Source organism: Camellia sinensis, chromosome 7 (assembly GCF_055761805.1).
Source record: "Camellia sinensis isolate YWXY chromosome 7, ASM5576180v1, whole genome shotgun sequence".
Lineage (NCBI taxonomy): Eukaryota > Viridiplantae > Streptophyta > Magnoliopsida > Ericales > Theaceae > Camellia > Camellia sinensis.
In genome coordinates, this window is record NC_138967.1 from 22,653,802 (window position 1) to 22,725,890 (window position 72,089).

The 72,089-nt window shown below is 33.9% G+C and overlaps 3 protein-coding genes across 3 annotated transcripts; 2 read left to right on the forward strand and 1 right to left on the reverse strand.

The window, feature by feature from the left end:
* Nucleotides 1-14,603: 14,603 nt before the first annotated feature.
* On the forward strand, nt 14,604-25,552 carry AGG2 (G-protein gamma subunit 2). Its single transcript, XM_028251504.2, has 4 exons — nt 14,604-15,101; nt 24,828-24,880; nt 24,982-25,026; nt 25,124-25,552. The coding sequence occupies exons 1-4, from the start codon at nt 14,970-14,972 to the stop codon at nt 25,206-25,208; spliced, it is 315 nt and encodes a 104-aa protein (XP_028107305.1). The 5' UTR covers nt 14,604-14,969; the 3' UTR covers nt 25,209-25,552.
* Nucleotides 25,553-26,797: 1,245 nt separating this feature from the next.
* ARFC1 (ADP-ribosylation factor C1) lies at nt 26,798-33,507 on the reverse strand. Its single transcript, XM_028251506.2, has 3 exons — nt 33,290-33,507; nt 32,875-33,076; nt 26,798-27,505 (listed from the first exon to the last, which is right to left on the reverse strand). Exons 2-3 carry the CDS (start codon nt 33,064-33,066, stop codon nt 27,146-27,148), a joined length of 552 nt encoding a protein of 183 aa, XP_028107307.1. The 5' UTR covers nt 33,067-33,076; nt 33,290-33,507; the 3' UTR covers nt 26,798-27,145.
* A 2,360-nt stretch (nt 33,508-35,867) lies between these two features.
* Nucleotides 35,868-52,172, forward strand: LOC114306294 (pyruvate kinase isozyme A, chloroplastic). The gene is made up of 6 exons (XM_028251507.2): nt 35,868-36,601; nt 41,650-41,740; nt 41,873-42,066; nt 45,542-45,663; nt 46,369-46,847; nt 51,560-52,172. The coding sequence occupies exons 1-6, from the start codon at nt 36,062-36,064 to the stop codon at nt 51,859-51,861; spliced, it is 1,728 nt and encodes a 575-aa protein (XP_028107308.2). The 5' UTR covers nt 35,868-36,061; the 3' UTR covers nt 51,862-52,172.
* The last annotated feature ends 19,917 nt before the right edge of the window (nt 52,173-72,089 follow it).

A 72,089-nucleotide genomic window follows, 5' to 3' on the forward strand; every position in this document is an offset into this window, starting at 1 on the left:
CAATACCCAGAACTCCACTTGTTTCGTCACGCTTCCTGCTCTAACTGGAAGAATTATTTTGCCGACGGGCCATTCTGGCCTGGAGTTGAATCCAATTAGGGGTGATACAGCAGGCGCCAAGTCTTTGTCTTGTAGCTTCAGCTGTTTAAATGTTTCGTAGTACATGATTTCACATGAACTACCCTGGTCAATCAGAATCCGCTTGACGTCAAAATCTTTGACTCGGAAAGTGACGACTATGGCATCATTGTGAGGACAGTATATTCGATCCAAGTCTTTATCCGAAAAAGACATGACGTTCGTTGCCTCTGTTTTCCCCTTCTTGATGGTAGGTTGGGCACTTAGCACTTCTCTAAAGTGCTCAGCCTTTTTGATTGATCCCCTGAGTTGGCATACACGTTCAGGTTCAAAGACTCTATGTATCACATTGATAATGCCTTGAGGTGGGGCGTCGATTGGCATTCCGTTGGGGTTATTGTGATCCTGGGGGGCTGGCTGCGTCCCTCCTTCAATGTATTTGTCCAAGTGACCTGCTACCACCAACTCCTCCAGGTGCTGTCTCAATGGTGTGCAATTCTCAGTTCGGTGCCCCTTTTCTTTGTGGAAGGTGCACCGCAATCTTTCGTCATAGTCCTTCTGAGCTTCTCCTAGCTTGGCTGGCCACTTGACGAAAGGCTCATCTCTTATTTCGCTCAGAATCCGATATATCGGTTTCTTGAACACCGTGGTTATGGCAGTGCGGATTCTCAACCACCTTTTATCCGGGTCTTCTCCGTTATCTCGTCTGCCACATCCGTTTCTGTTCTGACGATCCACTGTATTGACCTTTGCTGAGGTTTTCTTTTCTGGTACTGCGGTCGCACTAGATTTTGCTTTGGCACGTGCGCCATCCTCTTCTACCCTGATGTGCTGATGCACTCTTTCCATCAGGGCTTCCATAGTGAGGGGTGGCGTCATGGTGATCGAGTCCCTTAGTCTGTTCCCAACTGGAAGGCCTCTTTTATACTGTGCGATGGCGAGATTGGTGGGGCAGTCCCCAATCTGATTGAATGTCTCCCAGTAGCGACTGTTGTAGGATCTTAGGGTCTCTTTATCGCCCATGTCGATGGAGAGTAACTGGTCGATCTCCACCGGGGTTTTAGTGTTTGTTCGGAACCTTGTCACGAAGGCTTCTGCCAATTGTGCCCAAGAGGCTATGCTTCCTTCTGGTAGTTTCTCGAACCACGTCAAGCCTAGGTCGCCAAGACTTGATGGGAAAAGTATGCACATTAAGGCCTCGTTTCGCCTGTATACAGCTATGACTTGGCGAAAGTGGCTCAAGTGTGAGTAGGGATCCGTCTTCTCTTCATATGTAGTGAATTTCGGCTGAAGGAAGCCTGATGGTAGGGGCGCGTTTTCAATCGCCGGAACAAACGGTGAAGTCTGTAGCCTTGCTAATGCCTTGTCCGTTGGTTCATAGGCAGGGCGCGGTACTGGCATTCCAACCTCGACGCTTCCATGCGTCCGAGGAGCCAACCGCTGTAAGGCAGAAACTCTGTGTGGATCCCGCACCCTGGCATCCTCCTTGCATCGTGCTTTCTCTTCGAGCACGGTTCGTAAGTCGGATGATCTGGGCAATTCCGTCTGTCTAGATCTGGTTTAGTGCGAATGCGAGGGCCAATACGTGCTTCCTTCAGTGTATGATCTTTCAGATCTCGTTCTCTCAGACCTGGAGTGACGAGTTCTGGAAGACCAGGATTGAGTGTCGCCTGTCCTGAGGCTTCTGCTCTCTCCTTGTGAGGGTGTAGTATTCCTACTACGATTTTCGGAGTGGCGAGGGGGCGTCTTGTTTTTGCGCCCCTCTCCTATCGCCACTTCTTTTTTCTTCATCTGGCGTTTCAAGGCCTCCATGTCCGCCGCCATCTTTCTTATTAATTCATCTTGCTCTTTCACGCGATCTTCCAGAGCTTGAGGGTCAATCCTCCGCCTTTGCCTGTCAGGACTTTGAGAACGAGAGTGACGGGGGCTGTTAGTTCGCCTCCCCCTAGTATCCCTCCTGGTGTTATGTCGTTGGGGCTCCAAGTCCGCCATGGGAGGGACAGAGGGTAATCCTTCACGCCTTGCGCCCCCATCTGGAGTTAGCCCGTCGATGGCGGACTGCGGCAATTCTTCAATGTGTGCCATTGATCGTAAAGGGGAGAAGCTTTAATCAAGAGGTTTTGTTCTGTCTGTTATTCCCACAGACGGCGCCAATTGTACGGGAAAGAAATAATTCTTCTCGTATAATCCTGTTGACTAAGTCTGTGCTCCTCCGTACGACGTCGCTTTGTCACCTGAAAATACAAACGTGAGCTAGCCGGCGGGTGTGTGCCGGAAACCTCTCCGATGCCTAAGTTAGCAAACTTGACAAATAGACAAAGCTCTTTTTATTCAGAAAGCAAAGTTGTGTGTTGTGTTACCTCCTCCAAGGTGATGTTTGTGAGCTTTTATTGGTTTCGAATGGCACAATCCTAGTAGGACTTTTATTTCTCCATACAGAGTCCTCCTAGGATTCATACTCCTAAAGGATAATGCTTATCCTTTTACGCCCCCCCACTGCTTAAACCAAGTGGGATGGTTCTTACCACGGCCGAACTACTATTTGACCGAAGTACCCACGGCTATGCCGAGCCACAAAATAAGCCGTGCTATCATTGGTTCGGTTCTGTCTCTCGTTACACCTTATCTCAGTTCTCCCTTGTATGAACCATGGTGTGTTTGGACCGAGCTACCGAGTAGTAAGGTCCTGACCGATCTATCCAGAATATGTCATGACCGGACTAATTCTGAGACCGGACTAACTCCAAGTTGTCCAAACCGAAGTAACTTAACATAACTTCTGAGCCGGAGTAACTTTATCTCTCTTGGGCCGGAATAACTTTTCAGCCTTTTTACCCAGTCCTTCATACTTTGGGCCATATAGTCCATCTCATAGCTCGGCCCAATTTTTACCAAAAATTACCCTCTCAATTATTTTATAAATTAACTTTCAAGTTATTATGAGATTATAGGTGAATTTTTAAGAAATAAGGAAAAGTATGTTAGGAATATAAAATTTCACTTGACAAACAGAGAAATAAAGGCTTCAAACATTCGCTTTATATACAAACTAGCATTTGGAAAAATTTAAAAGAAATAGAGGAGACCAGAATAAGTTCGTTAATTAGAGTTCAAAAATGACATCCTCAAAGCAAAACACTGTTACAGGACTACCTCTTGGATCAGAAACTTTCAATGTTTTAATTGATTGAGCAATTTTTTATACAGTTACGTATGGTGCCTGTTAATCATAAGCTAAAAATTCAACATAGGCTTCCATTAAAACATTGAAAAGTGTCTTTCTAGCTGGCTATGCTAATGTTTAAGTACATAAAGATCTCTCAACTTGTTTCAATTATGATAGAAGCAACCATAACAATACCCAATTTGTTAGGTTTTTGTAATTGGCAATTTCGTTTGACAAAACTCTTTTAAGTTGTAATTTTATTTGATCTTTTATTTCAGTGAGGTTATGAGTATTTTGATGTGAATCCAACCCGAATTGTACATGTTAGGTTTTTATTCTTGACAATCCCGTTAGACAAAACTCCTTTCAATTGTAATTTTATTTGATCTTTTATTTCAATGAGACTCTAAGTTTTGGATGCGAATCCAACTCAAATTGTGCCTTGCAAAGAAGTTTGTGATGTTAATTCTTTCAAGTGTGCCACTTCAAAGTTGTTTTTCCGCTCGAGCGGCCATTTCTGCGCTCGAACGGAGATCGCGACCTTTCAGAAGTTTCACTCGCCTGCAAAAGTAATAGGAGTTGTTTTTTTCTACTCAAGCAGCCTTTTCTGCGCTCGAGCGTAGACCTGCTCAAGCGGTCATTCTTGCGCTTGAGCGGAGATCGCAGATCTGTTTGCTATAAAAGGTGTTGTTCAGTCAGATTTTAGAGTACGGCTTCCAGATCTTCTTCTTGGGTATTAGGATTTTCATTTGGAGCTTCTTTGCTAGTTTCTTTGATATTTGTTTGAGTTTAACTCATGGTTTGATAAGTATACATCAAATGATTATTTGTTTCATTCAATACAAAAGAGAGAATTGTTCTTCGGTGTGTTCCGAGGAATTTGGGTCTAAAACTTTGGTGGATTCTGGAGTGGCTCATCGTCATAGATTCGACATCGGCGTTGTGGATTCAACGTTGGGCAAGCCAATTCTGAGGTGAAGAAACGGCTGGGAGAAGCACATAGGGGTCGGTTCGATTCGGATGTAGATTTGCTAGGTAATTGAGAGTACACTTATGTAATTCCTTTATGTCTTTTTAGAGGATTGTTTTGTGATTTTTGCCCGTGATTTTTTATTACAATTGGAGGCGCTCCAATTGTGATTTTTTCATATAAAATCGTTGCGTTGATTTGTCTTTGATTGTTTGATTGGGATTGCTTTTTACTGATTAAAATTGATACATAATCACAAATTAATATCTAGAAGATTTTTAGATTTTTCAGTGCTTATGCAAAAAAGTTTGTGATCTTAATCCTATCATGTTTGCCACTTTGCTGACTATGTCGGGAATCGAGCTTTCCTGTGCTTGAGCAAACTTTCTTGCGCTTGAGTGTAGACCCTTGTTAGGAACACGCGTTTAAGTGACCCCGCTCAAGCGGCCATTCCTACGCTCGAGCGGTGATCGCGGATCTATTTGCTATAAAGTTGCGTTTCAGTCAGAATTTAGGGTATGGCTTCCAGATCTTCTTATTGGGTATTAGGGTTTTCATCTGGAACTTCTTTGCTTGTTTCCTTTGACATCTGTGAGAGTTTAAATCATGAATTGAGTGGATTATATTAAAGATGATTGTTTTATTTATTCAATACAAAAAAGAGAGTTGTTCTTCAATGGATTTTGGGAAATTTGGGCCTGAAGCTTTGGTGGATTTCAGAGTGGCTCATTGTCGTGATTCGACATCGGCGTTGTGGATTCAACATTGGACAAGACAATTCCGATGTGAAGATGGTGTTGGAAGAAAGACATTGGGGTCGGTTCAATTTGGGCATGGATTCGCTAAGTAATTGAGAGTATACTTGTTTAATTCATTTTTTGTCTTCTTAGTGGATTGTTTTGTGGCTTTGGCTCGTAATTTTTTTTTTATCACAATGGGAGACGCTCCAATTGTGGTTTTTCCACATTAAATCGTTGTGTCGATTCTTCTTAGATTGTTTGATTGGAATTGTTATTTACTGTTGAAAATTGATACATAATCACAAATCAATTTCTCCGGGATTTTTAGATTTTTTCACAATTGAATTTTAAAACTTCAGTTACTTTTAAATTAACCCAATTCATGTTTAAAAAAAATTAAATTGATTAGAACTAATTAAGCCATAACCTCATTCAAACTCATCTAATTCTGCAACCTTGGTCAACAAACATCTTTGAATAATTTACTTTGGACAATAGGCCTACACAAATAGAGAGGAATTGTGGAAAGAAAATCATCAAAGCAACAAATTTAGCCTCTTAGCATAAACTCAAACAACCAACAGGGCAAAAAAAAAAGACTAAGTTCAGAAGCTCCAATCTATAATCACTATATTGTTTAGACAAAATTCATTTACACCAAGGTTGCAAACCTTTTGATTTAGAATGTTCTTCGCAATTTTGAGTTCTCCTCTTGAGAATGTACTTCCAAGAAAACTAAGTAAGTGGAACAAAGACATTTTTTAGAAAAAAAAGTATTCAATATTTCACAGAAGAATGAGAAAAAAAAAGGTTCCTAAGAAGCAAACAGAGTTAGAGTTCCAATTACCAGATCTTCATGCTTTTTCCCACCTTTTCTTGGTGTCCCGATGGGTCCTGAAGAACTCCTTGCACTACAAGCAACTCAAATATTGAAGTCAAATACTTTACAAGTTAAATAAAACAAAACAAATCAAGAGTAATCAAATGTAAATCGAAGAAAGCAGAACAAATAAAACAAATCACATCCTGACAAATAAAACAAATCCCTAGCTCCAGATCAAGCTTGGGACACTATTTGATGAATATCAACTACAAATATTTTAGTAGCTAAAGATTGTACATTTATGGACCAAATTTATTTTTTATTCACCCAACACCCTATGTTCAATGACTAAAACTCAATTAGTTGCCAAAAATAAAATAAATACCGACTAAATTAGTTTTAGTGGCTAAAGATTGCATCTTTTGTCGACTAAATTTTTTTTAGTAGCTAAAGTGTGTACCTTTGCCGACCAAATGTTTTTTAGTAACTAAAGTACGTACCTTTGGCAACTAAATATTCTTTAGTCAGCAGTTTTAGTCGCCGAATGTGTATTTTCCTCTAGTGAAAAAGTCAATAGGACTTATTGGTGCACCCATCTTTCTAATAGGACTTTTCAATCATTGCTCTAGCATATATGTCATTTGAAATCTGGCTTGACATAATAATAGACCAAATATGCATCAGATAGTCGGGATACTTGATCGTTTAAAAAAATGGACCAAATGTTGGCATTTGGAGTTCAGCTTTAAAGGAATGTTTAAATTCTAAGTCAGTCCAATTAATTTAATATATATATATATATGCATATATATATATATATATATATTAATTTTGGAGGGATATTAAATAAATTGAGGCTTTTTAATAATTATTTGAAGTTTGGCTATTGACAAAATCAAATACTAAAAATGAGCTTAAACCTTTTAACAAATATTTGAATTTAAGTCATGAAAAAGAAAAAACATGTATACATTTTTTATTTTTTTATTTTTCTAATTTATTATGTTACTAAATAATATAAAATTTAAATCATATTTTATACACAGACTAATCGAGTTCATCCCATGTTCAGATTGAAAATTAAACAAATCCAATCTTATGCATCAAATATTTATCAATTCCTTAAAGATATATATCAAGTTGGAATGAGCGAGATAGATGGGCCATCATCAGAACTGCAAATGAATTAAGTCAAGCCGAATTTTGCAAACTCGAGCTTGGCTCATTTGTCTATTGAGCTCAAGTTCAGCTCAGTAATTAATCCAACTTGAGTTCGGCCTCGGCTCATTAAATCACTCCGGCGCTCAAGCTGGATAATGAAATATTTTTTAGCCATTATTTATATCTTTAAATATAAAAATAATATTTTTGTGTTAATATAAAATAATATATTTATATTATTTAGTGTATAAATAATATATTTATCTTATTATTTTTTATATTTTATATTACTTAATATATATAAATAATATATTTATTTTAATTTTTAAATAAATGACAAACAAACTAAACTTATTCGAGTGTGATTCGTTTGTTAAATTATTCCAACCGTCTAGTTTAAACTTATTTATTGAACCAAGTTTTTACTAAGCGAAGTGTTGGGTATACCTTCTTATTGGAGTGTGGGACTCAATTAGTTTGTTAAAAGAATTTTAATTTGGCTTAGTTTAGGTATAATGTATTTTTATATATTATATCTAATTTTGTGGAGACCTAATTCAGTTTGGAAACAACTAAGGTTTTGATAAAAAAAAAACCCTAGATTCACAATATATTATTGGCATTGTTTTTCCCAAGAATAAAAGGTGTTGTGCGGCTGCTCCATTTTAGTTTTTCCAAGGTGAGCAACTATTAATCATTATTATTGGTCAGATTAATACTTGCTTCAGTGGTGTGGTTTTGACTGCTTCGTTTGGTTCGTTTTCGGAGCTGATTTTGGTTATTATTTTGGGTCTTCTTTAACTTTGGTTCTGAAGATTTTGGTTCATCTATTTGGTGAGGTCTTTCCTCTTGTTTATTTGTGATTATTTGGAATTCACCTAAGGGTGGTTTTGTGAAATCATTCGTGTCTCGTTTGTAATCGTTTGGAAACTATTTGGTTGATAGTGGAATCGGATTTCAATCCCGTGGTACTCACATTGAGGGAACCACGTAAAATTCTTGTGTTGCCTTTTGATTTAATTTTTCCGCATTAGTTTTTATTCCCATTGATTGATTTACTTGTGGGGAATCACATATATTCCCTAACAACTGGTATCAAAGCTTACGATTTATTTGGGTTTATTTATTTGTATAAATCAATGGAAGGGAATGTGGGTCGTATATGTAGCTTAAATGGAAGCAATTATTGCCATGAGAAAGGGCACATGAAGCGGGAATGCCAAAAGCTCAAGAACAAGGAAAAAAGGCGTGACAAAAGTGTGGATAAGAAACAAAAAGACACAACAGCAGTTACTACCGATGATCTCATGGTCGTTTGTGAATATGATTGTATCAATTTTGTGGGCCAAGAGAGCAATTGAATGATTGATTCCGGTGCTTCTTTTCATGTGATTTCTCGAGTTGATTTCTTCACTACCTACACCAAAAGAGATTATGGTTCTGTTCGAATGGGTAATGAATGTTTGTCCAAGATTATTGGCATGGGTGATGTTTGCTTGGAAACAAATTTGGGCTGCAAGTTGTTGCTTAATGATGTGAGGTATGTTCCCGACATTCGCCTTAATTTGATATCTACCGGGAAGCTAGATGATGAAGGCTTCAACAACAAATTTGGTAATGGAATATGGAAGCTCACAAAGGGTTCTTTGGTGATGGCTAAGTGCAAGAAGACTCATACATTTTATTCGATGCAAGGAAAAATTTGTAAAGGTGTTGTCAATGCACTTGAAGATGATACTTCTATTGAATTATGACACAAGCGACTTGGGCATATGAGTGAAAATGGGCTACAAGTTTTGTTCAAAAAAGAGCTTCTACCTGGTTTGGAAGGTACACATCTTAAAACTTGTGTTCATTATTTGGCAGGTAAACAACATAGAGTTTCTTTTCAGAAAAATGTTACTTCTAGAAAAGAAAATGTTTTGGAGTTGATTCATTCGGATGTTTATGGTCTTTTGAAAATTAGAACACATAGTAGTTCACTTTATTTTGTTACTTTCATTAATGATTATTCAATGAAAGTTTGGGCTTTTTTACTAAAAACTAAAGATCAAGTTCTAGAAGTATTTAAGCATTTTCAGGCCAGGGCAGAAATTGAAGTGCATCCGATCAGACAATGGTGGTGAATACATTGGGCCATTTGATGAGTATCGTCGCAGCCAAGGTATTCGGCACCAAAAGATAGTTAAGAAGACTCCTCAACAAAATGGCATTGCCGAAAGGATGAACCGCACCATTGTGGAAAGAACAATGTGTTTGCTTTCACAAGCTAAATTGCCAAGATCCTTTTGGGGTGAGGCAATGAGGACAGCGGTTGACGTAATCAATTTGTCTCATTCCTATCCTTTGAATGGTGATGTTCTAGAAAGAGTTTGGACAAGCAAAGATGTGTCTTATGAGCACTTGAGAGTGTTTGGTTGCCGAGCTTTTGTTCACATTCCAAATGATGAGAGGTCCAAGCTTGATAGTAAGTCAAGACAATGTATTTTTCTTGGCTATGGGCGTGATGAATTCGGGTATAGATTGTGGGATCCGGTCGATAAGAAAGTCATTCAAAGCCGTGATGTTGTGTTTCTTGAAGACCAAACAATTGAAGACTTTGGCAAAGGTGATCAACTGGAGCCAAAAACTAGTGATCTCATTGACATGGATCTAGCTCCTTCATGTTCAGTTGATGATGAAAATGGGGGAGATGTGCAGCCACCTATTGAAGATGTAGAGGATGATGCTAATCCTAATGAAGTTGAGCCAGAAATTGAAGAAGAGCATCCAACTCAAGAACCGCCACCACAACTTGAGTTAAGGAAATCTACAAAGGACCGACAACCTTCAAGAAAGTATCCTCCCAATGAATTTGTGTTGATTTCCGATCAAGGGGAGCCTGAGAGCTACCAAGAAGCAATTGAACATGCAAAGAAAGGTGATTGGAAAAAGGCAATGGAAGAGGAGATGAATTCTTTACTTGAAAATCACACCTATGATTTAGTGAAGTTGCCTAAGGGAAGGAAAATTTTGAAAAATAAGTGGGTCTTCAAATTGAAGAATGATGGCAAAAATCTGAGGTACAAGGCACGTCTTGTTGTGAAAGGCTTTGGGCAAAAGAAAGGCATTGACTTTGACGAGATTTTCTCGTCGGTTGTGAAAATGTCTTCTATTGGGTTATACTTGGCATGGCTGCAAGCATGAACCTTGAATTTGAGCAACTTGATGTGAAGACCGCATTTCTTTATAGTGATCTTGACGAAGAAATTTACATGGAGCAACCGGAAGGTTTTGTACAGAAAGGGAAAGAGAAATTTGTTTGCAAATTGAAGAAAAGTTTGTATGGCCTCAAGCAAGCCCGCGGCAATGGTTGAAATTGAAGTTGAGCAAGTCTTTTGCTATGAAAGATTTGGGACCGGCAAAGCAAATACTCGGTATGAAAATTGTTCGTGATCGCAAAGAAGGGCTGATTTGGTTGTCTCAAGAAAGCTACATTGATAAAGTTTTTGAGAGGTTTAACATGAATAAAGCAAAACCGGTTGGTTGTCCACTTGCAGGTCATTTCAAGCTTAGTTCGAATCAATGTCCTACAAGTGAGAAAGACAAGGAAGAGATGTTGAAAGTTCCTTATGCTTCAGCAGTTGGTTCTTTGATGTACACTATGGTTTGTACAAGGCTGAATATTGCTCACATTGTTGGTGTGGTGAGTCAGTTTCTCTCTAATCCGGGTAAAGAACATTGGGCAGCGGTAAAATGGATTTTAAGATATCTTCGAGGGACTTCGAAGGTGTGTTTGTGTTTTGGGGATGGTAAGTCGATGCTTGATGGGTTCACAGATTCTGACATGGCCGGCGATATTGATTCTAGGAAATCTACTTCGGGGTATTTGATGACTTTTGCAGGGGGAGCTATGGCATGGCAATCTAAATTACAAAAATGTGTTGCTCTCTCAACTACCAAAACTGAATTTATTGCCATTACGGAAGCTTGCAAAGAAAAGTTATGGTTGAAGAAATTTTTGCAAGAATTGTGTTTTAAGCAAGAAAGGTATGTGTTTTATTGCGATAGTCAAAGTGCTATTCATTTGAGTAAAAATTTTACTTTTCATTCAAGATCAAAACACATTGATGTAAGATACCATTGGATTCGTGATGTGTTAGATTCGAAACTGTTGCAACTCGAAAAGGTTCACACAGATGATAATATTTCGGACATGTTGACAACGACTTTGTCGAGGGATAAACATTTGAAGTGTCGAATTTTGGTGGGTATGGTTGATCTCTCCACCTAAGTCGGTAGTGGGAGAATTATTGGGTATACCTCCTTATTGGAGTGTGGGACCCAATTAGTTTGTTAAAAGAATTTTAATTTGGCTTGGTTTAGGTATAATGTATTTTTATATATTATATCTAATTTTGTGGAGATCTAATTCAGTTTGGAAACAACTAAGGTTTTGATAAAAAAAAAAACCCTAGATTTACAATATATTATTGGCATTGTTTTTCCCAAGAAAAAAAGGTGTTATACGGCTGCTCCAATTTAGTTTTTCCAAGGTGAGCAACTATTAATCATTATTATTGGTGAGATTAATACTTGCTTCGGCGATGTGGTTTCGGCTGCTTCGTTTGGTTCGTTTTCGATGCTGATTTGGGTTATTATTTTGGGTCTTCTTCAACTCTGGTTCTGAAGATTTTAGTTCATCTATTTGGTGATGTCTTTCCTCTTGTTTATTTGTGATTATTTGGAATTCACCTAAGGGTGATTTTATGAGACCATTCGTGTCTCGCTTGTAATCGTTTGAAAACTATTTAATTGATAGTGGAATCGGATTTCGATCCCGTGAACGTACCTCACATTGAGGGAACCACGTAAAATTCTTGTGTTGCCTTTTGATTTAATTTTTTTACATTAATTTTTATTCTTATTAATTGATTTACTTATGAGAAATTACATATTTTTCCTAATACGAAGTTTGCCAACAATTCGGTTAAAGAAAAATTAGAGTGAAAGAAAGTTTAATTTATTTAAAAATAAGAAAGTTGAAAACCAAGAAAAGGAGAGACAGAAAGAAACAAAGAAAACAAAGAATATGATAGAAAAGAATAGCACCTTACCTTTAATTTCTTTATTTTCTTGGAAGGTGAATTGTTATATACAAACACCAAACCCCTCCACAAGGGCAAAGCCCCACTTTTTGGACAAGTGAAGATTCTCTGCAATAAATTGTTCAAAAATAATTGAGCATTCTAATTTTAAAATTTTAAAAAAAATTCTAATGATGAGACTTATCATGTGATGTGATATTTATACTGGTTCGTTTGTGTTATTTTTTTATTTTTTTTTTCCTATGCTATATTATTAGAGTTCAAATTAAAGTTTTAATTTTAGAGCTCTTAATCACTGCTCTAAATTTTTTTTGGCAATAATTTTATTGGACAATTTTTTATATTTAAAATTAAAATAAACTTATGTTATTTTAAAATATGTAATTTTGATGCAATTTTATTTTTGTTTTACCTAAACTCTTAAAATTATTTGCTAACATATTTTATTGTAATAAAAAATAAGAGTGCACATGATTTGGTTGATTCAATTTTAAATTAAACCTAAATGAAATTACTATTTATGGTTCCATGAAATTTAAAATCAAACTGAATCATAAAAATTTTGAAACGAAATTAAACCAAGTCAGAAAAATGTGATTATTAAACCAAGTCAGAAAAATGTGATTTAATTTCACTCATAACTACAATTTTTATAGATTTTGTCATCGTTAACATCATGACCACAATGGACCTATTTGGTAACCATTCCGTTTTCAATTTATATTTACAAAAATTTTAAAAATTGTCATAAAAACTTATTTGATAATTTTTTTAGTTTATAAATAGTTGTCTCAGTTTATAAATTTGAGAAAAAAACATAAACTCAAAAAATGAGTTTACGTTTTTAGTTTTCAATTTTTTTTAATTAATTTTTTTTCAAATAATTTTTTTCAATTATTTTTTTTTCAAATAATTTTTTTCCAATTATTTTTTAATTAATTTTTTTAATTTTTTTCCAATTATTTTTTTTATTTATTTTTTTTCAATTATAATGTGTGTGATCCCATTGTCATAAATAATAAAAATAAAAATAAATATTTTAGGTCTGAACAAACATATTTTTTAGTTTATGTTTTTAAAAAAATTTAAACATTTTGTTCAAACTAAACGCATTTGTAATTTATGTTTTTCTAAAAATAAACAAAAATCAGTTTATAAAATTTTTGTAAACATAAACTAAAGACGTAAACATTACCAAACGCTACCAATATGTTCAAGGGAAAGCCTGTCATCTTATAATTACGGGAGAAAAAAAAATGACATAATTTCTTATTTTTTAAGTCATAATTAAAAGAAAATTAAAAAATCAAACACAAAAAGTCATAATCAAAAATTTCAAAATAATGTTATAATTAAAGAAATATTTAGTATAATTAAAAAAAATGCCATAACTATAACTGTGCATATAATACGAGGTGTGTATAATAGAATTGTCCTATGTTCAAACATCGGTTAAAGATGTTATTTTTTTACAAACAAATTTGTTTAAATAGTTGTTTACAACAATTTTAAGCTATGTTTGGCATGAGTTTTTTTTATTATTTTAGTCAAAAAAAAAACAAAATAGGTTATAAGATAAAATGTCACATTCAAATCATAATTATTTTATTTTTTTTCTTACAAAAGTCAAAAAATTTATCCCAAACGAGACTTTTTAACCCCAAGTTAAAATAGTCAAAAAGCCAACTCACATCCCACACGAAGATTTAGTATTATATGATAAGGTTAATAACTTATGAATATATGTAAGATATTAAGCCCTCGTTTGGTATGAGGTTTTTTTGAAGTTGGGACTAATTTAGTCACAAAACACATAAAATAAGTTAAAATATTACTAAGACAAAATATCACATCTAAATTATAATTATTTCATTTTTTCTTTCAAAAAAGTCAAAAAAATTAAAAAATCTAACCTAAACAAATTTTTTAGCCCCAAACCAATAGCCAAAAAGCAAAAAAACAACCCATTTTCTAAACGAAACCTAATAAAATAGTAGTGTCTACCATAAATCTAATGATGTAACAATCTATTAGAATATTTAAAGTAACATTTTTTCATATTTTCTCTAATCATCAACCAATTAAATCATTTATACATCATTGAGTCTAGAAAATAAGTATAAAAAGTGAGTTTATATATAATTTTTCATAATAAATTATATATGTATATATCTAAACGATCTAATTTGATTCTAAATCAAAATTATAACTCTAAAATTATGGATTAAATCATGAAGTCCGAATTTAAAGTATCAAGATCAAATCGTTGATTGAAAAAATTAAATCAAATCAAATCATTGAAAAAATAAAATCAAACCATAAAGTTTAGCATGAATCCAACTGAATTGTAATTTTTTTTGATAGTTTTTCTAAATCCAAAAAAACAAAAGAAAAATATTTGAAAATTTTATAAATCTTTCGCAATTTAACTCATAATAATATAATTTAATAAGTGTCGATTTTTAGTTATTTAAATACTCAGTGATATGTGATCCACTATTCTTATCACAGTATTGTAAATGTATTTATGAATATAAAATGTGAGTCTCCAATATTGTTTCAAAAAAAAAATCCAATAAAAATATTAAAAATATAAAAAAACTGGACCCCACAACCATACCTCCTCTCTCTCCTCTCAAGTGGAAAAAGGCTGCAAACCCAAAACCATCAACTGGAAGAAAGTGTGAACCCTTTCTCTCTCTCTCTCTCTCTCTCTCTCAGTTTCAGCTTTTGAGTCAGATCCCTGGACTAGATTCTGTTACCATTCTCACAATGGAGATTATAGTCAGTACATGCCTGTTCTCACTCACTCACTTCTCACCATCATGATGTTGTGATTCTTATTTAGGGTTTTGTCTCTGACCTTTGCACGGACCTGTATACACACATAGACATACATATAGATAGATAGATAGATAGAAAGATAGAATTTTTGAGTTTGTATATGCAGAGAGATATGCAATCCGAATCTGGAAACCAGCAGGCTCCATCGGTGGCTGCAGCGACTGATACGCGAGGGAAGCATCGGATTTCGGCTGAATTGAAGCGTCTTGAGCAGGAAATTAGGTCCTTGGAGGTTAGTTCTCTTTGTACTTTGATGGATTTTTTTTTTCTTTGAAGTGTTTTGAATTTGGGTTTTTATTTTTTGTTGTTGATTGTTTGGTTTATCAAGTTTAATGCTCCTGATTGATGGGTTTTTTTAAGGAAAAGTGGTAATCTTGAAGTGGATTGTGCATTGTTTAGAATCCTGAAATAGCTTCCAGGGATTATTCTTCAAATTCTCTGATAATTAGACTGTGTTTGTTTAACTCTGGGTTGTCATTCATATACAATTTTCGCTATTTGGGGGGGGAGGGGGGGGTGGGTATGTGGGTGTCGCCTCCTTTGATGCCTTTTTTGAATTAATTTTTACTTAAAAATATATATATATATATAATAATAATAAAATAATAATAAATAAATAAAAAACCTTTGAAGGTTTGGGTGAAGTCAATTATGTATCTGCTTTCAAAATTAAGGTTTTGTACCATGCTTAGGATTGGGGTTTTAAGGGTAAAAATGAAGGCTTTGGGTATGAAGTGCAAGATTAGGTCTGTACCATGTCTCTGTACCCTGTCTAGGACCCTCTTTAACACCCTAAATTGACAGGACAGGACCAACATTTGGTAATGGCCGTTGTAAGGGTAGAGTTTTTGAGTATCCCATCATATTGAATGGTTCTGCTTGGTGTTACTGCTAAGCTTTTGAACCTTTTGCTGGATCAGTATGTATGATGATGCAGTTGCTTGTGCTAATGTGAGAATCTTGTAGTAACTGCTTATGGTTGCTCCTTGAATGGTGTTAGTGGGTGCCAAGTGACCCTTCAGTGATGCTAATTTTGGGCGAGGATTAACGCTGATGTTGAATGAGATTATGCGTTAACTGCGTTTTTGTCGTTTACTTCTGTAATGGTTAGTATTCGTTGTACTCATGTCCTTTCATCTTGGTAACTCTGGACTCATGCACGTGCCCTGAGAACCATTCTACCATTTATCTAATTTTGTTTTTAAAGTTACATTCATGTTGAATGATAATTAATGAAGTGTTAATCAGAGCAAGCAACAAAAGTTGCCTATTTTGTGAAGAGGGTGCCCTTGTATGGTAAGGAATTTGAAACAAAATATACGTGGGGAAGTGTAAATCACGTAACTCTGGACTCATGCATGTGGCCTGGTAACTTTAAGTCTTGTCTTTAGGTTTTTCTTCTTGATGCGATTTTAGCTTGAGGTAATTTTCAACGTGTAGCCCTTTAAAGCCTCGTAAAGCCGTGGTTTGATCATATAGTTTTAATTACTTAGATTTAATAACAAAGTAGTCAAAAAAGTTATTATGGCTAACATAAGGGATAGTGTTATTAAAAGTGCGCCTAGGCCCAAGTCCTATCTAGGCCTAAGGTTTACGCCTTGTAGTGTTCCAGGCCAGGAGATTTCGATAAGGCTCGCCTAGGTGTGCGCCTAGGCCCAAGTCCTGTCTAGGCCCAAGGATTGCGCCTTATAGTGTTTCAGGCCAGGTGACTGTGATAAGACACTTGACTGACCAAGGCTTGCTTCTTGAGGGCTTTTTTTTATTGTTACTTTAATTGGTTTTGTTTAAAATCTGACCATTGATTTAATATGGTACAGCTACAGAAGATCCTTATTCTTATTACTAAGGGTGGGCGTGGATCGGTTGCGGCCACTGAACCTCTAATCTGCCATCCGTCCGCCAGATTGGCGGATTGGAGCAAATCAATCCGCATCCGTCTGCCAATCCGGCGGATGCGGATGCGGATGCGGATTGGCGGATGGATACAAATCGGTTTGGCGGTTGAAAATTTTATAAATTTTCCACATACAAAAAAAAAACAATGAAATTAATAATGGTTTCCTTTCCGTTAAAGATTTTACTGGAAACATGTTGAATCAAGATTAGTTAAAAAAGAATATAATCTATGAACAAGATTAGTTAAAAAAGAAAGAAATGGGTTGGGCAATTTTCAAAACCTGGGCAATGAAAATAATGAATAACAGTGTATTGGAATGTTCACAAAACCTGGGCAATGAAAATAATGAATAACAGTGTATTGGAATAACAATGTATTGGAATGTTCACAAAACCTAGGCAAAATAATGAATAACAGTGTATTGGAATGTTCACAAAACCTGAGCAATGCAAACTTACACATAACTTGGGCACTTAACGTACTAGTCGCTTTAAGTTCATAAAAAAATACTCATATGCCTATGTAATTTGAATAACAGTGTAAGTAACTGGGCAATTTTCATCATCCAAAAAAAATACTTATCATCTAAAACCTGGGCAATTTTCACATCTATGCAAGTAACATAACATAACAGTGTACTTCCTCAAACATTGTATGAAAAATTAAGCATCCAAACCAAGTTACATTATAGTTATCCAAACATTGTGCATCCAAGTTATAGTCATGCAAAGTTCAAAAAACAAACAAGTTACATTACAGTCATCCAAAACGTTGTATATCCAACAAACATTGTGCGTCCAAACTAAAACCATAGTATTACAGATACAGTCATCCAAAAAAAAAAGCAAAAAAGTTGTTCATTTCCTTCAACCAAACCATGAGCCATCTAAACCTGCATATCAAAAAAATAAAATTATTTAATAAGGAAAATACTAAAAAGTTTTAAACTTTAAAGACGTAAACATATGTTAACAACATTTAATCAAGGGGAAGTATTTTTTACCAATGATATTAAATTTCAATAATATTACTCTCCGGACATGAGCTTGAACAAGAACTTGATTCTGAAACTACTACACATAACACAAGAAAATCATGTGAATTGAAAATAATGAATTTGAATAATACAAAATAAATAAAATTTAAAACAAAATAAATTATTGAATGTATTACTCGAATTATATTGTTGTTCAAATTCTTCAACATCATTCATTGCTTCTCGAAGGCATATTGGAATGTTACTTTGGAGCCAATTTTGTGTACAAACAAGAACCTCCACCATCTTTGGAGCAAGTGAACTCCGAAATGGATCAAGTATACGACCTCTTGTACTAAAAGCCAACTTAGAAGCAACAGTGGAAACAGGCATTGCCAACACATCTCGTGCTATAAGTGATAATACTCTATACTTTGTTGCACTAACCTTCCACCCCTCCAAGATGTCAAATTGAGCATTCTTCCCACCTTTCTCAATATCACCCAAGTACTTGTCCAATTCCGACATACTCCCACTACTAGAAAATTGCCCCTCCAAAAATGAGTTAAATTGAGAGTTCACAAGAGAATGTGGGTCATTTTCATCTATCACGATATCTATTGTTTCATTTACATTGGAGGCATGCACATTTGTTGAATCAAGTGCAGCATAATGATCATACAATTTACTCAAACAATTTTTCACCTTCTCTAACATTTCTTTCACTTTCACAACATCTCCACCAAAAATTGTTGAAAAATAAAATTGCAAGTATATCATTTTTCTTCGAGGGTTAAGAACAACCGCAATGTACAAAAGGAGATTGATTGTATCCCCATTTCCCCAATACTTGTCAAACTTCTCTTTCATTTTCTTTGCCATTGAAGACAAAATAGGATCATTGTCTTTTATTAATTGTCCAATCATATTTTCAATGACAAAAATTTCAGTGTAGAATGTATTTGAAGTAACAAATAAAGAGCCAGAAAATCTCTTTGTTGCATTGTAGAACATTCTAAGAAATTTCAAAAACACCCTACAATTATCCCAATCCTCGGCGGTAGGCATCTCTCTCCTCTCACCCCCTTCATTATCCAAAAAGTAGTGTTTATAATTGTAGTCCTCCTTACCCATTCTTTGAAAAGCACTTTCAAATTTTTCTGTCGCCTCCAACATAAGATATGTAGAATTCCACTGTGTTGGCACATCTAGGCAAAAGAGACTCTTACTCTCAATTTTCAAACTTTCCACATAAAAGAGTCAAGACGGTTTGGAGAAGACCTCACATACCTTACTGCATGCCTCACATTCGCTGTACAAGACTCAAGATCCTTCAATCCATCACTAACAATGAGATTTAGAATATGTGCACAACAACGCATATGTAAAAATTCATAGCCCAAGACAGTTCCCTTCCACAATTTTGTGGTTCGTTTCAAGAAGCTAATGGCTAGATTATTGGAACTCGCATTATCAACAGTTAAGGTGAAAAGGCCATCAATGTCCCACTCTTTTAAGAGTGCCTCAATTTTTTTACCAAGTGTTTCTCCTTTGTGGTCTTCAACTTGACAAAAATTTATGATTCTCTTTTGCAACTTCCAATCATCATCAATGAAATGTGCAGTTAGACACATATAACACAAATTTTGTATAAAAGTCCATGTGTCTGTGGTAAAGCAAATTCTACGCGTCTTCACAATTTTCTTCAACCTCTCTCTTTCATTAGTGTATATGTCTACAATGTCCTTAGCAACAGTATATCGAGATGGGATCTTGAACTTGGGCTGCATGACATTACAAAACCTCTTAAAACCAATCCCATCCACAAATCTAAAGGGCAATTCATCAATTACTATCATCTCGGCAAGATGCCTCCTAGCAACTTCTATGGAAAATGGCGTAACCACAACATCAACAACACCCTCACCATCACCACCAACTTCTCTAGGTTGAAATCCCAATGTTTGTTGCCCATGAGTGTCCCTATATGGATACTTTGTACAATTTTTCAAATGACTTAACAAATTACTTGTTCCGTGACTCTTAAAGCCTGCCATATATTCTTTCTTACAATACTTGCACATAGCCCTATCTTTCCCATCAATACCGTTAATCTTTTCAAAATGATCCCATGCCTTTGATGTTGTTCTCCCACTACTACTAGTTTTGGCCAAGGGTGGTCTACGAGGGAGAGCATTAGATTGGGTAGATGGGTCAATAGAAGATAATTCGGGCTCAACATTAGGACTCAGAAAAAAAATTTATTCACTTGGAGGATCCATGACCAAAAGATTATCAAATAAACTGCCAACAACCAATAAAAAATCATTCAAAATATGTTTTTCAAATCCATATTCTTTTTAAACAAACAACCATTAGACTCTTTGTCTATGTTTGAACATGTTAAATGGCATATGAAGATAAAAGAAGGATATTAAGACAGATTCAGAAGTGGCATATCAGTAAGATAAAATAAGTAAGATGAATCAAAGTTTAATGTTCACTGACTAATGAGATTAGTTTAAACTGACTAAATTAAACTGAATTACAGTAAGTTTAGGCTTGGTTTGGGGTACACTAAATAATACAAAAAGTCAAAAAGTCACTATCCTATTTAAGTCGCATCATCTTATTTAAATCACATCACCTCTCTAACACATCACATCAAACCCAACCCAAACCCAACCCATATAAGTCAATAAGTCAAAAAGTGCACTTTTTTAGAACATCCCAAACCAACCTTTAATGTTCATTGACTAATGTTCAGTTTGATTAGTTTAATGTTCACTGACTAAATTAAACTAAATTACAGAACAGATTAGTTCACTGACTAAATTACAGAACAGAACTAAGTTTAATGTTTACTAATATATTATGAATCAAAGTTTAACCTTTGAAACTTTAAACAAATTATGAATCAAAGGATTGAAGAAGGATCACTAATTTAATGTGAATCAAATTATGAATCAAAACAGATTGTGAATCAAATTATGAATCAAAGTTTGAACAGAACATATAACAAGAAAAATAGATTGTGAATTAGGGCAAAATGAATCAAAACAGATTGTTATCTGTTCTGTTTTCTTGTTATATATTGTGAATCATAATTTGAACTTCATAATTGTGAATCATAATTTGTTATCTGATAACCAAACAGATTGTTTAAAATAGAACAAATTAATTCCAGATTGTGAACAGATTAAAACAGATTCTGAATCAAAACAGATTCTATGAAGTCCCTCAGAAAATCCACTGCAGAAGCATATAACAAGAAAAATAAATCAAACCTCTCTGTGGTTTTCTCTCTGTATTCCTTTCTCTGTGTGTAGAACCCTTAACAGTTAACACTGTGTCAATCAATCTAACCACGTCTCTAGTTTTAGAACTGGAACAAAACAAAATAATAATAATAATAGATTAGACTCTAAAAGATTAGAACTGGAACCATGTTTTGTGATTTTGTACTCATAATTTATCCATTAACAAAACCTACTCATAATCTATTTCGTTTAGAAAATTATTCACAAAACCTATTGATATGCCTAATTTATAAAATTATTCACAAAACCTACTCATAATTTATTTTGTTTAGAACTTCAAGTTTAGAACTGGAACCAAAAAAAAACCAACTAAGACTCAGAAGAAGAGAAGAAGAAGAAGAAGAAGAAGGAGAGAGAGAGAGAGAGAGAGGTACCTCAGTTACATTACAGTCAGTGTAGTAGATCGATCAATCCAACCATCTCTTTCGTTTTAGAACTGGAACAAAAAAAAAAAACACAAATTAGACTCAGAAGAAGAGAAGAAAAGAAAAGAAGAGGAAAGCAGAAGAAGATGAGAAGAAGAGGAAAGCAGAGAGAGAGAGAGAGAGAGAGAGAGATATACCTCAGTCAGTAGTGTAGATCGATCGCCGATGCCGTGTAGATCGATCGCCGACGCCGTGTAGATCGTCCGACGATGGGTAGGGTAGAGAGAGAGAGAGAGAGAGAGAGAATGTCTGTCTATCTGTCGAAAATTAGGGCAAAATGAGGCATATCAGCCAAAAATAAATAAATAAATAACCAATGATTGGTCGGGACGGGTCGATTGACTAAAATGGCGGATTACCCGCCACCCGAACCCGAAAAAATGCCATAAACTAGGCCTGCACCCGCCCGCCACGTGGCACGCATCCATCCGTTGCTTGTCGGGTCGAGGTGGCGGGTCGTTGGATCCGCTACACAGCCCTAACAGATGCCAATACGTTGGGCATTCAACCCCAAATCAATGATAGAAGAAAAATTAGCCCTAATTCCTAATCTCCAAAAAGCACTATTTAACATTTCATTTTGTTTATGTTGTACCATAAATTATTTAATTATATTATTATTATTTTTTTTTTTTTTTTTTTTTCCGTACAAGGTGCGCCTCACTTCAGTGAAGCTTGCGCCACACCTTGCGCCTTGAGCCTAGGCCCCAGGAGACCTTGGCGCCTTGGTACGCCTATCGTCTTTAATAACAATCATTACAAAAAGTTTCCAAGGGACACCAACCATAGTTTGAGTGTTGAAATACAGTTCCGAAAATCTGCATCGGTAACTCATGAAAATTGAAGTTATGGAACTTTTTTATATAGCTTCCATGTTTTCAGCTTCTTTTTTATAAACCTCTAAAATCAATTGCTAGTTATAATTACTCCTCCATTTGTATTGCTTGAATTAAAGTTGCCATTGCATTTCTCCGACAGTGAACTAGGTCGGATTTATGTTATGGTTTTGTATTATTTTCCAATGAAAATAAACAATATATGAAGAAAAAGATAAAATCCACTACACGATGTGTGCTGCAATTAGGAAGAAGTCAAAATAGCAGACAAAATACAGATAAGAGAAGACACTAGCTACCATCTGCACTGCACAAATAAAAACTTGGACTTCAGTTCATGCGTTACTTGCAGATATGTAGTGGCTGCAGCTGGGACTTAGTTATCCCCTTTTCTCTTTTTGTTCTCAATTAAGAAACTTCTAGTTGAAATGACTTTTGTTTCAAGTTTCCATGCTTACTGTTACCAATGATTTTCTCAGTTTATTTTCTATTGGCATGTGTTGCGGTATATTTCCTGTCTTTAAAGACAAGCTTACCATTTATATCCAAAACAAAAGTTTAAAATGTTTCCTTTCTTTTCTTTTCTTTTCTTTTCTTTTTTTTTTAATTATTATTTTTTTTATGGGGCCACCATCCAAGTGTTATGTATATGCATTTATGGTAAGATAAGTCGCCAACCTTGACTTTCGAATTCATTCGTAACAATGTCATTTATTGAAATAGATTCACTTGCACATTAGTGCACTGTTTTTCTTTAAAATTTATTGGAACATATATGTGCATTGCCAAGTAAGAAACAACACACTTCTACTGATTTTGCCACAGTACATTTGATGCCTCTTTGTTCTCTTTTTTAGATTTTATTATTTATAATTAGATTTGCATGAACGAATTTACATGGGATGGTATTCATGATTAGGTATATATGGGATTTCATTTCATTTGATTCAAGGAAAATATAAAAACATTTAGCAATAAAAGGTTAAATTACAACAACAGCAAACAAACAAAAATATAAAGAAAAAAGTACTTGAAAAGGTAACAGGGATTAGATGCAAGTATGTTATTCAGTATTTTCATGTGACGAAATATAGTCTATTAAAACTAGCTAGGACAGGGAACTTGGTTTGTGTTTTGCTAAAAATGGTTACTACATAAGGTTTAACTACCTAAAAATGGTATGAATCTCTGATGGAAATTTTAGGACTAATCAAAGCCAAGAAGTTACAGATTTAACTACCTATATAAACTAAGAAAGGGACCAATAATCATATAAGAAAGCAATAAAAAAAATGGCTTCCATAAATCCAAATGGAGGCTAGGTACAAAGGTTTAATCTGGACAAAATGTCACCAATGCAGCTGTATGGTTAATCCAAAGTGTCTGGATTTGGGCTAGATCAGTGGATTATGATAGCAGTGAACTTTTAACCCCTCCCGAAGATGGTGGAAGCTTATGCTGTGACCCTAACTCTATGTGCATAAAGTGATTGCAATCTGGCTCAAGTCCTCATCTTCAAGCTTTGTTTTCCCGAGTTTTTAGTATTGTGCCAATCAATAGCTCTTTTGGCATATTTAGAGATATATGTAAGACTATAATCAGCATTGGTCCCTACATCAGCATATGTTACCATATTGATAGTTTGTCTACTCATAATTACTTATTTGGAGATGGTGTAAACTGTGCTGGCAACATATATGTCAACAAAAAGTAGGCCCAAACTGTAATATGAGGTTTGGAATTGAATGAGTAGTATTAAGAGACTATGTTATGTCTTTCAGATGGATGCAGTCCACTGAATGGAACGGAGGACTTGGATTTGAGAGGAAGCCTGACATGGGGAATGATGAATTGTGTATCAAACTTGTCTTGGCAAGTATGCATTCATATTGGTTTGTCTCACATCTCAGTTTATTCAGACTGGTTGGTCCACAAAAATTATGTAGGTACAGATTAGGAAAATTAATGGCCTAAATATTAAGAAATACTCAGAAGCATGTTTCCAATATGTTTTAGTTGGTGATATTTGTCATAGGAAGTGCTCAGTTTTCCTTTTAAAGCTATTCTGTGTTATTTGATTTCCAGATAGCTCTCTCTCATAATAAATAAAGCCCCCAGCAAAACAAGGGAGAAAAGAGCCTGTTGACCAAGTTTTGTAGTATGTCAGTAGAAAAGTTTTGTGAAATTTATCAGCCTAGAGCTTTGAATTTCCTGCTGAAAGAACAGATTTGGGTAGTTATCTTTTTAAATTGACTTCAATGGGAAATCTTAGTTTCACATCTTGGGAGTATACTCTAGTTTTGAAATAACCTGTAAGTTTTTTTTTTTTCTTGGAAAAAGTTCATCCTGGAGTCAAGTGCTGCATCAGAAAGCATTCATATCATTGTAACCATGTAATGGAGTTTTAGATGGGATGCAACAATGACATGGATTTTTCTGTTACACGGTTCAAATTTGAGTAGTATTTTCAGATAACATTTTCTTTAACAAAACGCTTGATACAGGAAGAGCTGGAACAACTTGAAAAAATTGAGAAGGCCTCGGCTGCGTGCAAGGAGTAAGTACAAAACAGTATTTTTGAGTACTCAAATGATGTGTAACTCAATACTAATAGAACCATTATCAATTTGCTTATTGTGTCTTACTTTGTGCCACCAGAATGCTGATTATTGTGGATACAAAACCAGACCCATTACTTCCAGTGTAATTTCTCTTTTCTACCGCAATATTTGTTTTGCTAAATTTATCCCTATTCAACCTCGGTAGTGTCTGAAAATGTTTTCTTGGTTTGATTTTTCAGAACAACTGGCCCAACAAACCCTTCCTGGGATCGGTGGTTTGAAGGACCCCAAGATTCAGAGGGTTGCAGATGCTGGATACTGTGACAGATGTTCAATTGTGAGATTCGACTTTCGTTAGCATTTGTTAGAGGCAACAAGTATTGGTAGCTTACAAACATGTTACAGTTTTTATTAGAGAGAAATACCTTGATCTTGGCAAAGGTCAAATGAAATGATGCTCCTTCGTGCAGAAACTTCTAGGTTTTTTTGCCCCCCCTCACCTTTTAGGAATTGATAATGAAAGACATGTTCAAATTTGCAAGCAATGCCCTTATTATTTGTAGTTGTTGTTGACTGTTGCATTACAGATGTGGTGCTCCTTTGTACAGAAGATGGATTTTTTTATATTGTTACAAATTAAAGTAAGAAACTTTTTTTTATCAGACAAACGGAAAAACAGCTTTGTTTATCTGATGTGAGGTTTTGTGGAAGGACTAGGAAATCTTGGCATACCCACTTTTTCTTTTTCTTTTTTTGGTGAATAAGTCATAAGCACGCCCACATTACAGAATTATGAAACAGTTGTTCACGAGGTGGATTTTAATTTTTTTTGTGAGTCTCATACTTTCATCAGAAAGTTGTGTCGAATTTTGTGATTGGTTTGTGTTGATTATGGAAAGTGAAAAAGTTTGTTTGTGGTTCCGCTGATTGACGATGGTAAGAGTTGATTGCCGTCCCACGTAACAGATTGATAGAAAGCAGCTTTTTAAGTTGAATCTGAATGCAGAAATAACATTTTAGTGAGACAGTCTCAAAATAATTACACTATGCATGGAAAGTTTTTAGGTGCACTAAAAACACGAGCATCTCACCCATATTATGACTTGCACCTCATATAGAATAGATTTGCACCTCTTATGAAAATGATATTATTTTACTATTGTCAAACTGATTTGAGATTACCCCCATTCCGAATTTGCTAAATTTGAAGTTTCAAGTTGGGAGTGAAGTTACAAAGTTTAATTATTTGCTCAAAATTGAAAGGTTTAGAATTTGTTACCTCTATGCTTTATATTTTTCGCTTCCAAAAAGATTCTGACCAATCTCCTAGGTACGTCTAGTCTCCGCATTGAACATATATTTTTTAGAATTATTTATATTTTCAAACATGGAATTCAAATTTCACTTTAGTCCATATAATTAAATTGCTAATTTTAACTTTAAATTCGAACAGAATGACTAAATTGAAATTAGATTTCAAGTATAAAGACTAAATTATTTAATTTAAAATTATAAGGATTAAAATAAAAATTTAAATCAAATTATAAGGTTGAAAAGTGTAATTAACCCTATTTTTAACTATTCAGTTCATATATTGACATTCAATGAGTACGAGCAATGTCATGAATACAAAATTTTCTGTTGAGTCATGTGAGACACACTCGTGAATATTATTGTAAAAAAATTCAGTAGAAAATTTAGAGTCTAGCATTTTTAACCGTGTAAACCACACTAGCTTACAATTACAATTCTTCAAAATTCAAATTTCAACCCACAAACACAAAGCACAAAGCACAAAGCACAAGAGCTATACTTCGAAAAGGAGATTTTAGTTCTCAGCTGGCGGCCAAAAAAAATGTTAAATCACATGGACACAATGCTCTCCCAGTCTGAAATGGAGGCTTGATTTCTCGTAGGTGAAAAAAATGTTCAATTTTCATAGTTTAATTTAGTTTTCATCGTACATAAATTGTTAATGAAAAACAATGCAAAAGAAAACAATATTCTTTCATGAAAGGCAATTCAAAATGAAGTATCAATTACTAAATCACATGGACACAGCTCATACAGTTAAATGGGTACACAAGAAGCATCTATCTTCAATCCTTCAATTCCATGAAAAGAACGCAGATGAAAATACTTTCAGGTTGTGTTTGGATCTTAGATTTGTGGAAAGAAAAAAACAAAAAGAAAAAAAAAAAAGAGAAACACAAATCCTGTACAAATTCAAGACCCAAACACAGCCTTAGTGCTTACATTTTCTAGCTTGGTGCTTTTCCGGTGACATGCTGTGCAATCCACCCCAAACCATCATACAGCCCATCTCCTGTGAGGGCACAGCAGGCTTGAATGTGCCAATCATGGTTCTTAATGCTGTGAAGGGAAAGGGCATCGGTTATCTCAGCCGGAGTCATGGCATCCTTCAGGTCTTGTTTGTTTGCAAAGACGAGTACGACAGAATTTTGAAGATCGTCGTGTGGGAGTAGGCGGAAGAGTTCATCCTTCATAATACCAATCCTGGCTCTATCTGTGCTGTCTATCACTACAATCACCGCATGAGTTCCCCGGTAATATGTTGCCCACGATGTCCTAAGTCTGTCTTGTCCTCCAAGATCCCAAACCTGATAAAACAACAGTAACAAACAGATTAAATCAATTACGGAACATCAAGAAGATAGTAAAGAGGGACAGGAATTCAGAAACCAAACCAAGATGCACAACTCTCAAGGTCAACTTCTTTATAGAACTTAATTGTAAGATCTTGTGTCATCATTGATGCATGAAAACGTAACCCGCATTTCAGCTAATAAGGTAATATAAGAAACCACAATATGAACACCATGAATTCCCCCTTCTCCCAGAGTAAATCAGCGAAAGGAAAATAAATACGAACATTATGTATCTCATACTGCCACAAATAAATCAAAGATAGGACACCATAAATAGCAAAAAGCTCAGTTACTTCTACAATTTTACTTCCATTTCCATTAATTTCAACTCACAAAATTAAGTTGCAACTAATATCAAACAGAATAGCTTATGGGGGATGCCCCTTCCTGCTAACTCATCATGGACAATGAGAAAATAGTTCAAGCTTCGACAAATTGGACAGCCATTGATCAAGTACAATATAAGGGACGTGAATAATACTTTCCTTTAGATTAATAATCGGCACCACAAATTGGACAGCCATTGAAGTACAATATAAGGGACGGGAATAATACTTTCCTTTGGATTAATAATCGGCACCCCTTGGGCCCTTTACTAAGCTATGGGGATTGAGTGGTATTCAACTTTAGATCCTTAACAGGAAAAAAAATCTGATATTTAGTGTTCCAGGAGATTGGAGGTGGCCTAGAGGGGGAGAAGTAGAGTTATTCAAGACAAGAAGGAAAATACTCCTGCTTCCCTTAAGCCTATAGTGTTGGGAAATGATGAAGTAACTTGGACTCCAGCTTCTAATTGAGTTAACACAACTAAAACTGCTTGGGAGGCTATCACAAAATAGCAGAACACAATCCCATGGTACGGTTCTGTCTAGTTTCCTGAGAATAATCCCAAATGCGCATTCATCCTCTGGTTGATTTGTCATGGAAAATTCACCACAAAAGATAGATTGCTTGCATGAGTGGATCCTGTTTTTGTTCTCTGTAACCAGCTAGATGAGAGCCATCATTACTTGTTCTTCAAATTCTCCATTTTCAGCTGTGATATGGAAGAAATATTATTCCGGAATGAAGCAAACGGAGCTCCTCGGCAATGGGACAGAACTCCACTGGGTAATCCAAAATTGCATGAAGAAATGCTTCAGAACAGCCTTGACAATTGGAAGTTATGCTTTATCCTGGAACAACTTAACAAGACTTCTGAAGAGTTGAATATCTATTTTGCTTACTACAACTCAAATTCTGTAATAGAAGTCCCTATATGTGGCTATGAGTTCTCTGTTAAGAGCAGGTTATACTTTTGCAGGAGGTTTAGTTTGAGTTTCTGATCTAGAACTTTTGGTCTATAGTCACATTTCTCTTTCACCAGTTGATGTTGCCCTGGTGGGTAAGGCTATGTACAACTTGCCCTTCCTAGAACCCATCTTAGCAGAAGCCTCGTGCACTAGGTCGACCTTTTCTTAAATACACGTAGTTAGGCCAAAAAACACAAAGGTCCCCTGCACTTTAAGCTGTGACACGATTACACTAATGTCCCCTAAGGTTCAATGAAACTGTTAAAATTTCCCCAAGTAACTCTAATAGAACTTCGATTCATTTTTTTTCAAGCTATACAAGGAGAAAATTTCCTATGATGTATGTCTCATGCACCCTCATTCAAATTTTCTGCCAAATAACTGCTCGTGCACACCACTTTAAAACACTAAAAATGGCATTTATGCTCTCAACTTTGGTTTCACCCTTTTTCAACCTTGTATTATCCTTCCTATTCATGTAGTTTCTTCCTCAACCAGCTCCACCCAACAGCACACATGGCCTCACTGTTCTTTCTTGGTGTTTAACAATTTACTAACCAAAGGTAGGAGGGTGGGGCCTTGGCACCTTGGTATGGTTACTCCATTGCAACGTGGGTGTCATGCATTGGAACAACCCTCTTACTTGCCACAAGAAAGCCCATTTCACCCCCCCCCCCCTTTTTTTTTCCTTGATTGGCACTGGGGTGTCCAAATCAAAGCCTGACTAATCCCCAAGGATGCATAGGCCCTCAGCAAAGAGTTTCCCGCAAGTGCACAACCCCTTTTGAATACCCAAAACAACATGTTTATCTATATACACATACACAGACAATGATACAAATATACAATAGCTTATTTAAACTTGTAAACCATGCATTATGACAGCATTATCACCTACCAGCACCACCCCACAATAGGCCACCGCACATGACACCAGCCCCTCTCAGTTTTCCATGTATAAGTTCATATACATCAACATATATAAAATATATATAATATCTCACAAACCAATTTCAGACAATCGCAAAGACAAACCCTTTCCCTTTTTAGCAACAGCCCATTGCAAAGGGAAGGAATTTTTAGAGAATTTTTTGGTTAGTTTCAATTCAATGTAAAGATGCATGACCTTTTACATCATCTTATTTTTGTTGTTTCTTAAATTATTTTTTATAGAATATTTAGGGATCGATATATGGGGTTTTATAGACTATATAGAGTGATGATGGTGGAGATAACTATTACTTGGGGGTAATGATGGGTAGTGGCTATGGTGGCTACAATGTGGAGGGTTGTGGCTATGGTGGCAACAGGGGTAGAGAAAGAGAGAATGAAATGGTATATGACAGAAATGTAATGTGGCGGTGTGTGGGCAACTATGATGACTGTGGCTGGTGGCAGTTTTTGAGGGATGGATTGGAAAGAAAAAAGAGTATTTGTCATTGTCTTACAGTTGTTAAATTTGTTACATTTTACACTTTACACCAAATCACATGGTATCTTATCATCCCATGCTTGTGAGAATTTTTCAGCTAGTATGTGCACGTGTGTGTGCATGAAAGATATCAAAAACCATTGATAGAGCCAAAGTAAACTAAATCCCCAAAAGAGTTCATCTGAGCTTCAGTATTAAACAGCATGGCTGATGCAAATGAGATAACCAGCAACCCCTATTAAAAATTTCTTAAAGCAGTGATATCAAGGCAGCAATTCAAGTTTTGATTAGTTAATTAACACAGAATGAAACCACAAAGCCAAATGACAAGTACCAAATTTATCCAACCAACAATCAAACAGTTAAATATTTCCAGATATTGAAGGTGTGTCTACCTTGAGGGCAGCTTCAATTGGTAAACTTGATCAAATATCTGCCTTTTTTCCTCAAAGAGATGTTGAACATTCATATAGGTAATTTGGCATAATGACAATCTGGCATATAGGTAATCTGCCCTCAAGGAACATTCATATAGGTAATCTGTTGACCAACTCTACATATATTCTTTTCTTTCATAATGAATGTGTTGCTAATGCTTACATTTCAAATTGTCTACAGAATGGCTGGATTGACAATCTAGCATATTGTTTTAATCTCTTCATGTATAAACACAAACGATGCAAAAGCACAAAAAGAATATAGACATGTTTCATATCTTGCAACATGCTCTGCAAGATATTGCTCCATATTAATGCCACTACATGATTCAGGACTCTATCAAGCACATCCTATCATCTCATCCTCATTCAATGATGCTACCTCTTAACTTCTCAAAGCTGAACTAATTGCCACACTCTCTTTCTTGGATTGCAAATCATCCATCTCAACATCCTCATTTTCAATACAATCAACCTTGACATAATTTTCCCTTTGAACCACACACCATGGGAACTCATGTAAACCCCTCAAGTATATGTACAATAATACGATCATCCATAAAAAATGCAACAAGCGTACAAGTTAATATTGTGTGAGTCAAAGTTCAGCTATCCCTTTCGGTATCGACAATGGTGACGATACATGGATCATCCCCTAACAACATTAGGAAATAACCACATAACTTTTTGTGGATTAAAACACAACTCCATCATGTCCATCTAAATTAACTACAGGTATTAACTCATGCGTGCTTTTGTGGAGAGTTGTTTGGGAAGCGCTAGATTAGTATACTTTTTGACTTTTTACGAAAAAACGTAAAATATGAGTTGGGTTTTATGTGATGTGATAGAGAGGTAATGTGACCCAAATAGGATAATGTGCTAAAATAGCACATGCCAAACAAAGCCTTAGTTTTTTTTTTTTTTTTTTTTTTTTACACAAAGAAACTCTGATGATTCTACAAGCTCAAAAAAAATGCCATTGTCCTCTTCACCTCCACTTCCCCGCCTATAACCCCTCCCTTCCCCACCTGTAATCCCTCCTTGCCCCTCCATCCTCACTTCCCCATCCCCAACCCTCTCCTCCCTCCTCCGCCACTCCCATTCCAAATACCCATCTCACCTATAATTGGAATTTTACATTAGTAAATACTTCAGGTCAAGTTTGGTTCTAAGGAAAACACTAGAATTGGAGTTGACCCAATCCACATTTATTTAGGTATCTATTTTAAATGGCAGGAAATTATGAAGAATTTTGTGGCATCTATTACTTCAATATTTGCCAAGTCACAAACTTCATTACCACGTCTCGATTATACAACTTGCACGAATGTATGCTCACTCTACTTCATCTGAAGAGTCAATGGCACTCATGAATCCCCACATGATCCAACAACTTGTTTATGACAAACTTCCAATTGATTCAAATGCAAACACTTACAACCAAACACATACTTCTTTTCACCAGTCATTAGACAGTTCTAGTCTACAAGGACAATGTCAATAACATGCTAACAATAAATGCCATGCAGGAACTATTTTTCTCCATGCACACATACATAATTTTTGTATCAATGATTTCTTTTTATGAAGATAACTTCCATTAAACAGCATGAAAAGCATACAATGATTAAAAACCTAAACCATTGGTATTCATATTATCTATAAAATCACAAACGAAGAAAAGAAGAAAATAAAGCAAGGTACCATTGCCTAACTATGTAAGTGAGCCAAATTTCTGCATTAAATGATTTAAGAAGGAAAAGAATGGTAAGCACATAAGCATGAAAACCAACATCTAACCATGTGCTCAACCATTGAAAAACATCAATAAAACATGCCGTTAAAAAATAAATAACCACCACATTTCACAAAGCCAGAAAATTTAATTAAAAATCAAGAAAACAAATGAAAAAGAAACCATTTAGCACTCACCAAGAAAACATTGAGACTCACCTACACTAGTATCCGTATTCCATAACAACAAACCAAGTACAAACTAAGGTGAGGCAAATCACAAAATTATCAAAGCTTCACATCCAGTTCATCAAGCTTGCGATTTATATCGACGGCCCATAAACAATTGCTAGTGTTAATCAATCAAACATTAATAAATTTTGGTAAATAACAAAAATAATATAAAAGCTTATTGATTCGCACCTCAAATCGTATATTCTTGTAAACAAGCTCTTCAACGTTGCTACCGACTGTAGGATGCGTAGTGACAACCTCTCCTAGATGTAATTTGTAAAGCGTCGTCGTCTTACCAGCATTATCCAATCCAACAACAACAATCTTGTACTCTTTTGCAGGAAACAACATGAACCAGAACTTCGACATCAATGCACCCATATTTTTAACCCTAAAATCACCAAAACAAGAAAGTAAATGAATCCTTTGACCTCCGATCATACATGTATGCATATATATTTATATATACACAGTATATTTACATAGATCGATCAAATTCAAACTTCGTGGAGTGAATCGGAGATGCAAATATCAATAATCAATATAAAAATAAAAATAAAAACGTGAATCGAAGAATTTTGATGGGAAATCACAAAAATCGAACCTTGAATTGAATGTGTAAGGACGAGAGAGACGAGTCAAATGGCTTCTTCGATTCGATTCTGAAGAAGATTAAATTGATTTTGTGAAAAAAAGCCCTAATTTGAGAGGGGATCGTTGAGAGGAGAGGAGATTTGAGGTTTGATCGGAGAGGTTTATTGGGGAAGAAGAAGATGATGCTGTCGGCACCACCGTGGCACGATGACGTGTACATATGCTACTACGCTGTGTTGAATTTTTGGGCTAGATAAAAATGGGCTTGGTAGGCCCATAAGATTCTCTAGGCTGGACTACGATTAAGGGCTGTTTGAGAAATGTTGTGTTTTGAATTTTAGTTAATTTTTTTATAGTTGATTTGATGGTTATGAAACAAAAAATTAAATGATTATGATTTAAATGTAATATTTTGTTTATTAACTATTTTTATATTTTTTTAATCTTTATTGACTATTTTAACTCCAAACTGACATCTCAAACACAGGTATGTTTGGTAACATTTACGTTTTCAGTTTATATTTACAAAAATTTTATAAACTGACTTTTGTTTATTTTTAGAAAAACATAAACTAAAAACGCGTTTGGTAATTGACAAAATATTTTAAAAAATTTAAAAATATAAAAAAATAGTGAGAAATGGCAAGTGTTGGCGAGTGACGACGGAAGACGGTGGTGGAAAGTTATGACGATGGGTGGTGGTGGTGGGTGGGTGGGTGACGGTGGCGGGTGGTAGCGAGTGGGTGCTGGTGGTGGAGAGTGGTGGTGGCAAGTGGGTGGCGGATGGCAGGTGGTGGCGGGTGGGTGGGTGGTGGTGGCGGGTAGGTGGGTCGGTGACGGTGGCGGTGGCGGTGGCGGGTAGTGGGTGGTAGCGAGTGGGTGCTGGTGGTGGCAGGTGGTGGGTGGCGGATGGCGAGTGGTGGTGGGTGGGTGGTGGTGGCGGGTAGGTGGTAATAGTGGGTTCTGGTGGTAGTGGTAGTGGTGGTGGTGGCAGGTGGTGGGTGGCGGATGGCGAGTGGTGGTGGGTGGGTGGTGGTAGCGGGTAGGTGGTAATGGTGGGTGGATGGGTGACGGTGGCGGGTGGTGGGTGGTAGCGAGTGGGTGACGATGGCGGGTGGTGAATGGTAGCGAGTGGGTGGTAGTGATGGGTGGTGGTGGCAAGTGGGTGGTGAGTAGCGGGTGGTGGTAGCGGTGGGTGGGTGGGTGACGGTGGCAGGTGGTGGGTAGTAGCGAGTGGGTGGTGGTGGGTGGCGGTGGGTGGTGGGTGACTGGTGGGTGGTGGTGGTAAGTGGCTGGTGGTGGCGGGTGGTGGATGGTAGTAGTAGGTGGATGGTGAGTGGTGGTGGCGGCGGGCGGTGAATGGTAGTGACAAGTGGTGGCCGGTGGATGGCAGGTGGGTGGTGAGTGGTGGTGGTGGTGGTGGTGGTGGTGGTGGTGGTGGTAGTGGCGAGAGATGGGTGGTGGTGGCGAGGGGTGGGTGGTGGTGGGTGGTGGTGGCTGAGTGGTAGTAGCAGGTGGTGGTCGGGGGTGGGTGGTAAAAAAAAAAAAAACTCAAAACTCAAAACGGAAACACATTTTTTTAGTTTACATTTTTTGACCAAATTTATAAACTGAGACCACTGATTTATAAATTCAAAATTTACTAAACAAGTTTTTATTTGAGTTTTTTAAATTTTTGTAAACATAAATAGAAAACTGAAAACGTAAGTGTTACCAAACGGTAAAGTAATATTTTCATAAATCCATCTAGGGTTGGTTTGGGAAGTGGGTTGGCTTTTTGACACTTTTTTGGCTATTTTAGCTTGGGCTAAAAAACCTGGTTTGGAAATGACTTTTTGGCTTTTTGGGATTTTTTTGTGAGAGAAGAGTGTAATGATTATGGGTTGGATGTGATATTTTATTTTTTATGACTAAAATTGTCTATTTTGTCTTTTATAACTAAAATAGCCAAAAAAGTCCCTAACTCAACTTGCCAAACGGAGGCTAAGTTTTTTTTTGGTTGAATTTGTTTAGGCTGAGAGTAGTAGAAAGGGAAATAAATAAATAAATAAATAAATGATATTTTTTTTAAAAAGTTTATATAGCATCAAAATAATGGATATTATAAGGAATTTATTTATCTTCTACAATCCATATTGAACGTTGTAAAGAAGTTTTTAATGTCTTACCCAAAGACGAAAAAAAAAAACCACAAAATTTTAATTTGCCTATGTAATGGATTAGTTATAATTAAAATTTTAAATATGTATATCTTTTTTACAAAATTCTCATTCTAAACAAATGTTTGTAATATATTTTCTTTCCTTTTCTATTTTAACTTTCTACTACTTTTCTTTCTAGTAGATAGACTCCTTAGAAATACTTTACAAATTGATAACGAGGCTTAAAGGGATAGCCCTTTTACAAATTAATAATTAAAAATATATAAAAATAATTACTCTAAAATTGAAAAATATAAAAATAATTTCTCTACCAGTTTTTTAATAAATAAATTTCTTATTGTAATGATTAATTTCAAATAATAAACTAATTATAGTTTTTTAAAACAATACAAAATGTTTTTTTTTTAATTAAAAAATAATAATTAGCAATATCAAGCCTTTTTGGTCTCTCCATCCCTCTGTGTCTGGCGACAACCATCGAAGCTCCAACTCCCTCTCTCTCTCTCTCCCTCTCTATATATATATATATATATATACATACACACACAGACTTATATACACCCGATTACACGCTTCTCGATCGCGGGAAATCCCCAAAATCCACAAAATCTCCAACAACAATGTCGCAATCGCTCAATTTCTTCATTTCTTCATCCCCAAACTCCACCATTACAAATCAATCTTACTCAAAACCCTACGCACAAGCATTCAATCCCAAATTTCCCTTCAAATCCGCGCGTAAATCGATCACAGCCTCGTGTTCCGATCTCGATTCATCTCCTCCATCGCCAGTCCTCGTCTCCGACAACGGCAAGGGAGGAGGAGTAACAGAGCTCAATTCGAGCTCGATCGAAGTCGATACGGTGACGGAGACTGAGATGAAGGAGAATGGGTTTCGAAGCACCAGGCGGACGAAACTCGTGTGCACCATCGGCCCCGCCACGTGCGGGTTCCAGCAGCTGGAGGCTTTGGCTGTTGGGGGAATGAATGTGGCACGTATCAACATGTGTCACGGGACACGTGACTGGCACAAGAGGGTGATTGAGATGGTGAGGAGGTTGAATGAAGAGAAGGGATATGCTGTTGCAATCATGATGGACACTGAAGGGAGTGAGATTCACATGGGGGACCTTTGCGGGGCTCCATCTGCAAAAGCTGAGGTATATATTTTTCTTCAAATTTGATTTTTTGGGAAGCTTGATTGTAATTACTGGTGTGCTAAACGAAATGGGTTGATTTTATTTGCTTGTAAAGTAGCTCACTTTATCTGGGTTTTAAAATTTGAGCAAAATTATTCAAATTTGATTTATTAGGAAGCATGATTGTAATTACTGATGCTAAACGAAATGGGTTGGTTTTATTGGCATGTAAAGTAGCTCACTTTATCTGGGTTTTAAAATTTTAGCAAAATTATTCAAATTTGATTTGATTTATTGGGAAGCATGATTGTAATTACTGGTGCTAAACGAAATGGATCGATTTTATTAGCATGTAAATTAGCTCACTTAATCTGGGTTTTAAAATTTGATCAAAATTATTCGTTCTGTTCAGTTGAATGTTGGATTGAAATGAAATTAAGAGCACATGATAGGTTGATTTTATCTTTGTTTGTTTTAGGTTCTTAGTATTTATTTTGGCAAAAAAAAAAAAAACTTCCTGCTACTTTGTGATATTTTTTTGATGAATTTTGGTTTGTTCTGGTGGAAGATTCTGATAGAATATGAAGAATATGCCTTCTAATGGTCTTGCAGTGCTATCATAGTGGTGGTCATTATCTTGGTGCGTGTTGCACATTAGGAAGAGAAATCGTCAGTGGTTTACACGTATTCATCATGTTTCATTTGTTAGCTGTAGAAGGCTTTTTGTGGCAGTTTATGGTTATCTGAATTGCACCCTGATGGCAAATTTGTTAATTTTTCTTCTTCCCAGCTAGGTAACAAAAGATGGTAAATTTGATTATCATCTTTTCACGCATGATGTAGAGTGAATTTAGTATTATTGGATGGATTCTAAAGGTTTAGGTATGGCCATTTTTCCCCTCCCTGATGAAGAAGTGGGGCGGGAATGGGTTTTACTTCCCCTTCCCTGGCCCCGGCCGGTTTATATATTATTTACTAAATATATTTAAATGTATATAATATATATCAGCTAATTTCTTTCAATATGATAAAATTAAAAGCCCAAATATTACACTTAACATTAATTTTCACTACTTTATTTCTCATTTTACATATTTTGATTTTCATTCATTATTATCACTATCAGTAAAACACTATATTATCTGTAATGGAATAATGCATAAATTTAAAATGTTGAGTCAATTGTTGCTATCGTCACCAAGGCAACTCTATAATATGCTCGGAACATGAATATTGCATTTACATTTTCTTTCTACTATTAAACAAGGTTAATCTATGTACTAACAAGGTAAAATAGTAATTTGGGTAAATTACATTGACACCTCTTGAGATTTGTCTTTAATATAAATACGCCCCTTACATTTGGAAATTAATGGAAGAAATTATTTTTTTTAAATGTTTATTTTTTACCCTTGTTTGCATATATAAAATTGACAAATAATTTACCGTTTAAGAAAATTTTATATGCCTCAGTAATGATCTTTGGTTATGACATATTATGATGTTAGTTATAATTTTTTATTAAAACATTATTTTGGTTATTTTGGTTATGATTTAAAAAGTATTTGGTTATACCTTATGCAGTGTTTGGTTATAACTATTTTTTTTAATTATGACTGAAAATGATCTAATTACAATATTTGTGATAATTAACACCACAAAAGTTTGTGTACCATAGCATTACCTAAATGTTTAATACTGTAATAATATATGTAGTGAATGAATTTTTCTAATTCCATGTAAATTTTCTTTACTTATCTAATAATTTTTTAAAAAAATATATTTTGGTGTTAACATTAAATAATGAATTTTGTTGTAGAGTTTATGTGATCTCAATGGGGAGTGGGTGATGGTGGCAGTGAAGGTAGAGCAAGGTGGATGATCATGGGTTTGGAGGTAGAGGGTTGATGGTGGAGAGGTTGTGGTCAGTTTGGTTTTTGAGAGAGAGATTACAGAGAGAAGATAAAAAGAGAAGGATATGACAAATAAAGGTAAAAAGAGAAATTATTGGTTTGGTCTTATATTACTTTCTTATATGACAAATAGGTGGAGATTTTAATGGCCATGTGGGCATAGATAAACTAGGTTATGAAAGGGTACATGGTGGATACGGTTTTGGTGGCAGAAATGAGGCTGGAGAGAGAATCTTAGATTTTGCATTGGCTTCTGACCTGGTGGTGGCCAATACTATGTATAAGAAGAGGGAGGAGTATTTGATAACCTTTAAGAGTGGATTAGTTAAGAGCCAAATAGATTACTTCTTAGTGAGAAAAGTGGACTGTCTAAAATGCAATGATTGTAAAGTGATTCCTAGAGAGAGTCTGGTCTCTCAACATAGGATTTTGGTACTAGATTTATGTTTTAGAGGGCAATACCAAGCTAGGAAGGATGGTGGGCGTCGTAAGACGAGATGGTGGGACCTAAAAGGGGATAAATTAGAAATATTTAAGAATCGAATAGATAAGGAAGGTACTTGGGACTTAGAAGGTAATGCTAACACTATGTGGAATTCGATGGCCAATTATATGAGGAGAATCTAAAGGGAAGTGTTTGGAGAGTCGAAAGGAACGGGACCCAGCTCTAGGGAAACTTGGTGGCGGAGGGAAGAGGTTCAAGCAGTAGTTAAGGCAAAAAAAGAGTGCTTTAAAAAGTGGCTGAAGGAAAAAACTGAGGAAAACCTTAAGAGCTATAGATTGGCTAATAAGGAGGTCAAGAAAGTAGCGAGAGAGACTAAGTTGAAAGCTTATGATGACCTATATACTAGACTAGATAGTAAGGAGGGAGAGAAGAGGGTATACAAACTTGCTAAGATACGGGAGAGGAAAACGAGAGATTTTAATCAAGTAAAGTGCATCAAGAGTGAGGATTCTAAGGTATTGGTGAAGGATGATGAGATTAAGGAAAGATGGAAGAATTATTTTGAGAAACTGTTAAATGAGGAACATGGAAGTACGACAATAGGGGAAGAAATAGCTAGTAATACGATAAACCAAGACTATAGGTTCTATCGCAGGATTAGGAACTTTGAAGTGGAGATTGCACTTAAGAAGATGAAATCAAATAAGGCTTTAGGACCCGATGATATCCCTATTGAAGCTTGGAAGTGTTTGTGTAAAAAGGGAGTTGCTTGGTTGACTAGGTTGTTTAGCAAAATTTTATTGACTAGGAACATGCCAGATGAGTGGAGGAAGAGTATTTTAGTGCCAATCTATAAGAATAAAGGTGATGTCAAGAATTGTAACAACTATAGAGGAATCAAGCTAATGTGTCATATAATGAAAGTGTGGGAGAGGGTGATGGAACGCTGATTGCGAGACATAACAGAGGTGTCAGATAATCAATTTGGGTTTATGCCTGGTAGGTCAACAATGGAAGCGATCTATCTTTTGAGGAAAGTAATAGAAAAGTATAAAGAAAAGAAAAGAGACATTCATATGGTGTTTATCGACCTTGAGAAAGCATATGACAGAGTGCCCCGAGATATAATATGGTGCGTGTTAGAGAAGAAAGGGGTGACAAAAGGCTACATTGACGTGATTAGGGACATGTATGAAGGGGTGGTGACCACTATTAGATCGCCAGCTGGAGAGACAAATGAATTTCCTATCACTGTAGGGTTATATCAAGGATCTATCTTAAGTCCTTATCTTTTTGTTTTAGTTATGGACGAGGATGACGTGCCATGGTGTATGCTTTTTGCAGACGATATTGTGTTAGTGGATGAGACTAGAGAAGGAGTTAACACAAAGTTGGAGATCTGGAGAAAAGCTCTTGAATCTAAAGGATTCTGGATAAGCAGAACTAAGACAGAGTACATGGAGTGTAAATTTAGTAACAGTAACAATGAAAGTAGAGGAGAAGTGAAGATTGAGAACTAAGAACTGCCTAAGAGTGAACATTTTCGTTATTTAGGGTCGATTATCACAACAGCGGGAGAGATTGATGCAGACGTGGCCCATAGGATTAAGGCGGGATGGTGTAAGTGGAGAAGTGCATCTGGGGTATTGTGCGATAAACGAATACCCACTAGACTAAAAGGTAAGTTTTATAGAACGGCTATTAGACCAGCTATGTTGTATGGGACGGAGTGTTCGGCAACCAAGAAACAACATGTAGATAAGATGAGTGTGGCTGAGATGAGGATGTTAAGATGGATGTGTGGTAAGACTAGACAAGACAGGATTAGGAATAGTGTATTCGGGAATGGGTAGGAGTAGCACCGATAGAAGATAAGTTGAGAAAGAATCGTTTGAGATGGTTTGGTCATATTCAACGGAGACCAACAGAGGCAGTAGTGAAGAGATGCGATGCTGTAACGGTAGATGGAAGTGTTAGGGGACGGGGTAGGCCTAGATTAACGTTGACTAGCGTTATAAATAGATATATGAATTTACTTAATTTGACTAATGAAATGGCCTTTGATAGGGCCGCGTGGAGAAGAAGGATTCATGTAGCCGATCCCATTTGATGGGACTTAAGGCTGGGTTTGATTTGGTTTGGTTATACTAGTTTTTTCTGTTAGTTGACTTAACGGTTGACTAACGGAATGATTAAATTGTAAACAAAGTTTAAATCTTAGAGGGGATGTAATTTCCAGAATGTGAGGGGGGTACTTGTATTAAAGACAAACCTCAAGGGGTGTCAATGTAGTCTACCCTAGAAATTTTGTCATACTCTAGTTGATGCATACTCTGGATGATGATGGAACATACAGAACAGGCATTGTCTCACATTAATTTAAATGGTTATTAGGTCCTATTTTCGGCTTGCTTCTATTTCTTTCATCTTTTTCACTAAGCTGTCTCATAAGATCCTTCACTTAATAAGACAAAAGTTGGGTTTAATTATATTTCATTTAAGAAGGTTTATTAATATTTCAAAAAGCTATTTTCCTTGTTTCTTAATCTCATTGACAATGCCATTATTTCTAAAATGAACATAGCATTCCTTTTTGAACAGCTTGTAGAAAGTTATTGAATTCTTCAATGTGCCGCACAGCTTACTGTATTAGAGTAATTCTTAGTTCACAATAATGAAGCTTATTCCAACGATTTTCTCTTCTTATGCAGGATGGTGAGATATGGACTTTCAGTGTCCGTGCTCTTGATTCAACTCGCCCAGAACGGACTATTACTGTGAACTATGATGGCTTTGCCGAAGGTCATAATTTTGTCATAATCTGGTTGTGAAAAAACTAACTATAATGAAATGGTTTGTTCTTGTGCTTGTTTTTTTATATTTTGGTATAGAAGTTAAACTTCATTTGATTTTGACTGGACTTTCACAAGGCAGATGTACAAGTGGGTGATGAACTCCTAGTGGATGGTGGAATGGTGAGGTTTGAGGTGATTGAGAAGTTTGGCCCAGATGTCAACTGCAAGTGTACTGATCCTGGACTTTTGCTCCCTAGGGCTAATCTGACTTTTTGGCGGGATGGAAGCTTGGTGCGGGAACGTAATGCCATGCTCCCTACTATTTCTCCCAAGGTTGGTGTGCCTCTTTCTTTCTTTAAAACCAAGGTTTCAAAAAGTAGTTGCAGTCCCCGTGACGGTTGCGGTGGCGTGGTTGCGATTGCGGGGTGTAAAAGCCGTAGCGTAACGGTTGCGGTAACCGGAACCGTGAATTTTATTTTTTATTTTTCACACAATTTGAAAAAAACTTACCTAATACACATTTTTTTTTTCCGAGAATCACATTTATTGGGGTTTCAAATAGATTTTGATCAATTTTTGTTAGTTTTTAAGTATAATCCAATATATTTCATATTTTTTAAATCACTATAAAAAGAGTTTTTTACATTTTATTTCAATAGTTAATGAGTTTATATGTCATAAATCCATATTGTACCTTTTATTTTTATTTATTTTTTGAAGAATAATTGATTTTAAATGTCTACAAAATTATTTTTAACCAATACTTGAACTAACTAAATAAAAAATATTTATAATTATTAAATGAAATGATTATAAAAATAAAAATTGAGACATAAACAAAAATTATTTATGAGCTACTGAATATTGCAGAATGTGTATAATGTATATTTTGTAAGTTTTGTTTTTTTGAAAGGAAGCTGTTCAAAATATTGTAAATGTGTGTAACGGTGTGTGAAAGGTCGTTATGGTACCGCTACGGCTGTTACGTTACACCAAAACGATAGTTACACGTGTGAATTTCCGTCACACTGCAAAAGCGGGTGTAACAGGTAGTGCCTATTGCCGTAACCGTTCCGTAACACTGCTTTTTGAAACCTTGTTTCTATGATTGAACATTTGAGAATAATATATTTGTTACTCGTTACAAAATGATATTCTTGATATGAAAATACGGCACTATAACAAGTTAGAACATTTTTATGAAATCAAATCATGATATTGCTAGTTATATCTTATTTAAGTTATAATTTCCCTCTTTTTTTTTTTATTTATTGAAATGTTTGTATTGGCTAACATATAAATTAGCTGTTAAACTCAGATTAGCACATTGACATTGGATCTCTTTTCCTTCTTATCATTCTGTTACCATGAAAATGGGAATCACAATACCACTTTCTTCTTGTGGGAATAAGATTAGTACCTTCTGGGGGAATCTTGTCCTTGGAGGAGTGTGATACTGATTAACAGAATTGGGTAAATTGGCTATGGGATTCTGGTTCAAGCCCTGGAATTCAACTAATCAAATGCAACTGTAGTTTTTTCAATATTCACTCAATGATAATCTTTCTTATTATGTCACCATTTACATAGTGACTGGCTCTACAAAGACACCAATGCTTAGATGATAACTGGCTGAGAGTAAGTATATTGATCTTGTGATGAAGGTTTCTGTACTTGCTTTTTATGAAATTCAATTTGCTGCTTCAAACTTGGTATTAATATGTGTAGGGATTTTATTAAATTCCATATCTGGCAAAGGATTTCTTGAATTAACTGTAATGTGCTATACAAATGAGTGACTGTTAACTAATACTACAATGAGGTCTAGTAACTCTATATGTGAAATTTGAGATTTCAAGATCTTATATTTGTAGAGTTTTTGTTTGTGTATATTGTTCAATCATTAGTATCATTTTGATCACTTCAACTGAAGTTTGATCATGTGTAAGCTTGCAGGGAAAATGTAAAATGATTTGAGATTCTCCTCATCCCATATATCAACATTGTTAAACTAAGTTATTCAAACCATGTTCCAAGATGTTGCTTTGCCTTTAGAAGCTTATAATAACCAGTGAAGCACTGGTGCTTAAAGTTTCAAAGGTTTGGGCCATTTATGTCATTAATTTCTTATGGATGGAATTAAAGCTTTGCAATATAGTTCGATTATGAATGAAACAAAGGAGATATGTTTTTTGAATCCATAGGACTGTTAGAGGGAAGAATTGATAAACACGAAAATAATGATTAATTTTAAACTCGACAGTAGTTATAGTTGTACTTTTTCCAATAATTGTTTTTTTTTTCAGAGTTGATACAAGGGCCCTGTTTGGTTTGTGTTTTTTTTGGCTAAAAAAGCCAAAAAAGTCAAAGTGCCTGTTTGGCAGAAATTATTTACAGCTTATTTCAGCTTTCAGCTTAATTTAAGCTATTTTGATGTGTTTGGTTTAGCTTATAGCTTATAGCTTTGTGGAAGTCAGAAATCAGCTTATTCTTTGAGTGGGGCAGGAGATGCTTTAAGAATAAGCTGGAAATCAGCTTAAGCTGAAAGTTATAAGCTATAAGCTGTTTAGGCATAAGCTATAAGCACTTTCCCACAGCTCTACCAAACAGGGCTAAAATGCCGCATCATACACATCAATCAATCACCTTTTTCTTCACAACTATCTATTCAACTAAAACAATCATTCCGAACACACTAACTTTTTTCACCACATAAAAAAGCTAAAAATCCATTAAAAAAGCCAAGTTACCAAACGTGCACTAGTAATACTTTTATTTCATTATTATTTTATTGCTATTTGATTATTTCTAAGAAACAAAATTTTCTTGCACACACTGGAATTTAATTATTCTGAATGGTTCAGCTCAAGTTATGCTAGTATTATACTGTGATAATTTGTAATTCTATCTCCTGAAAACTCAACACTTTCTACGTAGAAAGCATGAATTTGTGGTTTGAGATGCGGCATCTTCTAATTCAAAGGATTACACAGTTTGGTCTCTGAAGTGCTCTGTCAATCCTGCATGACTTAACATGTTAAGATACTTTTGGAAGAAACTTTAGGAGAAAACAAGGAGCTATAAATCTCTGTCACTAACTCTGGCTATGTATAACTGTTTGGAAAACTTTGAGATTTTGACTATGACAATATTTTCTATTGAAGCTTTGTTCAGGCATCAGGTGGTGATTTTGTAAGAGTTGGTAATAGGTTGGAGTAGGACCAGTTGGTTAGGGTTGTCTAAATTGCCCAATAGTTAATCAACTTCTCATTCTGTCCCTGCAGTATGTTTGTGTAATATCAAAAATAATTTTTTGTTCATAAAATCTGTAATGCAGTTAAAAAATTTGGGTTGTGGGGGTCAGGAATTCAAACATATCTTGATTTAACTGGGTAGGCTGGTAGTGCGTGTCAAATGTCTTGGAACTTTTGTTTGCACTCCACAAAACTTCTCAATTCACACCATTTTTTTTGTTCTGATATCAACTACTGAACAATAGATTTTTGTTCAATAGTTGTTATTCAAGTGGAAAAAATAGTGTGAACTGAGAAAAAGGGAGGTATGTAAATAGAAGCTCTCAAATATCTTCTATTTAAAGTGTTTCAAGACCTGTTACTGAATAAGTGTCTGTAAAGACAAATAGACTTGTGTTATTTTGTGAGTTTGTGTATGTGTGATTGCATTTATGTTCATGAATCATGTGTAATATTGATGGCATTTGTGCTAGATTAATGCTTTGTGGTGTATGCATTTTCCTTGAATGTTAGAATTATGAATTTGCTCACTCTCAAGCATTTTGCATCTCCAGGATTGGTTAGACATTGATTTTGGGGTCGCTGAGGGCGTAGATTTTATTGCAATATCATTTGTCAAGTCAGCTGAAGTGATTAATCAGCTTAAAAGCTATATTAAGGCGCGGTCTCGTGATGGGTAAGAACATCCTACTTATATGTTTATGCACCATAAGCCATTATTATACTCATAGTGATTCCTTTCGTTCTTTTTTCCTCTTTTGTACTCTTTTTCTTGTTTCTAATCTGTTTGCCAGCTTGGCACATTTTTTGATACAATTTCTTCTTTGTTGCTGATAACAAAAAGGAAAAAAATAGTGGTTCTTTTTGTTCTCTTCGTTTTTCTTGTCCCTCCTTGTTTGGGTACAAAGAGGAAGCCCTTTACAAGAACATGAACATGCAATTTATTTCATGCATCCTCTCTATACTCAGATTAACTGAGCTACGGGGCTCTCAATTAAGACTGGACCATTTCAATTGCTTAGTTTTTTTTCCCAAAAAAGAGAGACCCATATGAATTGATGGTGTTTTTTTTTTTTTTTTTTTGCATTTTTTTACCAAACTAGATTTTAGTTATTTTAAATAATAAAAACATAATACAGGTTTTGAAAACTCACAAACAGGTTGTAATATGTTGGGTCATATAATAGTGAGAGATAACAAAGTTACTTATTATTGTCCCTTTGTTGCATACATTAACTCTTATAAGTGCCCTTTTTCCAAAACAGTAAAGAAGTCAAGATACATCTTCCTTTTGGAACTGCCATATATGTTCAAGTTCTAAATTAGTTTTCTTTTTCCTTTTTGTTTCCTTGGTAATGTGTATTTTATTATGATGATGCAGTGATGTTGCTGTTATTGCAAAGATAGAGAGTATTGACTCGTTGAAGAATTTAGAGGAGATCATTCGAGCATCAGATGGAGTTATGGTTGCAAGAGGGGATCTGGGTGCTCAGATTCCACTGGAACAAGTCCCATCAGCCCAGCAAAAGATTGTTCACCTGTGCAGGCAGTTACATAAGCCTGTTATTGTTGCCTCTCAACTGCTTGAATCTATGATTGAATACCCCACGCCCACCAGGGCTGAGGTGGCTGATGTTTCTGAAGCAGTTAGGCAACGAGCAGATGCTTTAATGCTCTCTGGTGAGTCAGCCATGGGCCAGTTCCCTGAGAAGGCACTGACAGTTTTGAGAAGTGTTAGTTTGAGAATTGAGAGATGGTGGAGAGAAGAGAAACGTCACGAAGCTATGGAACTAGAAGATATAACATCTTCTTTCGCAGACAGTATTTCAGAGGAGATCTGCAATTCTGCTGCCAACATGGGTAAGAAGTTTTTCCTTACTTTTCTGCTAATGATTTTTTAATACAAGACTTGCAAGTTATTGCTCTCTTTATGCTTTTAATTTATAAGATTAAGTAAAAGCATGGGCATGGTTACTTAATGGGGACCTCTTCTCGGTTTCTGAGAAGTTTTGCATATTTTGGGTGCTTATTGAACCTGCTAATTGTAGCCCTAAAGGAATGCAATGCATATCTGAATGTATTGCATCATTGCACCCTCTATTTGCTGTAGGTTCTATATAAAACATGACTCTTGTGTAAATAGACACTTCCAAGTCAAAGATGAGTGTGTGAAGCGAAGTCCCACATCGCCTGAGTAGTAAAGTAATATTAAGCATATAAGCGTGATGGCACCATTACCTTAATAGCTGGCTTTTGGGATGAGTTTTACCCAAGTCTGTATAACATGGTATCAGAGCCGGAGTACTCAGAGATGGGTAGGTGTGTGTCCCTAGCCTGCACGCAGCAGGTGCTGCCAAGTGAGCATCCTGGGCGTGCGGGAGGGTGTGAAGCTAAGTTCCACCTACCACCTACACCTACCATCACCTACCACCAATTTACCACCACCTACTCCTCACCTACCACCTACACCTACTACCCAAATCCTCTTCTATATAATAGGAATCCTTGTAATATCAATAATAAATCAATTCATCAATCAATAATACAATCATTTATCTTTATACATTAAATTTCTACATGGTATCAGAGCAAGGTTAAGCAGTTCGTATTTTTCTCTTCATCGGCGGGCGGCAACCTCGCCTTGGCCGCCCGCCGGACCTCAACCTAGTCCGCTAGAATTTTCTACACATACCTTAAAATTTCCATTTCCAGGAGCCCTTGCTTGGCTTCGCTTTGTCTCTTCTCATCAATGGGTTCATCAGAATCAACACTCTCAAGCTCACAGAGGGCGGACGATGAGATCAGCACCGTCTCTTCGCAATCAGAAGTCGTAGATCCCCTCCTAGAGAAGCTCAGATCCCTTAAAATCGCAACTCCAATATTGACAGCACCACTGGAAGAGGAGACTAGCGTGACAGACATTCTAGTGAGAAAACCCTCATCCTCTTCTGCTTCAGTAAATCCGATGGTGCTGCTGGAGCTCTTCTCAATGTACCGTGATTGGCAGGAGGCAAAAATCCAGACGATTAGTAAGAAACAGGAAGAGGTAGAAAACAAGATAGAAGTTGCAAATGCTTTGACAGGTTGATCTTGGGGAGCTGAAGGGAAGGTTGACTGAGGTGATTAGCAACTGTGATTCATTATGCAAGAGAATCAATGCAGAGGGACCTGAATCACTGAGATCATCTGTCAAGCCATTTTCAGTGACCTCAGCAGACCTAGAAACCAGTTGTCGCTCCCATGGAAAGAGCGTTAAATAGAAACCTGTCTACCATGGTTTATTTATTACAACACCAATCCTCACCCGGCACCCCCATTCCTTTTTATTATTAGAGACCTGACTTGCACCTCCTCGGCCAACCCATTTCCCTTTTCTTCTTATTATTATATACACCTTTTCTATTCTCCATTATGCTCCACTCACCACTATCATCACATTTTTCCACTTTTTCACACCCACTTTAATCATATCCCTCCTTTCCCTTACTTTCTTCCACCCACGATTTCACCATTTTCTTTTCTTTTAATATATATATATATATATATATTTTTTATTAAAAAAAAAAAAAAAAAAAAAAAAAAAAAAAAAAAAACATACACCCTTGTTTTTCTTATCCCCCATCCACAAATATTTTTCTCTATTTTCTTTATCCATTGTTTTATTTTATTTTATTTTTCTTATTACACAAAACAACATTCACAAAATCACACCAACAACATTCCACCACCTTGTCATTTTATTCATATCAGGGGCTCAACCCCGATCACACTTTTACACCAACACAAAAAAAAAAAAAAAAAAAAAAAAAAAAAAAAACAGCAACAAATCAACCACATTCACAGGCAGGATTTTCTTCTCTACTCTGCCGCCGGTCTTTTCTTCTTGCCTCCGTCCTGGGCGGCCCTTGCCGGTGTTGCCTCCGTATTTCCCACTCCACTGGGCATGATCACTACTCCCTGCTCCTCCACTGCAGCATATGGCGGACCTCCAAAACGGAACATCACGGTGGCCTTCCGCTTCAGCTCCTTGTTTTCTGTCTTTAGCACACTTATCTCTGCTCGCGCATCCTTATACATGCGTTGGAGCAGAGCCAGCTGGGAGTTTAACTGTTGCACCTCATTTGTCCTGCTCTGCAGCCGGTGCGACAAGTTTGTGACCGCAGTCATGGTTTCCACACATGACTTCAAAGTATACTGATTGGCCTCAATATCAGTTTGCACCGCCATTTTTTGCTCCACCGACCGCATCGAAAAGTTCAACGGAGCAAAACCAGAGGTGTTTGGTTGAGGTTCACTGACCACCGCACCAGTTATTTCTCTTGTGGACTCGTTCAGTTCTGGAAAGAGCGTGAGCAGACCACGGGAAGAGGAGGCCATGTTCTGGGTAGCTGGACGGGAAGAAGAGGCCATGTTGCTGAGTGTTTCAGAGACGGGTTGGTTACAGAGTATTACAGAGTTTCTCTCTCAGCAAAGGAAGAGTTGTTTTCAGAGGATTTTCAGAAGTTTTTTGTCTGCCTCAGCCTCAGCATCAACCTTGGTTAAATAGCGAGGCAGACGCGTATCGCGCGCCACTTGACGCCAGACGACAAACGGGCGCGCCAGTCAAGGCACTCACGTGCCTCGCCATCATGTCCGGCACATCTTTTTATGACTTGGGCTCGCCTTTTGATGGCACGTCTTTTTAAGGATTTGGCACGCCTTTTGATGGCACGCCTTTTGAAAGATTGGGTACACCTTTTGAGGGTGCGACTTTTTAAGGGTCCGACAAGACTCTGTAAACTGGCCCGACATTTGATTCCGGTTAGCTTTTCCAAGGGTCCGACAAGACTCTGTAAACTGTCCCGACATTGATTCCGGTTAGCTCCTTTATGGGTCCGACAAGACTCTGTAAACTGTCCCGACATTGATTCCGGTTAGTTTCTACAAGGGTCCAGCAAGACTCCATAAACTGTCACAACAACTGTCACAACATTGTCTGCTACAACGGTCCGACATGACCCCATAAACTGTCTTCTACATCGGTCTGACACCGCCATCCAGTGTCCTCTACACCGTTATGACACCACCATACAGTGTCCTCTACATGGTTCTGACACCCCCATACAGTGTCCTCTACAACGTTATGACACCACCATCCAGTGTCTTCACCAATGGTCTGACACGACCATACAGTGTCTCTTATCCTCTTTTATTTTTATGTATTTTCTTGTTTTGTTACTCTCTCCAAACTCAAGTTGGTTAGTTCCTATCCCCCTTGAGTTTGCGGGGGGCTGTTAAAATCCACCTACTCTCCACCTACTTCACCCACTTAAACCTACTCCACTAAACCTAACCCACTACACCACTACCACCTCACCTACTCCACTAAACCTAACCCACTACACCACTACCACCTCCACTTCACCTACTTCTTACCTACTACACACTCACCCTCTTCTATATATAGGAATCATGAATCATTGTAATAAAAATAAAAATATATCAATCAATCAATAATACAATCATTTATCTTTATACATTAAATTTCTACAAGTAATATTAAGCATATAAGTGTGAGGGTACCCTCACCTTAATAGTTAGCTTTTAGGGTGAGTTTTACCCAAGACCGTATAACAGAGTGGACTTCAGAATAAAGCACATTTCATTCTATCAAAGTAATAAAATATGTAATTCTGAATTTAAAACGCCATTCTAGTATGTTTGAAATGATTGCTTATAAGATTGTATGTGATTATTTTTTGGGGGTCAAGTTCCATTAGAGGGTGGTTTAATCATGATTTGATTTCTATTTCTTGATATTACTATAGGAATTATTCTGGTGTTTGAAGGCCCAAACAATATTTCCATGTGCTCTAAACATGTTTTACCTTTTAAAGGCAAATATTATCTACAATTATTTTTGGCTGTTCAAGTTCTCTTATTGTTATTGTCATCATGTTCTTTCTTTTCTTGATGAAAATTTTGGTGATCTATGTTACATGGACTCTCCTAAATTTGTAAAATACCTGCGTCGGACACTTGACACTTGGTGGGATATGTGTCCGATATGCCTAGTTGGACAAGCTCCCAATAAGAATGTACAAGTAGTCGAATTTACTATATAATTATGCTTAAGCATTCCATTTTATGCATAATGCATGGAAGGCTCTATTTTAGTTTGTACATATCACTTGACCCTTAAAATAAAGGTAGTATCAAAAAAATATGTAATCTAGTTGTGTCTTGGAGTCCTTAACATGAGAATTAGATGAATCTGACACTTAAACACAAACCCACACCTGACGCTTGTTCCCGAGTTCATGTAACGTTACTGGAAATTGCATGAGCCCTTTGTTTCAATTGTTGTCTCTCTCTCTCTCTCTCTCTCTCTCTCTCTCTCTCTGATGCACTAAAAAAAATGAGTTTTGTATTAGATTGATAGATGACCTCATTTTATGGTTGAATATGGCTTTGTGCTTGTACTACAGTTGTAAGTTTTGCAGTACTTTGCTACAGTTGGGATATCATTCCTTCGCTTTTCTTTTTCTTAATTGAAGACCGTTTTTATAACTAATATGGGTTTTGATTTTCAGCTAACAATTTGGAGGTGGACGCACTCTTTGTTTACACAAAGACAGGACATATGGCATCTCTCCTCTCACGTTGCCGACCTGATTGCCCAATTTTTGCATTTACAACCACCACATCTGTTCGGAGGCGTCTGAACCTGCAGTGGGGTCTTATACCCTTTCGCCTGAGCTTCTCTGATGATATGGAAAGCAACCTCAATAAAACCTTCTCTCTGCTCAAGGCCAGGGGAATGATCAAATCAGGTGACCTCGTCATTGCTGTCTCTGATATGTTGCAATCCATTCAAGTTATGAACGTCCCGTAACAACATAGATTATGTTCCGGTTCCAGTTCCCTGTTCCAAGCCTTGTTTGGCCCAGATAAAACTGTGTTTTTCTACTACTATTAGTTCAACTATTTATTAGTCCATGCTTAGAAGAGTGAAAAAGATAGTAATCTTGAATCATCCCTGTTGTTCTTGACTTCAATAGTTGGTTCTTGTTAGGGAAACAGTTGCAAAGTGTAGTCCTAGACATACAAACTGTGATTTTCTTGGTTTTGTTACCACTTTTCCAAATGTTGCTTATGTACTGTAGATATTTTAATTCGTTTTAGAAAGTCACTCTTATTTACAAAGATTGAACCTTGCATCATATGACTTTGAATTTATTATCAACATCACAGTAGCCATTTTTGTCCCATTTTGCATTTATCTCCTCAACCCTATTTTAGTGACTTCAGCTTCTGATAAATTTCATTAACTGACCCGTCAAAAGGAAATAAAAGTCTTCATATTTGACAAAAAGAAGCACCAGAATGTTTAGTTCGCTGATCAAACTGTGAATCCAATCTAGAAGACTAGGACACGGATGAGGAAGACATATTTGGCAAGTTTGGCATATATAGCATATTTATCAAGCTCAACAGACAAGGTCTTAACTATTTTACCGAGCAAGCTCATAAGAAATGCACTCCATCAAACTTGTCAACACAATCTATCTTTTAATACCTAAGTTCCCTTGTCACATATAGCTAGTGGCAGAAGACTGGCACTTGGATTAAAAATAAGAAAATATTTCTTCACATCATGGTAGTTGGTGCAAATGCAAAAATGATAAATCTTGATGTTAGAATTGCAACAGTCCGGATGAGTTGTGGGAATATTGATAGGAGCCATAACTTTTTTGTATAATCTGAATTTTTTTTGTAATGTATTAATTCATGATATATATATATATATATATATTTGGCATACTGGACTTACTACTGTGCATGGCCTTTATGTATCTTGCTCAGATTTTACATTTTCCCAAGGTTTTAGGATAAAGAAAAGAGAACAGACTATTGTTGGGGGGAAAATATATAGAAAGCAAGTTTGTAGCGAAAATTTGGCTAGAAGTGTAACAAGTTTGATGTAGTTATTAATATAGATTATTGTTTACATTAGTCAGCTTGTCAAAACTCAATATTTAAGTGACCAAAGTACACATATCTTGACCCTTTCAACTGAATGGGGGTTACATATTGGGAGTGTGGAGATGTGTACTTTTTTGGTTGAACTGTGGAGACATGTACTTGTGGATCTGGACTCTTTCAATAGAACATGTGTGTGTGAGGTATTATATGAAGTATGATAAAATATGATTCTGGAAAAACTGAGATGGACTTTGAGATTTTTAAAAGCCTGACCAGACTTGGAAAGGGTGGTCTAGTTTACAACTTGGGAGGTTGAATGAAACAGAATTCATGGTATAGGACATTTTGTAACCTAGGCTATTTTCTGAAAAGGCCTGTTTGGTGCAGATTATGCAGATTTTTATTTTATTTTTTTCAACTTATTTAAATTATTTTTACATAATAATTTGTGAGCAGAAGTTATATAAATAGACTTGACTCCCAAAATAATAATACTAATTATAAGGAACTCTATAAGTTACACTAAATAGCACCGACAGCACACAGAGAGAAATATGACATTTTCATTGGAACTTAGTCCATTGAACTCTGATGTGTCTAACTCTTGTGCAACTTCAAAAATTAAAAGTCTACTGTGAAAATGTAAATGTAGATTATATGATTATTTTCTCATCCTTGAATTAAAAATACAAAATATAAAGGTTTTCAAAGCTTGGACAGTTGCAAACTTTACCTGAAAAATAATAATAATAATAATAAATAAAGGCAGCTCATCTTGACTTGGGAAATAGATGGATCCAGAAACCAAACTGGGATATATATATATATATATATATATGGGAAAATTACCCATAGGTCCCATGAGAAACATGTGATCTTCATTTAATCCCATAACTTTTTCACTACACCTAAAAGTCCTTTCCTCTCTCTCTCTGCTTTTTGCTTCCCTTCCTCTCTCGTTTTTTTTTCTATATTTTTCTGTCACCGTGTTTGTCATGGAAGAGGACCACCGGTGATCATATCTTTCTCCATTGATCGGGGTTCATTGATAACCACCAAGCATTGAAATCAACTCCGACAAAGAAGATGATATATTTTTCGACGAAGAAGATGAATGGATCTACTCAGATCTACATTAGATCTGAGTAGATCTACACAGATTTGGTTAGACATCCGTCTTTCCCCTTCGATCTCTTTTTTTTTTTTCCTCTCTCTGCTATACACTTCTGTTTTTCTGTTCTAATGGAGAAAATTTTCGAATTCTGAACAAGCAGTTTTCGAGTTTTAGTTACAGGCGATGAAAACTGTAAAATTTTGCAGTTTCAAATTTTTTTTTTGGTGCTGGAATGAATCATGGTTTAAAACTGTAAAATTTTGTAGTTTTATAACATTCTTTAGAACTGTAAAATTTTACAGTTTCATAACATGTTTTTTAATTTTTTTTTTCCGGCAATATTCTAGACATTCCGGTGAGTCTCCGGCGACCGTTAAACGGAAGTCCGACGGTAGTAAGATGTGAACAGTGTCTATAAATTAAAAAAAAAAAAAAGAATTTTTTGGTAACAATTAAAAATGTGTTGGACTAATTGGTGCAAGTATTTTGTTTTGGGATTAGTTGGGTTTTGAACTTGTTACATGGGACTTATCAGTAAGTTCCCCTATATATATATATATATATATATGACTCATGACCATACATTTTCTCCAAAATAAATAAAATCACAATAAAGGAACAAATAATTATAGGATTATCCGGAGGAGTGAAAAATGAACAAAAATAAAAATTAAATTATTTTTTTACACATTTATATATATTAGTGACACATTTTAATACACTTTAACACATCTACCAAAATTAATGATAACATTATGGATAATAATTAACATTTTTTCTTATATAATTTAGTGGGAACTTTCATGAATTTATGTTTGCCAACACAATATGTGAGGAAGTCTTTGAGGGTGACTTGTGACTTAAAACCACTAAAACACTTAAAAATTTCTTTTATCATCACTTCATATTAGACACCACACTCCCCATGAGTTTCAATCTATTGTGACAATATGGCTTTAGACATTTCAAATCAAAAAACTACTGCCAGATCGTCGACACGTGTACCAGGCTTGGAGTGGCCTCTTTCATTTTCCAAATGGATTAATCTTTTACTTTTTACTTATTGTTGGATTTTAATTATCTAGTTTAATATAATATTTTTTATATTTGTAATTATTTTCTTATTGATTAACGAATAAAATATATATATATATATATGGAAAAAGATTTTTTTGAATATGATCAAATAGAATTTCCAAAATGCAACCTTTTTCAAAACACAACTTCAAAAAGTAATTAGTAAATAAATTTATATCTATTCTATTATACAAAATGAACAGCTCATTTAGTGTGAATACTATCACATTCCTTTTTTTCAAGAATGATTTTTACATTCGGTAAATGCTACATTTATTCACTATCAAATAATTTTTCTCATTCATCAAACTGTCCTCAATCATTAAACCACCCAAAATTTAACTATAAAATTGCAATTGCATCGGTTTTACATTCATCGTTAGTATAGGGTCATGTGTACACACCTAAAAAAGGGTGTGTATCATAAAATTTTTCGCTAGTATAATATATACTAGCGGCCAAAGCACACGCGATGCATGTGCAAATTAAAAAAGAAAATTATATTAAGTAATTTATATTTTTTTTATAATAATATGCATATGTATTATGAATCTCATGTAATGCAAGTTAAATATTTTTAACTATGTGCAATATAATATTTACTTTTAATATAATTCATAAATAAATATGTACAACATAATATATACCAAAAAAAAAATTAAATATACAATATTTCCTAATTTTCACCCAAAAAAAAAAAAACTATACATTATGAATTCATAAAACATATCAATTTGGCATTGACATGAGACTGAAAATTACAAATCCTGCAAACAATATATAAGATACATTAAAAAAATTAGTATTATTTTCATTTGTTATATAAAAATTAAAATAAAATTTTATGTTAAATTCAAAAATAAATATACTTTAATTAATTGATTACAAGCATAACTTTGCTTTTGTAATTGGCTAATAACGTTATGTGTGAAGATACATCGTATAAATATTTTTGAAATTTTTAAAAACAAAATTAAAAAGTTATAAACTTACATTTGGACATGGATTGACATAGTCCCAATCAAATGTCCTCTCAACAATCCATTCAAAGTGTCTTTGTTTTGAGAGATTATTGCATGGGATTGGACTATTAGTCCATTCAGATTAATAATCAATTGTTTGGTTTAATTTTTTTGCTCCGGGTTAATAATCCCTCCGGACTATTAGTCCCTCATATGAGGGATTATTGTATCCTAGGGAGAGGGGTGGAATTATTTCTATAGAATTGGTATTCCATGAGATTAATGTGTGAAATGTCCATTTTACTCTCATGCTAATAAACAATTGAAAAAGGGTAAAATAGTCTTTTCAACATTTATAAATTATTTTTTTAGTGTTGTTAATTTAAAATTATATATTAAATAAAAAATATAAATTATAAATTAAATTTAATTAAAACTAATAAATTGAAAATTATGGCCTTATAATTTTTTTAGTGTTGTTAAAAAATTAAATTTATATGTTAAATAAAATTATTTTTTTAGTGTTGCTAATTTAAAATTATGTATTAAATAAAAAATATAAATTATAAATTATAGATTAAATTTAATTAAAAATTATGGCCTTATAAATTTTAAAAAAAAAATTTGTGTCGTGAAAAAATTAAATTTATATATTAAATAAAATTATTTTTTGAGTGTTGTTAATTTAAAATTATATATTAAATAAAAAACATAAATTATAAATTTAATTTAATTGAAAATAATAAATTAAAAATTATGGCATTATAAATTAAAAAAATTTAGTGTTGTTAAATTATAAATTATAGATTACAAATTTAAAATTATATATTAAATAAAAATTATAAATTATAAGGATAAAATAGTCTTTTGAACGTTTATCTTTATCAAGTCCGTTTAACTAAACATTTGATTCACTGAAAATAGTTCAACCTAAACATCTAGCAGTTATAGTAAACAAAATCATACAAAAAGAAAAGGAAGGATGTGAAATAACTAGGGGTGCAACTCGGGCGGGCTCAACCCGAGCAACCCGAGCCCAGCCCGAGTTTTTTTAGGGCTTGGGCAACTATATCTTGTAATCTGGACGGGCTTGGGCAGATTTTTGATGCCCGAATTGCAATTCGGGCCGGGCTTGCGCAGAACCAATAGCCAACCCGAGCAACCCGAACCCGAATTCAATTTAATATATTATATAATATATAATATATAATATATATATATAATTTAATAAATTATGTAATATATATAAATTAAGTAAAAGAGTTAGTCTTAATTTTTATTTATTTATTTTTTTTTTGGTTAGTCTTCTATTAAGTAAAAGAGTTAGTCTTAATTTTTATTTATTTATTTATTTTTTGGTTAGTCTTCTATTAAGTAAAAGAGTTAGTCTTAATTTTTATTTTTTATTTTTTTTTAGTTAGTTTTCTACCATTAGATTAGCATCTTTTATGTCTACCCTTAGATCTACCTACAGGTTTCTGAACTCGGGCAATTCGGGCAATTCGGGCAACCCGAGTTCAAAATACAAAGCTTGGGCCGGGCTTGGACAACAATGTTCGGGTTCATGGTCGGGCTTGGGCAGTGCCAAATACAATTCGGGTCGGGTTTGGGCAGACCCCCAACCCGATCGAACCCACCCGAGTTGCACCCCTAGAAATAACCCTAACAGATGCATCAAATTGACGTTGATATTATCCCTCTAAGGTCAGAACTTCTTGTTTTGGATGGCGAGATGGATTAGATATGTCTATGATGAAAACTCCCTATCAAGATCAATCCAGAAAGCCCGCAAATGGCCCACCAGTCCATCAGTGTGGACTTCTTCAACCCAAGCATTGAATTACATCATAAAAGCAGCTGTTGTGCATTAACAGTGACCTACACAACAACCCCAACATCATTTCATTGATAAGAAAACAAAACAACATAGAGAACATTGCCATAAAATAATTTCCTGTTTAGCTTTGCCTTTTTTTTTTCTTTTTTTTTTTTTTTTTTTGGTGAAACAAGAATCCAACCCACAATGATAATTCCCATAAAGGAGAAGAAGAAAAAAAAAAATTTTAAAAGGAGTTTTGGTGTGGAGAGAGGGGACAAAACCATCATCTCACAAACAGTCATTTTTGCTTCGGAAAATGATATATGTCACTAGATGAATATTATCCATTTTTTTTCACCTTTATAGGATTTACTATATTCAAAACATATCTCGTTATTTTTACTATTTTTTAGATATATTGGTCCAGCATTTATGTAAGATGTAAAAAAAATAAAATTAATGACATGCATCTTGTGAGCTATAACAGTCTTATTTTTATTTCCTTTTAAACACACTCAAAAAGAAAAAGAGTTGTCATTTGTGCTAGTAAGGTAGTGTTTGAATCAAGATTTGAGGAAATTAATGAAAGAAAAGAAAAAGTAAAAAATAAAAATAAAAATAAAAATTAGTTACTTTTTTTATTTTTTATTTTTTATACACGAAGTCCTCCTTAAACCCTTAATTCGAACCGAGCTCAATTGTTCAAGTTGTTTATCATATTCTCATAAAATCTATTTTGAAGAATGTGGACTCAAATATCTTATTGATTTTTCCTCTCAAATTTTAATGAAGTTTACAAAATATAAGATTCTTTTCATAGTTTAACTCTTTAAAATGGTTACCTTTTGGCACACAACTTCTGTGTCTTAAATTTGAACCGTTCATTTTTTAAAATCAATCAAATAAATTATTCGCATGAAAAAATTAGGTTAATTAGATATCGATAATCTCATAATTGAATCATATTTATCTTGAAAAAAAATATTTGTCTAATATGATTTGGAAAATAAACTGTCTATTTTTTAAAGACCAATATGATCTGATCATGTGATTGTCAATACTCAATGATATGATTTTTTACATGCATGAGCTAGTCCATGAACCTTACAAAATGGGAATGAGCTCCCACCATATCTTCATCTCTTCATACTAATCTATACTTATTTTGTGGGTCAAATTCGGATTTACATTGATGATCCAAACTATCTACTTAATAGGTCATACAATAAAGCTTATTCCTACAACAATAAACGGCTCAAATTATAGAAATAGACATGTCGTAGGCCTCATATTAGGAGAAAAAAAAGGGAACAACAGTGACTCCATTCCCAAACAAAGGCAGTTAATCTTTGACAAGGACATGGATTGGCCTCCAGTAGGGCAAAAGGGTAATAGCCACACACTGGTTCTCTCAGGACAAAGCCACAGATGAACAGAAAAGCCCAAACAATCACTCCTAGTTTCACAATCAGTGTGCCATCTTTTTCTGAAAAACGCTTTGTAATGTGACTTGAAAACCTATATGTATATATATACATATATTAGCGGTTGGTACACACATAATACGTGTGAAAATATATGTAATTCAGAAAGAAAAAAATGAATAGTTAAAATTTTGAAGATCTTAATAGTTTTTTTATAGTGACAGTTTTCAAACTCTCATGGATATTTTTGGAATAAAAAATCCATCTATACTATCTCCGGCCTTCATTTTATATATAGTATAAATAAATAAATATGAATAGAAAGAAGACACGCATATTGTGTATTACTCAAGTGAAAATAATTTTTTTTCACTAGACCTAAAGAAATAAGAAAATTTTCTTAGCATAAGATGAAGCAAAGGTTTCAGGATACCAAGTGTAACACTTGATGAGTTATGTTAATGTTAATCGAATATATTGTATTGTTAAAATACAGATAATGTCAAAATAATTAGAACGTTAATACAATTTTTATATATTTTAAATACTTTTAAAATATTTCTATATGGTGTTTTACATATTTTTATACTTTTTTTTTACACTTGCATCAAAATAATTGGTCTACTATTGAATGATAATTAGTATTTTCCATACTTGAATAACGTAATAGCACCTACTTCACCAGCACTTTTTTGGAGACCATGATACAAAAACACCTAGTACCATCACTTCAATAATGGTGAAGTATTAATATTTTTAGAGAAAAATTAGGGATCATGAAAAATTTGTGACCCTTGGATTATCTTGATTAGTGTGTGGTGTATTATTTTAAACGTAATCCAAAGATCATAAATCTTTCATGATCATTTTCATGAAAAAATTTTTATGATGCCTAGCATTGCTCATATTTTTAATAATAATAATAATAATAATAATAATAATAATAATAATAATAATGGTAAGGTATTTGCCAAAAATAAACAAACAAAAAATAAAGAAAAATAATGGGAAGGTAGGGTTATTGATCTATTTGATGTGTACTAAGCATATTTAATTAATTAATTAATTAAAAAATCGCTTACTAACTTCCATTTGAAAATTTAATGTGTGAGGGTGGATTTGATACTTGATGATTATCTGTTTAACCCATCACTGGACCCTGCCCTATAAAGCCCAAAAAATAGGGCCCATCATCACACTTGGGAGTTGAGACTTCTTCTACCCACATATTAAATTACTTCCAAGAAACATAAATTACTTTGTTGCATTATTTTAAAAGTGACCTAAACCTCATTGATAAGTAACAAATAAAGAAAACAATGTTAGAACAAAGTCATTTTTGGCTTGGCCAAAGAAAAAAAAATAAAAACTAAAGAAGCAACCTAAAAGCAAGAATCCAACCACAACAATCTCCAAAGGGAGTGGGTTTTGGTGTGGGGGAGAGAGAAAGACAAGGCTATCACCTCATCTAAATTATATATGTATATATTTATATATTAAATGTAAATGTTAGAGGAAGAGAAAACCTATGAGACAATAAAAATAATATAAATTTAATTTTTTTATGAAATTTTTATTTATGTATGATTTGCCTGTCTAACATTTAAAAATAAATGCATAATTCATTGTAGTTTGTAGACTAAAGTGTATAGGCTATATCACCAACAATTTTAGTGAAAAAGGAGCAAAATACCTTGTAAATAAGTAATTTAGACGGAATATTTAACTGTACAATTTAGTTCACAGATTATATAAGATTATGTGATTATTTTCAAATAAGAGTACAACGGATAAAAAGAATTCATGTAACTAATTTTATTTTATTGAGACACAAGACTTTGTTTTAAATTATGTTTATACTAATGACCCTACATAAAAGCAGTAAGGGTAGAGGTATTTTAAGAAAAGTGATAAACTAAATTATCTTAGTGTGTTTTTCTTACATTTTTTCCTAAACAATTATTGATGGGAATAGTTCAAACAATTATAAATATATGTTTTTAATTTAATAATCTTGATATAAAATTTAAGCTTACACAACTTTAATTTTATGTCAACACCCATGTATTCACTATCTAATATGATATAAATATACATATATTTTGGTAAGACCTATTTCACTATCAAACGCCTTTATGTCCTCATCAGTCATTATCCCTTATTAAATTATAAATCTTAAAAACTTTAATTTTTTTTTATCAACTTTGGTGTTATCAATACAAACAAACAGGCCAACATTATTAAATTGAGAAACATCTACAATGTGTACCACCACCTTATCATGAATGGTGTAGTTCCAACACCCTCCTCCCTACATTGATCTATTTTGATAGTCAATCTTTGATTCTAAAACATATCAAGAACTTCTAATTGTTTCTTTTACTAAAACAAAGAGATAATAATCAAATTAAAATAATGATTTAATAAATATTTAATGGTTTTGATCTAGGAATTGCCAAATACCTATCAACCATGATAGAGGTTCATCCACAATAAAATTTGATTACTTACTTATATTACCATAAATTAAAATAATTGTGTAATGTATATAAAATAAAATAAAAAGATAATTAAAAAAAAAAAGATTACCTTTGAGAACTTGGGGATATGCCCAAAGAGCATAGGCAACAACAAGGTAAAGGAAGACATAAAAAATAAAACCATGTCACATCTTCTTCATTAACACATTTGAGTATGTGGTTTTTTTTAACATAATATATGTTAATTGCAATAATGAATTATAATTACATTTATAAATACCTAAAAATGATGTAGACCCCAAATAAATTAGAAGAATAAACCCATATGTAAGTGGAGAGAGTCGAACTACAGATCTTCTAATGAAGTGCAAGAATTCTGATCAATGAACTAATCTTATTGGTTGATTATGTGATAATATGCCTTATAACTATAAAAAATAATAAATAATAATAGAGTTGGTATATAGTTATTTATACAATTGTTAAGAATCTAAGGTTGGAGAGATGGAGATTGACTAGCTTTAATAAATTAGGCTAACAAATGGGGGGATCTTATGGAGGAAGATTGGGAAGTAGGTATGACATTTGCCCCCCCCCCCCCCCCCCTATTTTGGTTGTATGTGAGAGTGGGTATGGTAATTGGCTTCATTTATTTGTTTGTTTATTTTTTAGATTGTTATTATTATTATTTATTAACAAGGTGGTAGTGATTTTTTGTCAAACTATGTAATATTTTGGATAGTTGTGAATTACACCATTAAAATTTTACTATAATTTTGCTAAAATCATTGTCATGGTCTTGCTTTGTTTTTTTAATTTCTTATGATTGCTATCCTTCATACTATACTATAAAAGTAATATTGTAATGGGTGATGGGTGGTCTCCAAAATTGATGTGTTTGGGAGTTTTTTTTTTTTAAAAAAAACTTTTTCTTGATTTTTTTTTCATTTTTAGTGAATTTTTAAAATAAACAAAAAAATTCAAAAAGCTTTAGACTTTTGGGTTCTACTTGATTAGACGGATTAGAAAAGTTTTATTTTTTTTAGTCCAAAAAAGACAACCGAAAAAGAAAAAAAAAATCCATTTCTCACTTTTTTTGCTTATTTTATTTTTTAATTTAAAAAAAAAAAAGATTTTTAGATTTGTTGACACAATACGGACGGGAAAAGTAAAAGAAAATTTACATATTTTTTAAAAAGATCACCAAAGGTGAAAAAAATTACGACCTATTTAGCCCAAGCGCCCAAACTGTGAATTGGTCTTATTTAAATCTATTTAAAATCCATCTAAGTTCATTAACGAATTTAAATGGATTACATATTACAAATACAATTAAAATTAAATTTAAATGAATTGGATATATGTATCCATTAAAATAGGATGATTATAATTAAGATTTGATTAATTGAATTTTTTTTTTTTTTTTTTTTTGTGTGTGTGTGGGTGACATCATGCTAAGTGTGTGAGGTATAGACATTTGGTAAGGAATTAGTAAATCCTTTTTGGTATCAATTTTTTTATCTGAAAAATTACACATAACAAAATTGTTGTCTTCAAAAGTACATTTATTAACAATATTTTTTTAATTTTTATCCTTTAAAATCCTCTCTCTTTTTCTTTTTCTTTTTTATTTTTTATAATTTTTTCCTGAAGAATCACATGAAAGTTGGAATTAATATTTTTTGTGACAAAATTTCATTTTCCAAGTCAAAAAAGTTTAATCTATGAAACCCTTATATGTTCTAGTATAGAAAGGGAAAATATTAAGACTCATAATTTGCCCACAATAACATGACATGTTATATATCAATTTTTTATTTGTCACTAATTAAATCATGTAAACCCAATTCTCTTGCCATATCACTATAAATAAATTGTGGATACTAAATTTTGAGCTGTAACATTCTTCTTTTACAAAAACTCCAACAATATTTTATCTACCCTGCTAATCACACCATTTTGCTCTATTTTGAGAATTGAGACAAAGATAAAAATTTAAAGAACAAAGATAGAAAGTGAAAGAAAAAAGAAAAGGACAACCTGCCCCATGGAAGGAGCAACAAGTGTTTTTATTGGAACCAAGTGTGGAAATTAACAAGATTTGCAAATTTCTTTTAGATTTAAGACAAAAGGTCACATTCAAACCATAATCATTTCATTTTTTCTCTTACAAAAGTCAAAAAATCAAAAAGTTCATCCTAAATGAGACTTTTTAACCTCAGAAAATAACTAAAAAATCAAAAAGTCAAAAAGGCAGTCAAACATATGCTTTTCTTGGCTATCAAAAACCTACTTCATTTCAAAGCCAATAGAAAAGTAAAAAACAATTTTCGCTTGGTATTGTTTTTATTTTAAATTTTTTTATATCTAAAAAAAACAATGAAAATCATTTTGGTTTTCATTTTTTATACTATATATTTTTGTGGGGAAATAGAAATTTAGAAAACAACCTAAAAGTGTTTCCTAAACTAGAATGTTTCATCAAATTTTCTCAACAGTATGTTTCAAAAACTAGTTGGCTAAGCCTCTGTTTGGCAAGATGGTTTTCAGGCTTTTTTGGCTATTTTAGCCACAAAAAACAAAATAGGCTATTTTAGCCATAACAAACAAAACATCACATCCAACCTATAATCATTACATTCTTCTCTCACAAAAAAAGTCAAAAAAATCAAAAAGCCAAAAAGCCCTTCCCAAACCAAGCTTTTTAGCCCAGGCTAAAATAGCCAAAAAAGCCAAAAAGCCAAAAAGCCAACCTACTTCCCAAACCAAGCCTAAGTAAATTTTTCATACCAATTTTTTTTTTCTTCTATTTTTTAAAAACAAAAACCAATTTTTGAAAGCAATACTAAACGTGCAAGATTTTTGGGTAATTGTTTCTTTTACCACTTTATTGGCAATGATTATTTTAGCAGCTTTTTTGTTGATTTTTTTTTTTTCAGCTTCAGCTTCAGTTTTTTTTTTTTTTTTTTTTGAAATTTTCAGAAAAAGTTACATTTTTTTATTCTATTAAACTAAACATATCTGAAAAGTAAAATATATTTTTTAAAAAAAATTAAATATGTCACTAAAGGCCCCTCACTCCCCCCCCCCTCCCCCCAACAAAATAATAATAATAATAATAATAATAATAATAATGATGATAAAATAGTTGACTTCTTTTTGGCATTTTTTCTTTCCTTTTTTTTTTCTTTTTTTAGTAAATTTGGTTTCGGATTTTTTGTCTTTCTTTTTTTTTAATTTTTTTTTAAACCTTTGTAGACTAAATAAACCAAAAAGTAAAAAATTTCAACCCAAACTAAAAAGTTCACTAAAGGTAAAATAAATAGCAGTCCCGCTGCATACTCCCAGTGGGGGTCGCGCCCCCAGTGACGTGGCGCGCCCCCACTGGCTGAAAACTCAAGAAAAAAAAAAAAAAAAAACAATTTTTTTTTTGGGCCAATCCCGGGGTGACACCTCACTGGGGGTCGACCCCAGTGGGGGTAGGAAGCATTTTTCAATAAATAGATAAAAAATCAATAAAAATTGAACTTTTATAATAGTTACCCAACAAAGCCTTAAATTTAAAACTAAAAAAAATATATATTCACATTCGTCATTGTTATTTCGTAATCTCTTTTACCCAATTCATCAAATTGCTTATCCTTTTTCCCCATTATCACATTCCTTATCTTATTTATTTAATTTTTTCTACTCTGTTTTTAAATCAACTAAAAACACTCCATTCTCTCAATTTTCTCTCCTCCACTCTCCTCAAATGACGTAGTAAATAATACCAATCAATCAACTTTCTTCAAATTCTTTTTTCTCCTTTCAAAATTGTTTGCCACAACATTGAGGAGAGTATGGTGGAAAACAATTGGAGGATGGAGCATTGGTCTTAGTTCAACTAGTCTTAAGAAAGTAATAATATGAAGTCTTAGTTCAACTAGTAGTAATAATCTAACTATTAACTCACTAGCATTTCATTTTGTTAAAAAGAAAAAAACAAATTGTAAATTATTATTGTGATACCCAATAATTCAGGACCTCCATTTGTGAATTTGATGAATATGTGCATATGTACTGTATCACATTATTGTGGGGGGTGTCCACATAGATTTTGACTACTCATCTACCATAGAGTAAAATAAGTAGAAAGAGGTCCACTCTATCAAATAAGGGCACTCATTTGTAAATTTCCCTCAATTGTAAATAACAATTGATAGAAAGTGACACTAACTTTGGTGTGATCCACTTATTCCTCTCCTATTTTGGCGAAACAAATCCACCACCTCATGAACAAAAACTGTTTGCCACCATAATAATAATAATAATAACAAAATAACAAAAATAATAAAATCCACCTACCATACTCTTTAGACTTTTCGTTAGTGGGGTAAATTACACTAATTTTCTTGGAGGTTTGAAAAAAAAAAAAAATTAAACTCCACAAATTTAATATAATTATATTATATTATCTTAAAATTTTAAGAAAAAATTATCAAAAAAAAAACTCAAAATTTGACCCTTATAATAAAATAAATTTTGAGTTTTTAATTTTGTCAGTTTAGATCCCAAAGTTTCGGCTTGTTTTTAATATAAACTATTTGTCTATTTTCGTTAAGTCAAACTAACGAAAAAAACGATATTTTAGCCATTAAACTTAACGAAAAAGAGTATTTTAGACATTTTATGTACACGTACATTGAATTTAATGACTAAAATGCTCATTTGTAGTCAATTTTACATGACAAAAATAGGCTGATGGTTAAATTGAAAATAAATAAAAATATTATGGTTTAAATTGATAAATTAAAAAACTAAGGTTTATTTTGTTACAAAGTTTAAACTTCGGGGGTTTTATGTAATTTCTCCAAATTTTAATTTATGTTAGATTTTATCTATTTTCATTAGTCATTCATTAGAAAACTGATATTTTCATATATTTTACATTAATTATCCTTAATTGTTCATATGTTTACATATCATCTACATTAGTTTTTGCTCTCAGTTTATTTTTACCAAAAGAAAAATTAATATAATTATATCAAATTTGTAAGACTTTTATTCAAACCTAAGGAGTCGACATAGCAATTTGCCATTTTCTTTGATTCAAATTTCACTTTGATTCCCATTATTTCAATTTAAACAACATTAACTGTAGACTTTCAGTTCAATTTCAATTGGGTCATTCCATCCAAATTATTATCAATTTTTTTCTATCTCACTGTCGTGTTTTAAAAAATGTTCAATTTTAATGTTCAATTTTAAGGAAAGAAATTAAAACCAGATTTAAAGTCTACAGTTTATATTATTTAAATTAAAATAATAAGGATTAAAGTGAAATTTGAGTTAGATTATAAGGATGAAATGTGTAATTTGTAAATAGGTTCATGGAAATTAGTGCCAAGTACAAAATGTAGAGATTTTTGGATTTCAAGGAAATGAATTTCCCAAATCAAATTATGAAGCTTGGGCCCCCCAAATGCAAATCTTGAAATCTTCAACTTTCCATCAAGTCACAAAAAAAGTTAATGTCTTTTTTTATTTTGGGGTGTAAAGAAAAAGAAGTTATTAATCATAGTAAAACGAAAAGCATGTTTGAGTCACGAAAGCATATAAAGAAGAAAAAAAATGAGTGCTAAAGAGATTCAATAATTTCAATAGACATCATTAAAAGAAATTCACTAAAGTGTCATCAAGACTCTTGTCTCATTAAAGTTCTAACATTACAAAGAAAAATACAACAGATTACTGACACATCATTACCTAAGACTTTTGATTTGGTTTCACTAATTTGTTTAGTTTTTTTTTGCTTTCCATCATTCATAAAACAAAAGTAGGGGAAAAGAATAGAGTAACTTGACAATGGAAACAAATAAATTAAAATATTTTGTTAGGCCCCATTTGATTTGCGGGGATGACATAACTAGTCTTCTTGGCTCTTGATTAATTTGTTTTAAAACTATTGTACATTATTTATAAGCTTTTGTTCATGGTTTTTCTAATAATATTGATTAACAAAACATTAACGATTATGAAAAAAATATTGATTTTTATACAAAAAAAAATATATAATCATTTTAAAAATGTTAACAAGTTTCTTTAAATGTATGCTAAGCTCATTCTCATAAAAATGTGGTAAGTAAGGAAAATACAATCATTTGATGCATTGTTAACTATACCCATTAACACCTGTTAGGAAGACTTTTGAATAACAGATATTTGACTACTGTAATTGAAAAAATTCATTTATTACTTGTTCAAGAAAGTGCAAGCAATTTAATGAAAAATTTATTGGATGACGATAAGGTACTACATGATAATATCATGGGTGGTATATTTCATCAATTATTAATGACTATTTTTTCATATTATTTTTGAAATACTAATATTAATATAACGGATCACACTATTTAAATTAATTACAGTGAAGAAAGATACCGCGTAATAATATTCCCTCACATATATACTAATTGTTCTGCTTGTTTACAACAATTTCAAACATTATTATTACGAAGAATTTCAACTGAACCATCTAGTAAAAGTGTTTGAGAAATTAAAATTTTTAATTATACACCGACATGAAACAATGAAATTCGACTATTTTATCATAAAAATTAAAGATGTAACTCCTGATTTGATCATTAGTTTTTAATATTTTCCATTTTTAGTGATCTTTTTTGATTTTTTTTTTTTCAATTTTTGGTCATATGGACATGAAAAGAAAAATATATATATAAATTACAAATATACCCCTGAAGTTTACTTAAAATAAGAATTACCCTCTATAGTTTGAAAAATTAAAAATACCCTCTTGTTAGAATTTTTATTTAACAGAAGTAACTGAAAAAATGATATTTGTAACTGCTCTCCTAAATAATAATAAAATTACTTGAATTATTAACTAAAATAAATTTCTAACATCATTAAAAAATATTACTTGATTTGATAATTTATTAATAAAATGGGTCATTTGTTATGAAATTAGAAATTTTAGTAGGCGGGATATAATTTTCAAAACCACAAGGAATAATTCGCATTTTAAACAAATCTCAGGGGGTGTATTTATAATTTATCCAAAAAAAATTTAAATGTTTTTTTGACATTTTTCTATCTTTGTGAACTTAAAATTTTTTCAAAAGAAAATTACTTTTTAGATCCTTATTGATTGGATGGATTAGAAAATATATTTTTTTAATAAAAATCCAAAAAAAATTATCATTCAAGATTAAAAAATTCAAAAAAACAAACTTAAAAAAATTAATAATAATTTATGGTGAAACTCCCATTTCAATCAAACCAAACGTACCCTCCGTTGGAATGGATGAGGGCGACAGCGAGAACAAAAATTACCGAGGGCTAAATTTAGGCCTTGTTTGGCATAATTTAAAAAAGTCAAAAAGTTAAAAGGTTACTATCTTATTTAAGTTATATCATTTTATTTAAGTCACATCACTTCTCTAACATATCACTTCAAACTCACCTCATATTTCACAAAAAGTCAAAAAGTACACTTAGGCCAAGTTTGGGATATTGAGAAAAAGCTAAAAAGCCAAAAAGTTACTCAAAATGTTAAAAAGTTAACACTATTTACCAAAAGTCAACAATTACAGCTGCACAATTCTCAATCCTAATTTTTCCTTACAAACTAATTTTTACAATTTTTTAATACACATTTTTTCATAAAAAGTCAAAAAGTTAACTCAAACATCCATATTTTTCTCTTCAATTTTTTAGTCCAAAAAGACAAAAAATACACTTATTTAGGACACCCCAAACAACCCCTTATTTAGATCACTTCAAACCACCTTTTAAACTTATTTTTGGTCATATTATCTTTTTATTTTTTTATATATTTTTTTTAAATAATTTTAAAAAATTAAAAAATCAACTTTAGATCAATTTTGGGTTGTTTGGGGTGTCCTAAATAAGTGCACTTTTTTACTTTTTAGACCAAAAAGTTGAGAAAAAAATATGGTTGTTCGAGATAGTTTTTTGACTTTTTACGAAAAAATGTGCATTAAAAAATTGTATAAATTAATGTATAGGGAAAGATTGGAATAAAATAGGTTGTACGGTGGGATGAGGTAAGGGACTGCGTGCAGTGTATAGGTTAAGAGATGATTTCATCCTTTTCAGGCATTGAATGGACGTGTTGTTCGGCCCTTGGGGGCCCACCACAGGTGCCATTTTGCCAATCGAAACTGTCAATGTGTAGAACTCGCCGAGTACTATATGCTTGTAAAAAATTACATTGATCGGATATCGATAGCTATCTGATCGGATTAATTTTTTTTTTTCAACCGTTAACTATAACACCATCCATTTTTTATACAAACCTGATTTGATCATGTAGTTAGCGATATCCGATCAACGTGATTTTTTACAGGCATATAGTACTCGATGTATTATACATATTCAACGGTTCAGATTATCAAAATAGGACCCGTGATCGGCCCCACAGGCCGAACAACACCGTGTTGTTTGTGCACCCCGCCTATGCAATTTTTCTCAAAAAGTCAGCTAGTGCCTGTGAGATGTCAGTTCAGTTTGTAATAATTTTGTGTAAAAATAATTTTTTTTTATATTTTTTTGATGAATAGTGATGACTTTTTAACTTTTTTTAATAATTTTTTAACTTTTTAAATTATTTTAAGGATCCCAAACCAGGCATAAATGTTTTAATATATTACGTGCTCTTATTATCAGTCAATCATAAGTTGTTATATTTTTTTATTGATCCTCTCTATCTAAATATAAAATCAGAAGTTGTTTTTTTGTTTTTGTTTTTTTTACTATTTTAATTTTGATTAAATGGTTTTTTTAATTTTTGTGAGAGAAAAAATAAAATAATTATGATTTACATGTGACATTTTATCTTCGCTTGGGATGTGGGTTGACTTTTTGATTTTTTAACTATTTTAGCCTGGAACTAGAAGTCCTATTTGGAATAAGCTTTTTTATTTTTTTAACTTTTTTGAGAGAAATAGTGAAATAATTATGGTTTGACTTTTTATCTTTTTTTGGATAATTTAACCCCAAAACCAAACACACTCACATATCAAATGACACCTAAGCCTCCGTTTGGCAAGAAAAAGCCCAGGCTTTTTTGGCTAAAATAGCCACAAAAAACAAAATAGGCTATTTTAGCCACAAAAAACAAAACATCAAATCCAACCCATAATCATTACAATCCTCTCTCACAAAAAAAGTCAAAAAAGCCAAAAAGCCAAAAAGTCCTTCCCAAACCAAGCTAAAATAGCCCACGCTAAAATAGCCAAAAAGCCAAAAAGCCAAAAAGCCAACCCACTTCCCAAACGGAGGCTAAATAACCTCCCAAGAGAAAGAAAATTACTTATCGTTTCATCGTCAAGTTGAAGAGGTGTCCCAACTAGAGATGATCATTTTAATCCAATTCATAGGCCGTCCATACCCGTCTGAATGAGGTATCCCAACTAAAGATGATCATTTTAATCCAATTCGCAGGACCCGTCCATACCCGCCTGAATAAGGCAGATTTTATCCAATCAGATGCTTATGTGAAGCAGGGGTTGATTAACTATATTTTGGTCACCTGCAACGGGGTGAACGGGAGGCAGGTATCACCTCTCCCAATCCAAACCCAACCTAACATAATTAATAATATATATAATATAATATAATTAGATATAAGAAATGAATACTAAAAAATTTGTGCTTTTGTTTAAATATAAATAAATAATAATCCTAAAAGTCTCACTGTTTATACATATATGGAAACAAGATAAATTGTTTAGTTTGTTAAGGATTTAAATGGTTCTCCATTTTTTTAGCTATTTGAAATGTGGTCAAGTATTCATGGGTATCGGATATCCACGGGTATCCGCGGAGCGGAGATGAGGTTAAAAAATTTCACTTGTAGTGGCGTTAGAGCAAGGGCAGGGGTGGGGTCCCTAGTCCCAATTTAGGTCCGGTTTAGGAATTGATTATTTTAATTAATTTTTTATTTTTTATGAAAATATATGTAGAAAAGTAAAAAAAAATGATTTGACAATTTATAGTATTTTTTAACTGTTTAGCTAAAAATCACACTTTCCAAACGGGACTTGAATATTTTAGGTTAAATTATATTAATTTTTCTTGAAATTTTAAAAAATATATAATAAATTTCACAATTTTAATATAATTATATTAAAAAAATTTAATATTTTAATTTGTATATTACTTAGCCATATTTTTATTAATAATTTATTAGTTATATTGACAGGAAAAAAAAGTCATGTATTTTACACGAAAATGT

Bases quoted from the DNA above. Each gene is read 5' to 3' on its own strand.
- LOC114306294 (XM_028251507.2), top strand. From the start codon at position 36,062: ATGTCGCAATCGCTCAATTTCTTCATTTCTTCATCCCCAAACTCCACC. The intron at 41,741-41,872 runs GTCATAATTTTG...TTCACAAGGCAG, and splicing joins CTATGATGGCTTTGCCGAAG to ATGTACAAGTGGGTGATGAA. The intron at 45,664-46,368 runs GTAAGAACATCC...ATGATGATGCAG, and splicing joins AAGGCGCGGTCTCGTGATGG to TGATGTTGCTGTTATTGCAA.
- ARFC1 (XM_028251506.2), bottom strand. From the start codon at position 33,066: ATGGGTGCATTGATGTCGAAGTTCTGGTTCATGTTGTTTCCTGCAAAA. The intron at 27,506-32,874 runs GTGCGAATCAAT...TTGTTTTATCAG, and splicing joins ACAAGAATATACGATTTGAG to GTTTGGGATCTTGGAGGACA.
- AGG2 (XM_028251504.2), top strand. From the start codon at position 14,970: ATGCAGAGAGATATGCAATCCGAATCTGGAAACCAGCAGGCTCCATCG. The intron at 15,102-24,827 runs GTTAGTTCTCTT...CGCTTGATACAG, and splicing joins AGGAAATTAGGTCCTTGGAG to GAAGAGCTGGAACAACTTGA. The intron at 24,881-24,981 runs GTAAGTACAAAA...TTGTGCCACCAG, and splicing joins GCCTCGGCTGCGTGCAAGGA to AATGCTGATTATTGTGGATA.